Raw genomic sequence first — 72,089 nt, 5'->3', positions numbered from 1 at the left:
AAATGTGCATTGTCTGAAGGTGATTTGATCTAAGCAAGGGATCGAATGAGGTTTTTTGCTTTGTAGCAATGATTATGAAATCAATTGGTTTAAGGACTTTTTATCTTATATGCTTTAACGTGGTATTTCTCTATCAAGATATATAAGAATCGCGTATAACACAGTAAAAACTAGCATAAACATTATCGATTTTTACTAATATATTGGCTATGTTACCATTGTTGTACCTCACACTTTTAATAGTAAAGGGAAAAAAAAAAGAGACAAGTAAATACCTGGTGCGCTTATCAAAATAGGCAATGAATACACAATCCCTTCCTTAGCAAACTAAGGTTCGTCTTGGAAAAAATGTTTTCAGACTCGCTGGCTATTTGATCTTCTTTCCTTAATTGATTCTTCCCATAGATCTTCATTCCCCACTAAAGATTAATTTAGCCTGGCATTACCAAAATTCCTCTAATAAAGAAAACTGGACCAAAGTCTGAGGCCTTAAGAGCTTAGTCTATACCAATCACGACCGGTCAACATTTCTATTGATAGCCCACCTTGTGAACTTCCAAGTGTTGGATGGTCTTAATCAAATCAATTTCTTCATCTAATCACCTTAAATGGTGATAGTATGGAGTGTTGGAGGGATTGGACCCCTGATACTAATCTATCATTTGGCTAAACAAGATCTTTCATTTTCTTAATTTTGATTATCATATAGAACGAGACTTGATATTAGTTCAACCATCCCCTATATGATTTGAGTACGGGATTGCGTCTAAATTGGCTTGGATGTCGATTCATCCCATTGATTTTCAGAATCTTCTGGATTCTTGTTGATTTTCCAAACGTCTCTAGAGAAATCTCCTAGGATTATAAGAGATGACCTCACGGATGAGATCATTTGTATTTATAGAATAGGATACGCTCGTCCAATAGGTCTTTTATGGTTGTGCCAAGCATATCCCCCATTTTATGAGCATGATCATATGACCATGTGTCATGTGATATGATGATTCGTCCTCCTAAAAGGGCTTCAACGGAATCTGTACGATGATAATAGTGACAGAATACGTGACACCCAAGGAAGATAAGATGCAGATCTTCTTCAGGTGCAAGGGCGATTAATCTAACTGTACCAAATGCATGGTGTCTCCACATGGCATTTTCTTACTGGTCCAAGTCAAGAAACCAAAAATAGGTCTAAACAAGTACCATAGCTTTTCGTACGTGTAACCAAATGCTTCCCGCCAAGATACAACCTTTGCATGAAAACTTCCATTGAAAGAAAGGATCCCACATGGATATCACCTTTCACCAAAATCAGGCCAGTCCACTCATTAGGTAAGCCACATCTTTAGAATCAATGGAGGACCTACAATCTTCTTCAACATACACATATGGCCCCATATAATGAGCTAACTGGCTGAAGATTGTGTCAGGTAATCCTGCTGGTGGGGCCTAACGTTTCCACCGTACCAGTTTCATAAAATAAGGCATCTTGGTGGAAAATATATCTAGTCGGATGACAAGTCATAGTAACTTCTGATTTACTTATTACTTCACTTAATTTATAAATTAGCACTGAAAATCTTCTTTGGAAGATTTTGACCCAGTTGTTGGATTCTTTTCTATTGATTAAAGGAGTGTTTGGATCATAAGTTAATTTAGAGAAGCTTAACTTATCCTGGTTTCTACTTATTGATCACTGGATACGTATGTGTCTAAAAAATTAGAAAAAAAAATTGTTTGGTTTCCAATATAATAAGTAATTATTCCCCAAGTCTGTTTGGTTCCCCTCACATCCACCAGCCAGTATGTGGGGCCAACCTTTGGTGTGGACTGTTCATTGTGTGGGCCTCACCTTTGATGTGGGTTGTCAATCATGCGGGCCACCTTAAATGTTGGCCATTTATTATAAGGGGCCGACCTTAAATGTGCATTGTTCATTAAGTAGGGCCCACCTTTGATGTTGATCATCCATCATGCAGGGCCCACCATCAATGTTATTCTCTATCATGTGGGGCCCACCTTCAATGTCCACTGCCTATCATGTGGAGCCCACCTTTGATGTGGACCATCCATCATATGGGCCCCACCTCTTATGTGGGTCGTCCATCATGTGGGACGCGCCTTGGATATGAGCTACTCATCATCAAGGCTAACCTTTGATGTGGACCGTCCATCATGTGGTCCCCACCTTAATGTGGATCATCCATCATGTGGGGCTCACCATTATTAATTACCCATCATGTGGAGCCCACCTTTGATGTGGATTGTCCATAATGTGGATTGCCCATCACGCGAGGGCTGGCCTTGGATGTGGGTCATTCATCATTAGGGATCAACCTTTAATGTGGACCGTCCATCATGTGGGCCCCACCTTGATGTGGATCATCCATCCTGTGGGGCTCACCATTATTAATTACCCATCATGTGGAGCCCACCTTTGATGTGGATTGTCCATAATGTGGGTTGCCCATCACGCGAGGGCTGGCCTTGGATGTGGGTCATTCATCATTAGGGATCAATCTTTGATGTGGATCGTCCATCATGTGGGCCCTACCTTGATGTGGATCATCCATCATGTGGGGCTCACCATTATTAATTACCCATCATGTGGAGCCCACCTTTGATGTGGATTGTTCATAATGTGCGTTGCCCATCACGCGGGGGCTGGCCTTGGATGTGGGTCATTCATCATTAGGGATCAACCCTTTGATGTGGACCGTCCATCATGTGGGCCCTACCTTGATGTGGATAATCCATCATGTGGGGCTCACCATTATTAATTACCCATCATGTGCAGCCCACCTTTAATGTGGATTGTCCATAATGTGAGTTGTCCATCATGCGGGGCCTTGCCTTGGATGTGGGTCATTCATCATTAGGGATCGACCTTTGATATAGACCGTCCATCATGTAGGCCCCACCTTAATGTAGATCATCCATGATGTGGGGCTCACCATTATTAATTACCCATCATGTGGAGCCCACCTTTGTTGTGGACAATCCATCATGTAGGCGCTACCTTTGAAGTGGGTTGTCCATTATACCAATCCGCTTTAAATGTGGGTTATTTATCATTATTGGCTGATGTGGACCATTCATTATGTGGACCCAAATTAATATGGGGTCATCCATCATGTGGGGCCCACCTTTGATGTGGATGACAACCCCACCTTTGATGCAAACAATCCTATTTACACCTACCTAATCATGGCCAAATCGAACGGTTTAGAAGGTGTCACGTGACGACCATGCCACATGTGGTGTAAATGAACTTCAAAATGAGTTAGATACGTGCACATATGGGAGCATTAAATGCTAGAGTTTTATAAAAAGTAACTCTCTACAAAACAAGAATCTGATCAAAGTAAGTCTTTCTATAAGCATTAAATGCTAGAGTCCCGCCAAAAGCAACCTCTCAGATCCAATAGCTCAATGACGTGAGGTCTTTAGTAAGTTTCCTATCAAAGAGCCTAATGACGTGAGGACTCCCGTGAACTTTTCTACACACAACCAAAATAGCAAGAGGCGTATATATATGATCTCTTACACACATAGACTAACACTATTAAATACGCTCATGTGGAGAATCAAAGAGATTCGCACGGCCGAATGTCTAATTCTCTTATGTTAAAGAGATTTACACATGGCCTTCAACTCTCAGGAGCCTATAAAAGTAGCACTCGATGAAGAACTCTAGGCCCTTGCTAACATACACACAACCTGTCTATACAGTGCAATGTTGTCCATCTCAGTTTTAGTCTTAATTAGTTTTTCCACTTCTGTCCAACCTCGCTGCAGCATGTTCGGAGTTTAGTATAGCTTCAATCCACTATTATCTAACACCATTGATGTAGTATGCCTTAGGAGTAGTGTAAATATCCATGACAACTATCTTTAGATACCCGATCAACCAAGTCCAAGTAGATCACACCAGTCACATCTACAAACTATACACCTCTCGATTGTTTGTTCACACGGACAGTCATAAGTAATTTATTTTTTATTTTCTCTGCCTAGTTTGATTTCCCTTGCTGATTGTACTTGTCTTACTTCTAAATTAATTAAAATCAGTGATCAGCTTTTATTTTTAATTTTAATTATCCATTACTCCATTACTGAGAAACCTAAGAACTGCGATCACCATTAAAAGAAAAGTCCTCGACTCAAGGTAAAAAGATCCATTGAAAGACTAACCCTCCCCTTCGAAATTGCCTGATCGTTTTAACATAGGTGTTTGAACTGTCAGATCAACCTCTATAGGTTTGATCCTATGGTTGATTCAAAGCTTGGGGTTGCAAGCGTTCAATCGAACTCATGTTGAGTATGACTCTAACATTCGCACACGTTTGACTGAATACAGGTCATTCGTTAACAAGTGCGGTCTCGTATCTAATTGAATAGCAACAAGTGCATTATGTGGGGCCTCCTTTGATATATATATATATATATATATATATATATATATATATATAGAGAGAGAGAGAGAGAGAGAGAGAGAGAGAAGTCAAAAAGCTATATAAAACTTTGGGGATAAGTAGGTTTAAGCACATAAGTTACTCATGCAATCATGTTTACCAAACTAACTTAAGTGAAAAAAGTAACTTAAGGAGTATTTGAATCGTTACTTTAGATAAGTTACTTATACCATAAGTAGCTTATAGTGGTTTCTACTTATTCAACATATCAATATGTTTGATTAAAAACATGTTTGGTTTTCAACATCATAAGTAATTATCCCTCAAGTCTATTTAGTCCCCATCACATCCACCATCCATCATGTGGGGCCAACCTTTGATGTGGAGTGTTTATTGTGTGGGCCCCACTCATGTGAGGCCCACCTTGGATGTGGGGCATTCATCATTAGGGATTGACCTTTAATCTACACTGTTCATTATGTAGGAGCCATCTTTTATGTTAGTCATCTATCATGTGGGGCCCACTATCAATGTTATTGTCCATCATGTGAGACCCACCTTCAATATCCAACACCCATAATCATGTGGAGCCTACCTTTAATGTGGACCATTTATGGACATTGGCGGGTGACTTTCCTTTCGGCTTGCTCACTAAGTGTCTGAAATCGAACCATTCTATGCGGTCGACCTCATGGGAACTTCTCCTGAGGTCGAGTTGTGTGGGCCCCACCGTGATGCGTGTGAAACATCTACCTCATCAATCAGATGCACCATTTTATGGTAGGCCTCGATAGAGTTGGGCATCGGTTCGGATCGGATTGGATTGGGTCCAACTCGACCGAACCGACTCAATGGCCTGACCAGAACTCGATCCGATCCGGGACCAAGTCCGGGTCACCTAACTCGAACCGATCCGATACATGGTTGGCCTGACCTGAACCAAGTCTGACTCGGTTAGGAAAACCGAGTCGGATCGGGTTCGATAGGATTCGGATCGTATGAATTTAATCCAACTATTTCATGTGGTGTGGTCCACTTCAGCCTTTAATATACCGTCTTTTTGTACTCATGGCTTAAAATGATACGTCAAAATCGATGAACGGCTTAGATAAAACATATACATTAAGGTGGGCCCCACATGGCTCTGAAAGAACTCCACGTTACCGTATTCATGCTTTTACCAGACATGTATTGACACTAGCAAGGTTTCAACGGTGAAAGTCATTATTCGCATTGTTTCTTATAGTGTGGTCCACTTGAGCTTTGGGAATACTTCTATGTTAAACTCAACCACTAAAATGATCTTAAAAAATAGATGGACAGCGTAGATAACCCACATACATTCATGGTAGGCCCAACTGAGTTTACTTAGTACGATAAAAGCGTACTGAGTAACTCAGTACGCAATCCTATTTCCTAGGCTACAACAGTAGCTGCTAGCTGGTGTGTGGTACTAACGCCTGATGGATTGGCTTCTCCCTGTGTTCGGCGATCTGTGGGCCCCACCATGATGTATGTATTTCATCGATGTCTTTCATCCATTTTTACAAATCATTTTAAGGCTTGATACAAAATATTAGAGGGATAAAAATCTCAGGTGGACCACACCGCAAGAAAACAATAATGATTGGATATTCTCCATTAAAATCCTCCTAAGGCTCTGGATCGGGTTTCGGATCGGATCAATCCGGATTGACCACGATCCGATCCCGATCAGAAAATCATTCGGATATGTAATATCTAACTCGATCCGCACCGATCCAGGCCGTTGATTCGGTTAGGATCGGGTCTGATCGGGTCAAATCCACCAGATCGGATCTGTTTTGCTCAGCTCTAAGCCTCAGGCTTAAAAATCAAGTCAATCCATGACTTGTGTAGGCCACACCACATACAAAATTTAAGAGGGGTTACCCTCCCATTAAAACATTCATAATCAATTATTGGGCCCATAGAGATGTGGTTCACAAATCCAACCCATCCATTATGTGTCCCACTTAGATGAGGGGTTAGACCAAGTTTCAGACGCATCCAAATTCCAAGTGGGCCCCACCAAGTGTTTTTATATGCTTTAGGCATGTCTTGACATGCTTTTAGATGGTATGGCCCACCGGAGTTCCGTATACGACTAATTTTTGAGATATCCCATAATTTAAAGGGGACCGATCAAATGCACGGTGTTAATGTTGGACACACATCATGGTGGGGCCCACATAGCTCGACCTCATAGGAAGTTCCCATGAGGTCGACCGCATTGAGCCATTTCCCATATATATATATATATATATATATATATATATATATATATATATATATATATATATATATATATATATATATATATATATATATATATATCACGCGCGCACACACACACATATGGTAATAAATATAGAACTAGAGTTTACTCAAATTTTTAATGTGACAATATCTGGATACTCAACAAGTCAAATATTATACGTCCTTCATAAACCTATAACGTATGGTATGCTTGGTTGATACGGAACGATAGCATATAAAGGACCAGATCCGAAGTCTATCAAGATCTGGTAAAACCCATAGCTAAGACCTTCATACCTGAACCTTGTGGACGGGTTGAGTGTTCACTACCCCAAGTATAGGGTTGCGATGTAGTAATAATCTCGATAAGACCGAGGTCGAATCCACAGGGACTGAACCTTATACGTAATCTGAAAGTAACCAGAACTAGAACTAGAAAAAGATGTAATCTAAATCAAGGAATTTTAAGAGAAATAATGGTGAAATATTAAATATTATACTAAAACTTGTAAAATTCAAAGGTGGGAAACTAGGGTGCCAAGGATCCACTTGTAGAGATCAGGGAGATTTATGCTTGATTCAAGAGCACAACTAGAATCAGAGTCTTATCTTCATCCAGTTGGAAGATATTTTATTAAAAAACTAATCTGAACTTTCTTTAATCTAGTTCTCAAGAGATGAGAGGTATGAAAATTAGGATTGATTCCATTACAAAACCATGCCCAAGAGACAAAGTAAACAATAGAATTTAACCAATCCACAACTAATCTAAGAGAGTTATAAACATTAGGGAGGCTTCCATCATCCAACCATGCCCATGAGATGATGATGAACAACAGAGCTTCCCATCTTCATAATCTCACTAATGCAAAGAACATACTTAAAGCTATCGCAGATCCATTGTAATTTAAGTCACAACAAACCATTAAAAACTAAAGACATTCCTTCTAATCAAACTACAATCAAAATCAATTCAGTTTAAACATGAATCAAAAGGCATAAAGAAAAATCTCTCATCTCACTACAAGCTTCATCTCTTAGCTTAGCTAAAAAGTTTAGCTAGCCATAGCCATGGTTAACTAAAATTTGAAGGAAAGAATTAAAGGAAAGAAGAACCAAAGAAAGGAGGAGAAGGAGAGTCGTCGGCCGTCTCCACTCTCTCTCTCTCTCTCTCTCTCTCTCTCTCTCTCTCTCTCTCTCCTTTGATCCACGTCCCTGGATTGATCTGATGATGCCCTCCACGTTCTCTTCTCTCTCTTTTATAGACTGAAGGGAGGACGGTGGCTGGAGTCGGTGCTAAAGTCAGACCAACTCTGTTTTGCAACAGAATGCGCAGCGACAGTGAGGCAGCTGCGTTTGGAAGTGGTTTGGGACATCAGATCGTCCCAAGACTAGAATCTGACTCCATGGTGAGGGTCGTGGGCCCCAGGGGAAGAGTTTGAATGGTATGGATCACCCATCCAATCAGGATCATGTACGTGCAACAGCCCATGAAGGACCGAACGTGCGGACGCACATCCTTACGCACGAACCAACGCTAGAACGTTCATTAGGCCCCATGGTGATGTTTTCAGAGAAATCCACCCCATCCATTAGATTCCTGGTGAAAAACCAGTAAGAAGGGAGTAGTTTTTGTTAAGTTCTGGTGCGATCCACTATATCAAATCAACTCGCCGTCCATCCTACGTTTTCTGGTGATCCAAGTGTATACATGCGTGTGGGACCAAAAGGCCACCATGGCAGGGTTGTGCCCCCTCTCTGGACGCAATGGATGATCTAGATCGTCCATATGTGAGATGGGTGGGGCCCACTAGGCAAATTCGGTCGGACTACGCAGAGAGAGACAGAAGGAGACGGGTCAGCGTGCGCTGACCCGTTCTCGACTTTTGACGCACGGCCAGTGCACTTTTGCACTGTGCACACACCACTAAAAATGGGGTCTAGTTTGATGTTTATGAGAAATTCGTTCCGTCCATCCGTTCTCTCACCCCATTTAAGGGGTTGAAACCAAAATTGAAGTATATCCAGATATCAAGTGGGCCCTAAATCAAAGTATTGTGGGCTGATATGTCCGTTGGGCCACTTCCACAAGGATCTAATGGGTGAAATTCGATGTATACTGTTAATTCATAGTCCTCAAGTTAGATATAAAGTTTCGGGCTGAGCAGATGGTGAGAATCCTGTGATCTTGTATTCTGGACGATTTTCAGGCCTCTTGGACTTCAATTACTTGATTTTCTCAGATCTTTGGCGTGTCAATTCCTCGATCTAGGTCCCCTGGGGTCTATCCCTTACCTTGGTGACTTCTGAGCATTAAATTCATGCTTTTAGTACCCTTTTTCAGTCCAGGCTCTTAAATTCACACTGCAACACAAACACAATTAAAATAGGGCATTAAACAGTATCATGTTCATAAATTCAGGTAATAACTGGGGTCTAATATGCAATATTTGACCATCAACATTGAGAAGAGAGGGTATGATTTCTTAAGTGCTTAGTCGATTCGGGCGATAACATATAAAGGCCCAAATCCAGCGAAATCCATAGCTAAGGCCTTTATACCCAAACTTCACAAATGGGCTAAGAATAAAAGCTTAATAATTATATGTATACGTACCATTCGTAAACCCATGCAACATACTTGTGTTTATGTATTGATCAGAGTTGTCATTAGCCAAAATGAAAACTTTATAATCCATAGTTGGCTAGAATCCATGAAATCGCCTAGAAATCGAAAAAACTGAAGAATTCCCGAGTCGAGTGATTCTTGTACGTATAGGTCTATGCCATAGATTCCAAGTAAGGGCATCAGTTATGGAAAATGAAAAGGTTAGGCACCTTTTTACTACTTGTGTCAAACAAGGTCTCTACTTTGCCAGGTTGTACAGTTTTAAAGAGGATTCAAGGAACTTCCAATAAATACTAAGGTTTAGATGTCTAAACTATAAAAGATAAACTGAAAACAAAATAGAAATGGTGAAAAAGTATTTTTTTTTCAATAAAAGTACGAAAAAGAAAATCAACACAAAGTTTTTGGTTACTCTTTTAAGTCACGTTTTCTAATATCAAAGATTCTCAAGAGAGATAACCATAAAATATACTTTATGTGATGTCAAAGTAGAGCCTGCTACCGTAGGTGTTCAAAGTAGGAGGGTTAAAATGTACAAATTGAAAAAGGATAAATTAAAAATATGACATTTACTTTAAAGTTGAAATAGAATAGAAGAAAATTGAAAGATTAGAAGAGACCTAGAACAAAAACTCAGAGTCTCTAGCTCTAATTCTCTGGAAGATTTTTCTAAATTCTCTTTTCTTACCTTAAGATTTGTAAAATCCTTCTTCATGTACCAGGATATCTCATAATTATAAGATTTCAACTTTCCTTTGCCCTTACCTTTGGATTTGGACCTCAATCATGAAGATCCACTGTCCCGGTCAGAATTTCGACCTTTAATATATAACCAGTGTATCTATAGAAGCACCTACGTCACCACCTTTCTTTCTCATAGCCTTCGACTAAAGAGTTGAGATAATGGTATCGACGCTAATGGTATTTCTATTGGTGCATAACAAGTCCTTGAACGACTCATACGAAATTAGGAGAAAATTCAACAGAATGCATGCTTGATCCTCGTTTTTCATCATATCCTCCACATCAAGCAATTTACGAATTAACCTATATATTGAAGTTACTAATGTGGGCCTTAACATCGGCCCCCTCCATTATTTTTAGCTAGATTGAATAACTGAAACTCCACGTACAAGCGATTCTCTAGAGATTTCTTCACATAGATGTTCTTTAACGTCGCCCATGTACTTATTGTAATTTTCTCTCTCATGACATTATAGAGGACATCATCCATTAAACACAACTAGATACAGGTTCTCACTTTCTTATCCATCTTGTTCTATTCATCATTTGTCATAGATTCTGGTCACTTTTCAAGGAGATCATCGTACAATCCTTGTTGAACTAGGACACTAGTCATCTTAACCTTCCATAGTTTTTTTAAAAAAAATTCTGAAATATTTTTCAACATTGAACCTTGGATTAGAAATCATTGATACTATGCTTTTAGATTCAATTTGTTTTCTAATATTAACTCTAATACCACTTGTTGGGGAACCGCGGAAGCACACAGAAATAGATTAACCAAAGTGCTCCAATCACACAACCAAGTGTTTCGACCAGAAACGAAAAGGTTTCTGGTCAAAACACCAAGTTCAAACACAAACAAACTGAATTTTATATGAAAATACCCTTATGGGAATAAACCACGGCACAAAGCGACAGTTTAGCACTATGAAAGTAGAAATTTACAAGAGATAGAGATTATTTATTTGAACAATTCTCCCTCACAAGCCAAGCTATGCCCTTGAAACCCTTACAAATGAATTTAGAAAACCTAGAACACCTCTCTTAATACCCAAATACCAATTACACCCTCTATATATAGTATAACAACGTTTCACAATCGGAATAAGAAACAAATCCTACACTTACATAATTTTACACGCATGCTCAATGGGACTTTGATGGCATCAACGATCTGTTGTTGGCATCGAACACCTTTGATGTCAGCAAGAAAACACCAAAACGTTCCAACGATAAAACATGAATTTTTCAAAATTTTTCAATAGTATCAACATTTACTTGATGGCATCAAGTGGTCTGTTGATGGCATTAATAGACCCTGTTGTTTACAGACTTGATACATCAACAACACAAATGGCATGCAACATATGGTTAAAAAGAGAAATAGGCCAAATTCATGCAGCATTGCTCACTGATGATGGGACCACAAGATCAATGGCTGGGATAATGCAACCATCTGCCCCATTTGGACCAAGTTCACGAAAGTTCCTAGTTAGTCATTAATAGAAAATTCAGCCTTAAAAAAACAATAGAAATCTTAATAGACAAAACAACATAATACTAATGACAACATCTTACATATTATTTCGGATCAGTTGTTTCCCACTTTCCATCAGAGCTTTTCAAGAAATTGATAAATTCGTTCAAATAGCTTTGGTGGAGCTTTTGATCACTGAAAACAGGTCTCACTTCCATTGATTTGCGCTTAATGCTTTCTCCTTCTTCTTCAACCACGGCCCACCTCAAAGACCGAGCAATTGCATCCCTGTGAAATGACCCATCGTTGTTTATCTCAACTTGTATGGCCAGACCCTTGTCCACCAAATGCCTCGCATCCAACGACTGGACGTTTGCGAGAGGCAATACGATGAGCGCATGCCCATACTGGACTGTCTCGATGATGGACCCCCATCTAGAATGAAACAAAGATCTACCAATGGCATAGTGGGCCAATATCTCCAACTGAGGGACCCAACCCATATGGACGACCCCACGACTGGCAATCCAGCTCTCGAATCCTAGTAGTAAGGTATCCATGTCATTGGTTGCCCATATAGGCCTCCTGAGGGCCCATAGAAATGGGAAATTGGAGAGTTGAAGGCCATAAGCAATCTCAAACACTTGATCTCTGCTCAGTTTACATTCACTTCCAAAGCAAACAAACACCACTGATCTGTTAGGCTGTTCATCGAGCCATTTAAGTGTTTTTGCCCACTTGGGGTCGGTTGTTTCTCTCTTCTCTAGTAGCCTTGGTGGAAGTAATCTGATAGGAATGACGGGTATCTGGTGCAACTTCTTTAGTAAGCCTAAGTACTCTCCTCCGAACTCAGCACAAGTCCGAATGGCCATCATCGAGCATCCTTGTAATGCTATCAGTGCATGATCCAAATCCGACAGTCCTGAAACATTCGGACTGAATAGATCTCGTGTAGACCGAATGCGATGGATGATTCGAATTCAAACCACTTGGGTTGGGACGCCAGGCTCTCAAGAGATGGCTATATTTTTCTTAGGTCGTCGTCGTTCATAAACTCGAATGGCCCCAGGAAGGACATCGCAGCAGCAGAGAAAATGGAGAATAGCACTCATGGAATGCCTAACTCACGTGCGATCCTGGCCGTCCAGCTTGGGAAGATGTCATGGATGCATGTTGTCTGAAGCCTTAAATCTTCAGATTTTTTTGTTGCTCGACCAATTGTGGGTCAGCCACGACCGGTCGAGGGAGCTGCTCGACTTGTCGAGCACTGCACGACTCGAAGTTCAGTGAGCTTATTTTTTTTGTGTTTAAGACTCACGACCGGTCGTGGTGATTGCTCGACCGGTCGTAGGGGCCCTACGACCAGTCGTAGCCTCGGCTCGACTAGTCGTAGTTACGTAGATTCGTTTCCGAATCTAATACAGACTGCGGAAATTTGAGTCAGTCTTTCGCAAGGTGTAAAAGGAAGTTGCCTAAACTATAAATAGGGGTCCTTAGGGCTTTTCTAAACAATGAGAAATAATTCTAAAGCTTTCTAAATGATTCTAAGGAATTTAAAGGGTGTAGCAAGGGTGAGATTCGAGGTTATTTGAATTAGGTAAGTCCTCTCTTGTAAGTTTCTTTTCATAGTGGATTTCTATCGCTTGGTGCCATGGTTTTTTCCCGCAAGGGTTTTCCACATTAAAACTTTATGTTCTTTTGTGATTGCTTGTTACTATTGAATTGCTATCTTAGATCTAGATCCGTGTGATTCGGCAGCACAAATCCCCAACAATGGATAATCCAATCGGATGATTCATCGGTGATGAACTGCTCAAAGAAGGGGTAAGAGAGATTGTAGGCTTTCTTTAAGTACTCGTTGGTCCCATGGAGGATATCAACAGTGGCCTCGGCGCCTTCGGGTAGGCCGTCAATGGATAGGAAAGGAAGCTCGACTAGATTGATCAGAGCCGTTAGATGTGGAGGGATCTTAGGGAGCCTTTGGATGTTTTTTTGAGTGGTGAGGAAGGAGATTCGGATGCCAGATTTGGCTAAGGCTATGGAAAGATGAAGGAATGGGATCATGTGACCAAAAGCCAGCCATGGAAGCATCACCACATGCATGCCATCACCCATGGCTTACCAAACGCAGTTGATGGGTGGGGCCCACCTTCTCCACACACAAATGCACAGTTCAAAGAGGAATTATAGGATTTGTATTAATACAGACCACTGGCTAGTTCTGTCCCATCATGGTTGGACCCACGCCCAGAAAATCTACTAGAATAGATGATCCTAGCCGCCAATCTTGTGGCTGTTTCCGGTTGAATCAGGACCGTTTGTGTACCTCTCCTGACCATCTATTTGTAAGCCATAAATTGAAAGGTTAGGATTTTCCTGTGAAATTGATCCTTTGAGGAATGCTCCATCCAAGGTGGTCCACAACAGATCAACGGTCTGGATCACCGAATCAAAGGCGCTGCTTACTGATAATTAAAAACCCTAGCTTTATATATATATATTGTAACAAAGAAGCAGCAGTGACTCACCAGGGATGATGAGTTGCCACAGGAAAGGCGAAGAGAGAGATGTTCTTAGGGTATGTTTGGGGCATGGCATTGGGAAGGATTAGGTGGGATGGGATTCAAAAAACATAATTATTACTTATGCAGGGATTGTCCCCTGTTACCGGGGGATGAGCTTAATTCCAGGCTTTGTTTGTCATACGGTGGTACATTGAATGGATATACCCACCATCATTTGAAATTATTGAGAATAACACACGTGTTATATCTAAACCGTTCATTTGTTTTGTAACCTCATTTTATGGCATGGGCTTAAAAATGAGGCGGATCCAAAACTTATGTGGCCCAAAAGAAGTTTTCAACGGTAAGTATTCAATCCCCGTTGCTTTCTATGGTGGGGTCTACTTGGGCTTTAGATCTGCATAATTTTTTGGCCCATGCTCTAAAATTATCTCAAAAAATGGGTGGACGGTGTGGATATAGCCCACACATCATGGTGGGACCTACACAACTTGCTAATATTGAGTGAAATTGGCACGAAACCCAATGCAATTCATCATATCTAATTCCAACATTTCCATTCTTCCCAAACATGGAGAGGAATGGCACAGGACCAGATGCAATTCCATCCCACCTAAGCCCATCTAATACCATGCGCCAAACACGTCCTTAACTTCTTATATAGGAAATGGTTAGACTGTACGGATGTTGTCATATAGAAAAAGGTTAATTAGACTGTGGTGACTGTTAACGAACATTTTCAACATGGTGGTGACTCAATCGCCCCCACAAGTAACGCAGCGCGCAGTGAACTGTCCACACTACCTGCCTCAACTCAAATCAAATCAAACGTATTATAACATCTGGCGTCAAAATAGTTAGATTAGGGCCCGATCTATAAAGATAGATCTAACCGCTCATCTACAGATTGGCAAATAATTGGATAATTTGGAAAGAAAATGGTTGGTCTTTTAAATGAATTTGTTTTTTTTTGTTTTTTTGCTAATGACTTTTTATTATAAGTTCGATAGCTTTATAGTATTTATTAACAAAGTAAATACTTTAAAAAGAAATAGAAAATATAAGACCAAGTGTTGATTTTATTAAACTGAATCAAAAAACAATTTAATTAGCAAAAAAAAACAAAAAAAGAGTAAATAAAATAGAAAATTTACGGACACTAATTTAAGTGGGCAAAGCGGCTATAAATGGTTGACAGTCCTCTAGACCTAGATGGCCGGGGATCAGTTAGCTAAACCTACATGGTCATGGGTTTGAGTATTCATTGTATTGAAAATCCATTGTAGTATGAGTGAGTGAGTGTGTGGGGGTGTGAGTTCGTGTGTTTTTTTTTTTTTTTTTTTTGTTTTTAAAAAGCCTGTACTAATTGATCTGATTTGTGACAACATTGCTTTGGAAAGAAGTGAAGAGGCTAAAGGCAGATTAAGCTAAGCTTATATAGGGATTCACATGGGAACAAAAGATTTGATAGGTAGTAATGAGCAAAATAAGAGATTTTGTTTGACTGGATTGGTGACCATCCCGAGCCCTTTGCTCTCTACTGTTTTTATAGATTTGGGTTAAGTAGTGGTCTTGCATATGGTCCCTTAGCTTTCGAGATCAGTGAATTGATTGATTAACAACCTTGGCCTAATATGCTTCTAATTTAAAATGAAGCCAATGCTTAGTGATTCATGGATGTATATGTCAATTATTATCATCTTAACATTACACTAAGTTATGTATACTTTTTGGACACTTGGCATATGTGTAGCTTATATTTTCTAATTATGTTATTGGGATAATGATCGCCTCTAAGATTTCGGCCTTGCGTCTCTAGATGACATAGCATTCTTGACGTGACATGCACTTCCCATGCCTTTGGATTCCTATGATATTATCTTTGCACTTTGTGGTTATCTTTCGGATTCCTATGATATTATCTTTGCACTTTGTGGTTATCTTTCGCATTTCACTACGAATATGTCAACGCATGGTGACATCTTATTAACTAGAGTTGGTCTTGACAGATGGGGTGTAAACGATCATACTGATCCAATATTTCTGATTTTTCTTGTCGAATTTCAACACAGCCATCTGTTTTTTTAACCAATAATATTCACCAGTTGGATGGTTTGGCATATCCTCGCTAAGTTTACAATGGCCAATTCAATCGTTGTTACCAAAGGGGGGCGAACTATTGCGGTTGTCTCCCATCATCCCCGGACAGGAGCAGCCATTACCGTGGACCACAACACTAGAAACAGTGGTGATTTGCCATTAAAAACTTCGTGGGCCACAAATTTCCGATCAAGCCGATATTTCTTTTTTTTGTTTTTTTGTTTTTTATTTTTTTTTTCAGATTTGTGTGACCTTATCATCAGAGTGGATGGCAAACAAACATTACAGTGGGCCCTAGGAAGTTTTTAATGGTGGGTGTTTAATCACCACTTTTTTCCTATGGTGCAGTCCACCTGGGATTTGGATATATAATGCATAGATCAAGATGGGCCCATGATCAAGTCACCACAATGGGTACTCGAATCCATGATCTCGTGTTGAAACTCCCATGAGTCTACCATTGAGGCATGAGTAAAGACACTCCCCCGCGGATCAACCTGATCCAAAACATGTGGATGTTAATTAGTGGATGCTATGCAGCGCCAATCCAATGTTCCTGGAAATTCACTTTGTCCATCAGTCTCGCCAAATTATATTAGGATTGGAGCCCAAAAATGTTGTAGATCTCGAATTCAAGTGAGCCATATGCCAAGGAAAAGTATGGATTAAATGCCCATCATTGAAACCTTCATGGGCCACAGAAGCTTTGAATCAGGCTAATATTTGTATTTTAACCTTGTGAACCGTTTGGATGGCATGTGAACATTACGGGAGCCCTTAGAAGGTTTCAAGGGTGGGCATTTTCATTTCTACTGTTTCTTTTCCTATCATGTGGCCCACTTGAGTTTTTCGTCTGCCTTATTTTTGGGCCCCCATCCTAATATGATCCGGAGAAACTGATAGACGGAGTGGATTTCTCACAGGTATTATAGTAGCCCCCTATAGCTTCCGCCTACAGTAACTTCTGGTTGGAGGGTCCCACCTTTAAAGCCTTCTACGTGTGTGGGGCCCACCACTGTCTATATATTCCATCTAAATATATTAATGATATGAACAACAGTCCCACCATGATCGTGTCCTTTGATTGTATATCTTTTTTGGGCTCAAAGAAGGAATATGATGGGGTCATATGATGGACGGATTGGATTTCATTCAGATATCACAGCGTGGCCACACACTGATTTGTAGAATAAGCTTATTCTGAAAACGTTGCACAGGACCCGGCCTCCCATTATTGAATTATTTTCATGGGTTTCTGTAGTTTTGTTTTCTTCGTAGCCATACATTTGTCGGCCAACAGTTTGAATGGTTAGGATCTTCCGATCTCCAGAATATTTTCAAGGTATCAACCATCGAAAGAGAAGCTCTATAGATCTAATGGTTTGGAACACTGAGCAATGTGTGCCATATGTATGGAATTGTATGCCTCGGCAAATGAATTTACCGTGTACAATGGACCACTGTAAATTGTAGTCCTTGGGTGAAATATGGTACATGGGCCCACAATCTTAACTGCAACTACCAATCACTCATCCGCGGATTTATTTGGTGGATCACACAAAACCAACAAAATAATAGAAAAGATAGTAGAAAATAATTTAAAAGATAGTATTTTGGCTTGATACATGGCAAAAACGTAAGTGCCATCAGCAGTCGCCATGCGCCTGGCCCACTTGATGATGACATTTCAAGATTCCTCTGTACCTTTAAAAGAAATTTTTACCAAATTAAAGTCAAGGTATACCTTTTTTATCAAAATAAATCTCCTTTATAAATGTTCTTTTTAAGATCTCTAATAATTATTTATTTTTATTTTTTTGGATAAAAATGCCGATGCTTCCGTTTCAGGACCGATAAAAGTTGCTGCGTGTGGAGAATATTTGTGGGGCCCACAGATATGTTTGATGTGGATTGTTAAAACTTACCTATGATCCACTGTTGGAGCCATTCGACCTGTTCATAAGGTCACATGAGTCTGGTGAGGGGGAAGACACAAATTTCAACTTGATCTAAACATCTTGTTACCCTATAAGTTTAAAATGGTGGATGATTAATCTCCATTATTTCCTGAAGTGTGATCCACTTGTGAGTTGGATACTTTTTATTCTTTGATTTATTCCCTAATCTTAAAAACCAAAATGAATGGATAGTATAAATAGAACATGAACCCACACTGCACCTTACAAACGGTAGCCCGAGACTATATAACAAGGATTGTAGTTCTGACATAGTAGGGATTGTTATTCTCACGCAGTAAGGGTAGTAATTCGGACATTGTAGGGGTCCGGGTTGGCCCATTTTAGGGATCTCAATTTGCATATGAAAGATACTGTGATGGTCACATTTTGGCTTTCACATTAGAGCCGCAACCCCTATTACCACATAACCGATGCATTTATTACATCAGAACTACCCCTACCATATAGCCTTGGGTCAACATTTGTGGAGCTCATCGTGAGGTTTGTGTTTTATCTACATCGTTCATCTATTTTGGCTTTTAGGATTAGGGCATGGGCCAAAAAGTAAAAGGTATCCAACTCATAAGTGGACTACACCTCAAAAATTAATTGGGATTGAACATTCACCATTTAGAACTTGTGGAACAATAAGGTGTTGAAATTTGTATCTTTCCCTCATTCAGACTTGCGTGACCCTATAAACGGGTCGAATGGCTTCAACAGTAGATTGAAAAGATGTTTCAACCTGACGCTTTGATATTACTTTATTATGAGTGAACTCGCTCTATATCACACCACAATGATGTAAACCTGAGCCAACAACAAACCCAAATTAAACCGTAGGTATTAGAAATTCATATTTAACACCACTATTAATCCGTACACTTTATGGAAGCACGATAAATGAAGATAGAACAATCTAATAATACAGGATAACCAAATCAAAAAACAAATCATCACAAATACAATGATATTTTACGTGAAAAAATTATTGCGAAGAAAAACCATGGCACAAAGCGACAGAGATCCAGTATAATCAAAATCTTAGAATTGTACAAACTCACCTTCTTCAATTACAGATGTGCCCGATCTTTCCTTGCAATGCACACCTCTAGAAAGCTCCTAAATTCTTTAAGATTACAAGTGTAGAAAACCCTCTCTTTTAACCAACCTTAGTCTTTTAAGAGAAAACACTTGATTTAGTTTAAGCCCTAATGAAAAATTGGGCTTAAATACTCTGTTTTGCGCAAAATCATGAAACCTGATAGTTGCAAACAGTCGACTGTGAACATCAAAGCAAGTCATGGTCAACTATGAAATTTCACGGTTGACCATGAACATCACATGAGTCACGGTCGAATGTGGATCTTCACAATCGAATGTGCCCGGCAGAATGCAAGGCATCTACACAACAATAGGGTCTAGAATAACTATAATATATAAGAAAATCATCTTTCATTCTCTCATATATCTTCCTAATCTCTCTTTCCTTCTATCTTTTTAGGTTGTTTCTAAATATGTTTGAGTTATGGGGACGTACTACTGTATCTACCATGTAAGTCTCAGGAGTAGTAGTCCTAGATTATCCTAAAGGTAAAATTGCTAGAACCCTTTGTAGTACCGCTTTAACGGATGTGGGGGCATTTGTTATCTTATGGAAAGGGTGTTTCGTGATTCAGATTAAGCAATTTCTGTCCTGTCCATTTTTTTTTAGTAACAACCATTGGTGTTGCTGGTGGGAGGCCTTGAGGATCATTCTACGTTGTTATGAACTCCTTAAAGTAATAGTTCATTGTCTTATGCTATGATCTCTCTCTCCTTAGCAGCTGTCAAGGTTCCGACAAGTGCTTTAAATATGTTGGGTCACCATCGTCATTGAAAAGGACATTGAGAGATGTAGGTTTCATTAATATTTTGGGGTAATCTGTACCTGCCCCTTTGCTCTTCATTTATAGAAAATACAAATACATAAATATAAAAAATAACACAAATATGGAAAATATAATAAAATGGTCTGTAGGACCATTGAGAATATACACTTTTCACGGTGGAGCATGAATATTAATCTTGCGTAGCTTGAATGCAATGTTAGATAAACGAGGCCTAGAGACTCCCTTGATAAACATGTTAGCTAGTTGTTCTTTTGATGAGAGATGATGAGTATAATTAACACCATTGGATAACTTTTCCCATGTGAAATGATAACAAACTTTAATATGCTCGGTACACTCATAAAACACGAGATTAGAAGCAATATAGATTGCTGCTTGATTGTCATAAAATAAAGGGACAAGAACTAATATATCAACACGATTGTGTGGCCCACTTGAGTTCAGAAATAGTTGATTTTTGGGACATCCCATAGCCTAGAGGGGACCCACCAATTGCACCATATGGAGGTCTAGTACGCATCACAATGGCGCCCACAAAGCTCGACCTCATGGTGATGCAGATTGGGTACTACCCCCACTAAGACCTAACTAGACACATACGGTCCTGTCAGGAGCTCTATGGGGCCACCGTGATGTATATTTTTTTATCCACACTATCCACCTATTTTGATAGATTATTTTAGGGCATGATCCAAAAAGAGGCAGAATGAAGGCCCAAGTGGACCACACCACACCAAACAATGGGATTAAACTCCTACTGTGGAAAACTTCATAAGGTTCACTGTGATGTTTATTTGTCATCCAACTTGTTCATAAGATCATATAGACATAGATGAAGGGAAAACATAAATATCAGCTTGATCCAAAACTTCTATGCCCCCAAAGAATCTTTCAACAGTGAGCTTTCAAGCCCCTCTACTTCGTGTGGTGCGGTCCACTTAAACCTTCAATCTACCTACTTTTTTGGCTCATCTCTAAAATGATCAGTCAAAATGGATGGACAGTGTCAATAGAACATATACATGATCACGGTGGGCCCCACCAAGGCCCTGACAGGACCATTTGTCCATGGCTAGGTTCTAGTGGAGCTGTACCCTATCTGCATCCCCCTCATGTGAAGTTTTAAGGAATTTTACAAATAACTACCTATGGTATTTAAATTTCTAAAAAAGTTTTGAAAAAGTTATATCATTAATTGATGTCATTATCATTCCACTACCATTGCCATTTGGGTAGGTTCCAACTAATGGGTTGGTTGCTTGGATGGGCTCCACCATGATGTTTATGTAAAATCTACCCAACCACTGGGTGCATCACCTCATGTTACGCCAAGGGCCCAAAAATCATCCCCATTCATGATTAGGCAGTCACATGATTGGAAACAGCGTATGGACAACAATCGCCTTCCAAATTGTTTCCCTTGGTATGCCCACCTGAATCACCATGGATGTGCCCTTTTTTTAAGGCCTGCGTGGATTTCTTGTAGTCATCATGGTGGGCCTTAAAAAAATTAAGGATGGACTGTTGGGTTGTAAACCCAATCCTTTTGCTGACGAGTGGCTGCAGCCACCTCAAAACAGAAAATAAACTTTTTTAAAAGAAACAGTGATATGCTGCTATATTAGAATCGTTTTTCTTAAACGGAAATGAATACAAGGTGCTGTTATAGGCTTTTCTTGTTACGTAAAAAGACTAATCTATCCCTGTCCAGATACATCCCAGGGGCAGCTAGAGAAAGAAAAAAAAAATCTAGAAAAATCTACTGTTTATCTTCTCTTAGCTAGCAGAGTAAACTTAGAAAAAATCTCAATCGCTAAAAAAATCTCACAGCTAGCAATCTAACTTTAAAAAGAAAATCTAATCTCACAGCTAGCACAGCTAGCTCAGACGATGCTCACATGGTTTTGGATTTGCACAAATCCATCACCGCTTCCAACACTCCCCTTCAAACCAAAATCGGCTTCATTCCGAGCATCGTTCTTAGTCGTTTGAATGCATCTGTCGGCAATGCCTTTGTGAAAATATCCGCCACCTGTTCCGTAGTATGACAATACTCTAATTTCATCGTTTTCTACTTCACATGATCTCTCAGAAAATGGTACCGGGTATCAATGTGTTTGCTTCTTCCATGCTGCACCAGATTTTTAGCTAGCTCGATTGCCGACTTGTTATCCACATATATGACTGTGGATTCTTCCTGCGGATGCTTCAGCTCCTTTAGCAGATTTCTCAACTAAATTCCTTCATAGACGGTGGACGATGCTGCCATGTACTCTGCTTCACATGTGGACAGGGCAACCACACTCTGCTTCTTCAAATTTCATGTGAATGCTGTCGACCCAAGATAGAAAGCATAGCCTGTGGTGCTTTTTCTTTCATCTTGGTCACCACCCCAATCACTATCAGAGTATCCATACAGCATTGCCTCATCATTGTACGGATAAAAAAGACCAAATTCAATAGTCCCTTTGATATACCTCAGTACTCGTTTTGCAGCTAGCCAGTGTGACTCTTTTGGGACTTCCATATATCGGCTTAGAAGCCCAACACTGTAGACTATATCTGGCCTAGTGATTGTGAGGTACCTTAAGCTTCCGATTAGGCTCTTGAATAGGGTTGAGTCGACGTTTCTTCCTTCTCCATCTTTCGTGAGCTTCAGGCCTGTTGTAACAGGTATATTTACGGCTTTACAGTCGGCCATCTGAAACTTCTCAAGAAGTTCCTTTGTGTACTTCTTCTAGGATATGTGAATGCCGTCGACTTGTTGCTTCACCTCAATGCCTAAGAAGAAGGACATCAATCCACCATCAGTCATCTCGAACTCTTTGAACATAGCCTGCTTGAATTCTTCAAACATCTCCTGGCTGTTCCCAGTGAACAACAGATCATCAACATATAAACAAGCGATAAGCATATCACCATGGGCATTCTTCTTTGTGTAGACGGCATGCTCATATGGACATTTGACGAAACCATTCTCTTGAAAATAACCGTCGATCCGTGCATTCCAAGCACGAGGAGCTTGCTTCAACCCATACAGGGCTTTCTTCAGCCGATATACCTTGTGTTCCTCCCCTTGCATGACAAAGCCTTCAGGCTGGTCAACGTATACTTCTTCTTCGAGTACCCCATTTAAGAATGCAGATTTCACATCCAATTGGTAGATCATCCAACTGTGATGAGCTGCAAGGGAGATAATCATTCTTACAGTGTCAAGGCGAGCAACTGGGGCGAAGACTTCTTCATAATCTACCCCATATTTCTGTTTGTAACCTTTTGCTACGAGCCTTGCTTTATATCATTCGATCTTACCATCGGCATTCCGCTTGATTTTGTACACCCATTTGAGACCAATGGTCTTCTGGCTTTTAGGGAGTAAGGTCAACTCCCATGTTCGATTTTTCTCGATGGCATGAATCTCTTCTTCTATAGCCTTTATCCAACATTCTTCATTCACAGCCTCCTCGAATGTGAGAGGCTCGTGGTCCGCATACAAGCAGAGTAAATTCACTTCCTCAGTTTCTGCATAGATGTCGTTGAGGCTTCTCATTTTAATAGGAGCCAAGGATGAAGGAGAATCGGATGAAGATGTGCTCGATGAATTCTGATTTGATAAAGTACTTCCAGGAGATATGGAGCGTACTCCTGGACTTCTGATATCCGAAGGGGGTGATGTGGGTGTCTGCTCCTGATTCATATGCCTCTCTTCTTCATATACTTCGGCCTCAACCTGACTTTCTTTGGCCGAATCTTCCTGGTTCCACTTCCAAGATTCTTCCTCGCAGAATACTACATCTCTACTTACCACCAGCTTATTGGTTAGTGGGTTGTAGAGCTTGTATGCCTTTGACTCTTCGCTGTAACCGATGAAGATGCACTTCTCGCCACGATCATCAAGCTTTTTCCTTCTCACTTTTGGAACTTGAGCGTAGGTGACACACCCAAAGATCTTAAGGTGCGTCACGCTCAGCTTGTATCCACTCCATGCTTCTTGCGGTGTTTGGAATCTGACGCTCTTGGTTGGACACCTATTGAGCAGATAGGCAGTACATGCAACTGCCTCTGCCCAGAAATTCTTTGGCAGACTTTTCTCCTTCAGCATGGTCCTCGTCATATCGAGGATGGTGCGGTTTTTTCGTTCTACAGTTCTATTTTGTTGTGGCGTGTATGCTGCAGTGTGTTGTTGCTTAATGTCATGTTCCCTGCAATATTCTCGAAAAACATTTGAGGTGTACTCCCCACCTCTGTCAGATCTAAGGGTTTTTATTTTAAGACCACTTTCTTTTTCAACAAGGGCCTTAAAATTTTTAAAAATAGTAAAAGCAGCAGACTTCTCTTTGATTACATACACCCACAACTTTCTACTAAAATCGTCAATGAAGGTAATAAAGTATTTGTTACCTCCAAGAGAGATTGGCTCTAATGGTCCACAAATGTCAGTGTGAACCAACTGCAATGGTTCTTTTGCTCTTCGGGATACTCCACTTGGAAAGGAGTTTCTTTGTTGTTTCCCAAGTGTACACGCCTCACACACATGTTCTGGAGCTTCAAGGGTAGGCAAGCCATGCACCATGCTTAATGAGGACAGAAGTTTCAAGCCATTGAAGTTTAGATGGCCAAAGCGAAGATGCCACATTCAGGAATCATTCTTTACTTTTCCATACAAACACTTCTCAAGCATTGTGTTTATATGAAGAGGAAACATACGATTCTTCGCCATCTGGACTTTTACAATCAAACGTCCATGCATATCTCTTATGGAAAAAGAAGAGTTCTCCATGTGTATGACATACCCTTTTTCAAGGAGTTGTCCGAGACTCAATATGTTACTTTTTATGTTGGGTACGTAGTACAAATTGGAAATATAGTTTGGAACACCATTCTTCTGAAAGATTTTGATTTTACCTTTACCTTTCACCGGCGTTTTTGATGAGTCTCCAAACGTTACATCGCCATGAACTCCTTCTGTGAGTTCCACAAAGAGTTTCTTGTCGCCGCACATGTGATTACTTGCACCCGTGTCGAGATACCATACGTCCTTCTGATCACTACCTTTCTCTTGTGCAAGGAGAAGTGTGGAGCTTTCATGTTCATGTCCTGATGCTTCAGCATAGTTGGATCACTCGTCTTGATTCATCGGCTTGTTCCAACAATCAAATGCATAGTGGCCAAGCTTGTTGCAATTATAGCATTGGATGTTCTTTGTACTTCTCCATCCACGCATGGATCTACCCTACCATTTCCTCTTCCACAGAAATTGGTATTTTTCTGTTGGTTTTGGGCATGACTTTGTTGGTATTCGCGCCCTCTGCCTCTTGCGCGATTGTTAGCAAAACGTCCACCACGTTGTGAACTTCCATGTCCACCATTGTTATCATTCAGAGTCAATCTTGACTCCAAAGCTTGTTCCATCGGCATGGATCTGGCATTCTTTTGCATTCGTTGCTCATGAACTTGCAACGATCCCATCAATTCCTCAATGGAGAGTTTCTCAATATCTTTTGATTCTTCGATCGCCACAACCACATGCTCAAACTTGGTTGTGAGGGATCGAAGTATCTTTTCAATAACTCGGACATCTTCAATCTTTTCATCATTTCTTTTCAAATTATTGACAGTTACAAGCAAACGTGAAAAATAATCAGTAACATTCTCACCTTTCTTCATGTGAGTTGCTTCGAACTCGGCTCTCAATGTTTGAAGGCGAACCCGCTTCACTCGATCTACACCCTTGAAGATGGTGCCAAGGGTATCCCATGCAAGTAGCAGTCTTTTCTTCGTTGGTGAAGGCGGCTTCTTCTTCCATAGTGGGTTCTTCATACCCATCGGTGACGATCTCTCATAGTTCTTGCGACCCGAACAACGCCTTCATTTGGATGCACCATTTTTCATAGTTGTCCTTTGACAACTTAGGAACCTGCGGCTGGATGGTGCTGGCCATCTTTGCTGAAACAGTCGAGTTGTGGACAAATCCTTGGCTTTTTACTATCTGATTGTTTTGAAAAAACAGAATTTTTTTGAAAAACTGCGGCTACAATCTGATTTTTTTTTTTCAAAACAGATTTTTTTGAAAACCTGCGGCTGCAATCTAATTTTTTCAAAACTAATTTTTTTGAAAAAAACCGGGAGTGCAGGATCTGCCTCTTGCTGATGAGGCCCAAGGATCGTCGGCTCTGATACCACTTTGTTGGGTTGTAAACCCAATCCTTTTGCTGACGAGTGGCTGCAGCCACCTCAAAACAGAAAATAAACTTTTTTAAAAGAAACAGTGATATGCTGCTATATTAGAATCATATTTTTAAACGGAAATGAATACACGGTGCTGTTATAGGCTTTTCTTGTTACGTAAAAAGACTAATCTATCCCTGTCCAGATACATCCTAAGGGCAGCTAGAGAAAGAAAAAAAATCTAGAAAAATCTACTGTTTATCTTCTCTTAGCTAGCAGAGTAAACTTAGAAAAAATCTCAACAGCTAAAAAAATCTTACAGCTAGCAATCTAATTTTAGAAAGAAAATCTAATCTCACAGCTAGCACAGCTAGCTCAGACGATGCTCACACGGTTTTGGATTTGCACAAATCCATCACCGCTTCCAACATGGACATCTCTCTGACAATTGATTTCTTTAGTATGGTCCACGTAAAGCGCAAGGCAGGTTGACTTTCTGGCTCTAGGCCTAAATGGAGATTACACATCTAATCTTCATAGTGTAGTTTGCATACACATTATAGTTAGCCCCACCAAAAATCAAAGTCCCAGCGTCCCTCTCCAACTGTGAACCCCGCTTTTGATTTTAACGGGGCCCATCATGATGATTATGTAACATCCACTCCAACTAGTAAATATTTAATCCAATATTAGGCCAGGAGATAAATAAAAAATAAATAAATCAAACTGACATGTGATTTTGGTGGACCTCACCAAAGGAAATAGTTGGAAAAGAGATGTCCAGCCTTAATTTTTATGGGGCTAACGATGATAATTAAATAAAATCCACTCTAACTATTAGATTCCACACAAAACTTTAGGCCTGTGTCCCAACAATCATACCCATTCATGAGTCGATCAAGTGGGTCACACTGATGGATATGGTTTGGAGCACAAGCGTTGCCTTGTACACTATTTTCAATCATGTGGTCTATCCTAAGATGAGGTGACGCACCTAGTGGCCTGTGTGGATTTTACATAAACCCTATGGTGGGGTCTATTGAACCACTAATCCATTTGCCTGCAAGGTCGCCAAGACGGAAGTAGTGGAATGATAACTACATCAATTAATGAGATGGCTTTAGAAAGCTTTTTTGTTTTTTTTTTTCAAAATGTCATTATAATGTAAATTTTATATTAATTAAGTAGTCTTTTGTAAAACTCCCAATATATTATATCATGCACTGCCAGTATATGTAAGCCTTATCGCGACTAATTGAGGTCAGGTATTTGCCTATATCTAAATACACTTGCTTTTACCTATTTTCAAATAAACTTTTCCTTTTCAAACGATTCGTAGAGAGAGAAAGAGAAACACTGATGTCGATGACCCACGTGTACAGTTTCTGAATTTTCTAAAATTGAAAACCGCCTTTTGCATTTACTTATGGATCATTACACCTCTACCACCGATTTATGCCAACGGTCATTACCTTGAGGCATGCGAGGTGGTAAACGTTTATATGCAGGCGCACATGATTTTAAAGGTTTTAGGCATGATTTTATTGATATTGTTAGGATTTGTAGAGTTTGATAATCAGAGATGTATTATTCATCTGGCCAGCACTTTCTGAGGTCAATATTTTACATAAAAAATAATTTCATAATTTTACATAAAGTTTTATGTAAATTTTGTAATTTCCAATGAAGCTTTATGTAGACTTTAGTTGATTTAGAGTAATATATATTATGTTGTGAGAGAGATAACTGTCATTATATCAAGGGCGGTTTCTTCATTTTTGTCTTTAAGTATAGTGGATCGGTGTAAATCCCTGGATGATCCCAAGAGGAAACCATGTAAACATTTGTGTCATGGTTTACATCTTTTATTTGTTTCTTTTGATTTTGATATTGTTGTTATGGTCGAGAAGGGATCATTCTCCTAACAAGTGTGGCCCACCTGAGTTTTAGATCAAACTTGATTCTTGATTCAAGAAGCGATGCACATGATGGATGGATTAAATCTCATTAAAACATCACAGTCGCCCCACAATCAATTTGTTCATTGAACTTATCCTATAAAGTTTTTTATTGGACCGGACCTCATTGTGGATATTTACATAACCTAACCCCCCCCCCCCCAAAAAAAAAAAAAAATGGAGTGAAACATGTTGTGCAGACTATGGCCGAAAAGTTAGCTGCAGCATTTGCTTCTTTGTATACACGATGAGTGCCCCAGATCTTAACATGCAACTATGGTTAGTTGGGAAGCTTATTTACTTAACAATCACTCAACTATAGTTAGTTGGGAAGCTTATTTACTTAACATTCACTCATCCCAAGTGAGTTCATTCAATTAGTGAGTCAATTCATTCAACGGCCTTGTTTTAATCGGTTGAATGTTGTATATTTTTATTTTTTTTCACACACACGCACACGCACCCCAACACACTCACGCTGTAGTGGGATATCACCACCTATGGATACTTGAACCCGTGACCAGGTGTTGAAACTCCTGAGAGTCTACCAACGGAGCAAGCGTAAGGATCCAAAAAATGTTGTGTATATATAGAATTCTACATAACTTGGAATCAGCTTTCAAAAAAAAAAGCTTCTTATATATGCGTCAATCATGGTCGTCTTGATGTATATGTATATTGTGATGCAGATTAGGTTAGATCATTTAGTAACCATTGTTTCACATTTGATTATTGCATGTTTGTTGGAAGCAAAAGTGTTTCATGGAAAACTAAAAGATGATCAGTGGTTGCCCCTTATCTGTTGAAATATAGTATTTGACTGGTGACACAATATGCTACCTGAAGAAAAACAGAAGCAATAAGATAAATAGAAATAAAGAAGAAAAAGATGTTAACACTCAATGGTTATTCCTCTTGCTTAATACATTTATTTATAAATTTTTACAATGGGAAAAAGCAAAGTCCACGAGGAAGAATGAGAAATAAATGTAGAAGGACAAGTAAGGGAGTAGAAGAAAGGGGAAGTAGAAGTAGAGTAGGAGAAGGTAAAATAGAGTTCATGTGAGTTCATCCACACGTGGGCACTTGAAGTCTTTAGTTATCACTACCTATGAGGGTAGTTCGCTTTAGTCACTTCTTCCATACATTTATAAAGGAGTTGTTTGGCAGCATGAAATTGGTGGTAACGGGCAATAATAAGTTATTAAAGCAACCATGAAGAGGGATGCCACCCCAGCTTCATTTTTCTTTTTCTTTTTTTCCAGGTCCATTGTAATGATTATATGAAATTCATTCCAACAGTTAGATGCAGATAAAATTTAGTACTCGAGATTTTAAAAAATCAGGCCCATCTTTGATTCAAGTGGGCCACATGAAAGGAAACAGTTTGGAGGGTAAGCGTTATTGTCTCCCTTTGTATGTCCCCACCTAAATCATATACCAGGCTGATTTTTGGGTTTTAATGGCAAAATGGGGTGACATACCAGATGATTGGAGTGGATTTTACATAAACATCACCATGAGCTATGCCTGAGAACTTTTTAGGCATGAATGGGCTCACCTTAGTTACTTTTGCACCAAAATAGAGTAATTTTGACTTTAATATTTGGTGGGCCTCATCATAGTGTTCAAGTAAAATCTACCCCAATCATTAAGTGTGTTGCCCCATTTTAGTCATATGGCCTAAAAATCAGCCCGGTTCATAGTTCAGGTGATCCATACGATAGGAAACACTTAGTAGAGGTATGCCCCACATACTGTTTCCAACCGTATGATCCACCTTAATCACGAACTGGGTTAATTTTTGGGCCCGATGGATAAAATGGAGTGACACACTTGATGATCGAGGTGAATTTTACATAAAAATATCACGATGGGCCATGTGTGTGTGTGTGTTTTTTTTTTTTTTGTCACCGACTTTTTGTATGGAAGTGACTCCAATTTGACTTTAAGAATTAGTGGGTCCTCTCACGATGTTTAAGTGAAACCTACCCCAGTTAATAGGTATGTCACCTGCCCAAAATCAGCCGAGTCCATGATTTAGGTGGGCCATACAACGAAACCGTTGGAAGTGGCTACATTTGCATTGCGCCACACACAACCAAGAATTCCAATACACATGAATTCCATGGTAATTGTGATTTTGGATTCCAATTCACACCAAATCCATGCTACCTACCTAGTCCCTCCTCCACATTCGCATTCTACTCACTCTCCCTATCAAGTTTGGGATGAGGAGGATGAAAACCATTTGCAAGAACCTCTCCAACATAATCATTTGCTCAAGCATGAGTATGAAGTCTATATGCAATTCTCTTGTGAATGAGAGGACAATTGGAATACAAGATCGGAAACAGTGTGAATAACAGCATCTCTGCTCACCTTTTTTTTTTTTCTAAAAATCTTCTGTTCTAGCATTTTTTTACTCTTTCAACCGTATTGATTAATCACACAAGTGTCACAGAAACGTGCAAAAGATGCAGGATAAGCACCAAAGTTGGACTCACTGCGAGAGTAGTCATCCACAATGGTGTGCAAAATTGGATGGTTTGGATTGCTTGGATGCCTGTCAATGGACCAGACTTGTGCAGGTTAACCTAGGCCCATATGTGGGGCCCACTCAAACAATAACAATAGAGATTCACGGAGAATTTTGCTAATTCAACTCTCATGGCTCCAAATCAGGCCAACCTAGCATACAGGTGGGAGATACATGCTGTCCACGAGGTGCCTATCATGAATAGAACATTGAATGTGGACCTGTGGCTACCTTTTCTTCAGCTGTCCATTTTTTTCTTGTCCGACCTGCTGAGTTGAATAACCTGACTCTTGAGCCAGGACTCATACATGATGGGCCACACCTGATGGATAGATTTGGTCATGCACATGCCTGCAGCAATAGCTCGTGTGCATGCAAGTCGAGTGACTGTGATCAGGTCGGGACAATAGCACTTAAAGTTGGTTTCAGAGGATGGAAATGCCGCTGGTTTTGCTCCAACCATCATATGAAAATTAGGAGTATGGCAACGAGTCCAACCCAGGCCAAGTTTCAAAGTGACCAGGCTCAAAACCTCAGAGTTGAGTTGAATCGGCCAAGTTTCAAATCGACTCAGCCGGTTTTAGAACTACAACACAGAGCCTTCTTCAAGCGAACCCTGTAAGCCAACATCCAAAGTTGGATTTTCTCATTATAGCTTCCAGGACCGAAAGGGGGGCAATGCTGTCTTTCAGTGCTTTAACAGCCCTTGGTTTCAGAGGACGGAAATGTTGTCAAGCTTTACTGTAAGGAACGGCAGTCTCACATTTCTTTCTCACGCATTCTCTCATTGAATTGAGAGATTCACAAATAGGCTTTTCTCTTACATTTGGTTCTCAAAATACAAGAAATATGCTGCTACTTTTGGTAGCAGAATAGCTGTTGAATAGAAGGGGAGTCTGTCTTCATAAAAGGTGCATGAGAAACAGCCACACCCAGATGGACTCCTTAGGCTGTGACCGCTGTTGCTGCTGCTGGCGGGGGCTTGAGGATTATTTCTACATTGTCATGAACTCCTTGAAGCAGCAGTTCACCGTCGTATGCTACAATCTTTCGCTTCTTAGCAGCTCTCAGGGTTCCAACCAGTGCTTCAAATATGTTGGCACACCTATCGTCATTGAAGAGGACACCGAATGTAACCTTCAAAATAAATAAAGAGATTATTGCCGCAAGCTCGAAAGAGTCTGGAAATTAAGTAGGGATTGTTGTTGCATGCATTCAAGTCAAATTAGTGAATTGGGTTTGGGTGGGGACCGCATAATCATCCAGCACAGACTTAGAGCACAGTTTTTGTTTCACTGCGACAGCCCCCCCTATATCTGCTTAAAGAACTTGTGGATGAAGGCAACAAGAAGTGGTTGGAAGCTGGGAAGGAGAGTGTAAAGGGAAAAAACACCAAATAAGATTTCAGCAATAAAGACTTCATACCAAGGTTTCACTCATTTTTAAGAGGATTGATGTAATAAAGCCGCTTGATGATGAGGATGGTGTACTGTAGGCAAGTTGCTTGATGCTGCATTGTATGCATGGCTTGTGTAACAGATTTCTACAGATGGTATTCAAGCGTACATAAAGATGTAATCTCTCCTTTCACACCCTAATGATATTTTATTAACCCTAACAAACATAAAGGAATGGGTGACCTGAGGGAGCACACAAACATACACCATTATAAATCCCAAACACTCAAAGGCACATACATACGCATGCAGTCTACTCTCTTATGGGTCATTCAATGGCCATGGTTGGGAGTGTAAATGGTTGAGGGCTAGTCTGGTCTGAGGAGAAAAAATGAATAGGCCTGGACCAAACAGTTCCAAATCCAGGCCTAACCAAACCCAGCCAGGCCAGTTTATGCCCCTAGCCATGATAGAAGTAGATCAAAGCCACACCCAGATTCCTTTATGGTCATTCAGTAGCCATGACAAGAAAGCTGGGAAGAACAATGTCTAGTTCTTGAGAGTCCTTGCTTTTGTTTCCTGAATCTGGCAAGATCTACTCGTGGCCTCCTGGCTTAAGAATGGGAGCATGAACTGCAGGAAACGAACTGTCTTTTATTTATCTATTTTTATATGACATTTTATTAAGCAAATTAAGCTGAGCAAATAGAATACCCAGTACAGCAGCCACTCCTTAGCTAAAATGTCGGCTTCAGAATCAGCCTCTTCCTGCATTAGTGAATGGAATGTTTTGCCTGGCAGCAAGAGACCCAATTTCATTAAAAATAAATCATGAATCCCATGGTTCCATTCCCACTTGTTTTGCCCAATTTATGACATTAGAGTCTTTTCTCGCTTGACATTCCAGCTAAAATATGAACGCCTTCCCTTTACATCATAGCTTCCACTATATGACCTCCATGACTTCTCCCTTCAAGTTTTGATAGTTGATCTCAAGTATCAACTCGTGTTTTTGTAAAACAATTGGACACTTGACATGTTCAAAACGAGTTTGGAAGAGGTAAAAAAATGCATTGACAGCAAAGGAAACACACAATAGCTATAGATCTCAAAACTACAGGTCCAATACCACTGCTATGAGCTAGTCTCAAAAGTCTGACGGCTGTCAGGAACAAAACTGATCATGAAGGACGAATGAAAATCAAATGGTAGTACTGCTAAATATCATCCTTTTTACAGACTGCAGTATATTATGCAACTACTCCGCACCATGTTTACATAAATTTTCGTACAGCAAGGCATGCAGAGCAGCCTCATAAAAACTGTTACAATCCCATGAGAGCATCTGTTCTTGAGGGAATATTAAAACCCAAGACCAAAAAAAAAAACCTCACTGGAGAGGATTGCCTAAGACCTACCATGAAGGATTAATTCAAGGTTTGAAATATTGGAATTTATCGTATTATGTCAAGAATATATAGCGACAAATTCACCTGGCAATTTGACAAGGCACTTGTGTCATGATCAGTGTTTTAAATAGCGGTAGCGTGATGCATAGCGCTCAGCCCTCTATAGCGTGTAGCGTAAATACGTAGCGTGTAGCGTAAGCTACACGATACTTCTATTTTTTAATTTAAAAATACGAAAAATATAATAAATAGTGAAAAAAAGGAAAAAATATATAAAAATGCCTAAACGATGATTCATTTTATTAATTATAAGCATGTTCAAAAAAGTTATTAGTTATCATTTATCAAAAGTCAATCCACATATATAAGCCAAATCAAATAATTATCACATCAACAACTTTCTAAGCAAACCACTTTAATTAATAATATCTAATTGAAACCAAAAGTCACAATTATGAAAAGAAATAAAAATCCCATAGGTTAAAAGTACTAAGTACAATACAAGTGTCAAGGGTTCGAGTATCCATAGGTGGTGAAATTCCACTAGCGTGAGTGTGTGGGGTGTCTGTGTGTGTGTAAAATAAAAAAAATTAAAAAATTAAAAAATTAAAAAAAAAAAAAAAAAAAAAAAGAAGAAGAAGAAGAAGAAGTGTCGCATTCCTCAACATTAGAAACAGAGAAAACGTGAAAAAAAATTTAAAAATAGTAAAAATAAATAAATTGTAGCTTATGCTACGGACGCTACACACTACATAGTTGTAGCGTACGCTATGACCCCTGTAGCGTATTTTATAGGGGATTTACGCTATTTGGGACGCTATGTAGTGCTATGGCCACGCTACGCTACGGGCACTATTTGAAACACTGGTCATGATGTGGATAAGTATCCCATCTTTATATTGTTTTCTATTATCTATAACTTACAATACAAATGCATAATATTTTAATGTATCACAATAAATCAACGATATTTAGAACCTTCAGTTCCAGCACCCGAAGTGGTTGTATTATTTACATGGCAACTGGCTCTAGTCCTCTTTGATCTTCCTTTGATCACAAGCCCATGAATCACATCTTGCATTAAAACATCCTAATAACTCCCTTGTCAAAGCCTGCCTAATGACAGCAATTACACAAAAATAGGTCCAATCAACTATTGGATCTGTCTGTTGGAGCTTGTTACGGATTACTAATGATTCTCAATAATCACTTTTGTTGGGCAATTCTAACCATCCCATCCATGGCTTGGAAAAAGTATGGCCACAAAAGCTAAGGCCAAATCAAGAATGTTGGATCGTCTTATTAGTGTGATTTTTGAATGGTAGCCCATGAAATGTATTCTGGGCTTTGCGTACACCTCAGATTGATTGATTGGGGTGTCCAAGTGACCTGATGCAATTACAAGCACTATAACTTATGGTGCTCTGAGAGCACTCAAGCATTTCTCATAATAAAATGGGTCTTGTTAACTGACACTGGATGGAACATAGGATTGAATATCCACATCAAAGTCTGGACAAAGACTACCCCTACTTTCTCCCCATTCTTCCCCACATCTCTTCCATTAAAATCGCTTTATACACCTTATTTAAAACCTCACCTCTCTTCCATGATGCTCTAATGGCTTATAAGCTCCAGGTACATCTCTCATATTGGATCAACAAATTCACTCACATCAGGATTTTGTCAATAGTTCTACCAGCACCATCACACTTTCCTAGGTCCAAATCCAGCACCACCACCTTGCTGACCTAGATAAACCCCACCAACCCATCAAAATCCTCCACCATTACCTCCTAATCTGCCATTGCCGCCTACACTACAGCTGAATCCTCTACCAGTGCCACCACTAGGCCCACCTGCAAGCCCACAATCATCCCAGCCGCCTGCAACACCCTCCCTCAAATCCCCCACCCGTACTGGCACTAGAGCCTCCAATTCCTGAGTTGTGGATAGTGTCTTGGCCATTTGGCCTGTTGACATGTCACATGTCACGTGAACATTAATTTCTTGCATTTCTTTTCCATCTAGTGGCCGCAACATGTGAAAGGCTTCTGTTATACATACAAAAAGGGCCACTGAGTCGTGTGACAAGCTTAGGTGCCTTGGGACGGCGTACCATGTGGCCAATAAGTGCTTTGAGGAACTCTGTCAGTATGACAACTAAGCGTTGGAACTTGGGATTGTTTGGTGGTCCGGTGTGGGGTGGCGCTGCATATGGGGTATCAAGTCAAAGGTCATTGTTGCATCAGTAGGTAAATGGGCTACCTTGCATGAGACTGTTAGCATTGGTGGTGTCTTTAGGCCTGACTTGATATGTAGATGATTCATGATGTAATGTGAGACTAGGGGTGTCAATGGGCCAAGCTCGGGCCTGCAAAATCAGATTTTTGAATAGGCCCAGCCCGACAGCCTGGCCCAAAATAGTTCAAAATCTGGGCCAATACCAACCCCGGGCCCAGCCCGTTGACAGCCCTATGTGACTGTTGCCTAAGGATATTATGCTAGTTTGGTGCTTTATCAAGACATGTGGACTGCCGAGTTGGAGACTCAGTTGGCTAGAAAACATAGAAAACAAATAACTGGGACATGCAATGTTGACTCTGGGCACCCCTGTTGATGGGGGCCTTGTGCAGCTGTCATGGGTGGCAGATGTTTGTGTGGGTTCTGAAAGTTAGGGTTGCTGGGTGGCATTGAGGTTAAATTTAGGGCATGGGCTTCTAATTTGGTGATGTCTTTAGGCCTGGCATGACATGTAGATGAGTCATGACATCCCAAAAACATAAAGGTCCTAGAATCACCCCCAATCCACTGGAAAACAAGACCAGTGTCTCCTTTGATTTTTAGTTTTGAAGGGGGGAGAGAAGAGAAGACGACGAGTAACCCTTTAATGCTAGGAGAGCTGCCTCATGCTAACTAAAATCCCCACTAGTGCCATAGAACGCAACCAGCATCCTTCTGTCAGTGTCTCTCAATACACTGCCCATCCTAGAAATCCACAGATTCACATATGAACAGCCATGTCACTATCTCTCAATCCACTGCCCATCCTGGAAATACAAAGTTTCACGAAAGGAAGATTTGGAGGCAGCTTCCATAGGCTCCTGCTTCCCGTAAAGTTCCAGCTGCAGAAAAGACATCCCTGTGATTCCAATCTACCAATAACCCATCCAATGATTAGGGATGTGATCCTACACTTCATCAAATCCACCGATACGTGCTTATTATCGGAAATTCTCACATTCCTATATTTCAAGAGGCCCCACATAATAGCATATGGAACCATAATCCATAGAATTATTCATTTTGTTTACAAATGACCAGAAAACCAACCACTTATTGATTCCATTGAGGGGCCCATTTAGGGCCCAATATATCCTGAATAATTCAAAGAAATGAACCCAGATTGCTCTAGCTACATCACAATGAATGAAAATGCAGTCCATTCATTCCTCATGTTCTCGGCATAAGATGAAACTATTGGGCTATAGAAATTGACCACCTATTGAAATTACCTACCAAAATCATTTTGTTAGTTGAAACAACCCATGCAAAAGCTTAGACTCTCGGCAGAACATGGGCTTTCCAGTCTTTTGCGTCTTTTGCATACAACGAACTAGTTCTACCAGAAGGGAAAATAACTCGGAAAAAATGATTTCATAGAAAAAGAGACCAGTTGACAATCGGTTCCAAATCTTTCTTTGAAGTTTGATTGTGCAAGGTGAAAGACTGCAGTTATTGTGGTCCAAAGGTGTGATTGAGTCATAGGATTGGCTGAATGCATTGAGCTGATCTTTAAGTTACGCGAGAGACATATTAAGGCTCAAAGTGCCAAGAAGTGGCTAAGTGGTCAGTTTGGCTCATGGTGCATGTGATTACCAGGTGAAGCTTCGAGGTTGGCTTGTGGCGTATGGTAAAGCTCACAAAGTGGGGCTTCTGTGGTGCACATACAGCACCAACAAGGCTTAAGGTCACCGAACTATTGGATCTACATATTCGAGCTCAGTAGCGAAAGAACTTAAATAGCATTTTCAAAGTGCGACTCACTTAGGGAGCAAAACTGATACGACTTACTCTGACTCATCTGCAATGGTCAAGTCTCTATCCCCTTTTGGTCCATATCAGTCTGGTGACTTATTTTCGCTGCAGATCAAAACTGGCATAACTCAGACAAAACCGGGATTGTACTAAACAATATCTTAAACCATGCCATGGAGGGTACTAGTGTTATGGGACTCAGATGTGAATCATGGTGTGCATTAGAGGTGTGGAACACCATGGCAGTTCCAGTTGGATTGCCACTTGGCAGGCAAATCAAGTGCCCAGGTTGTCAGCATGGTTAGGATCAACTGGACTTTGCAATAAGATGAGGCTTCTGGATGGGTATTATGTCAAGGTGCCAGACTACTAGGTGACACTTGGCAGGAAAATCAAGTGTTCAGGTTGTCAGCATAGGGTTGTGCACATGGGCAACTGGACTTCACAATAAGACGAGGCTTCTACATGGGTATTACGTCAACATGCCAGACTACTAGGTGACACTAGGCTTTCTCACAGGAAGCAGCAGAACATGATAAAAACTCTCGAAATGCATTGTGTTTGAATAAGGAAGAGATCCAATACCTTTGAAAGTCGGAGGAATGGAATATTCATGCCATCATATTGTATACTGTACATGTAGCGCATGTGTATGATGATCCAAACCGTGATCATGCAGGTTCCACCATTAATTAACAAAAGATTGCCTCAGCATCCTAACCATCTAATAAATGAACTTCTACCCGCTAAATGCAATCCATAGCCAAATCTTGTCTTTTATTCTCCATTTGTATGTCACAGATTAAGGGATTAGCATCATCCAAACAGTATGATTTTTTGGTTTTTGTCTCATTCATAATGGACAGCAAGAATGACAGGTCCCAATCACATCCAATATGCCACATGTGCAGCAATGATATGTCCCAACTCTTAGCTCCCCTACATCCAGAGGCTCTTGGATCTGCTCTTGTTTTAATCACATCAACCATAATTCTATTCTTCAAATCATCCTCATATAATCCTTATCCCAACTGATTGGGGCCGGCTACATGAATCCTTTTTCCACAAAATGTCATATTGTTCGGATTCATGCTGGAAGTTTTGGCATGTGTTTGACGCTGGCTACCAAACTGGTGCAACCCTCCTCCTTTATCCAGGCTGGTGAATAGCAATGAGAGCATAAAACTCCCACAGGGCAATGTAATAGACTATTACATAGATTGAGTACAATCAAGCGCCATCTAATAGTCTATTACATAGGTTGATTATAATCAACAAGTTACAATCCTATTCTTCAAGTACTCGGAAAAGAAAAAGGGCCCAAGCTGCCGAACTGAAATACAACTGAGAAGTTGAGATTCAATCCCAAAATACAAAAAATTCATCTGATCTCCCACAACATTTTCCAAGGGTTTTGTTTGAAACGTAAGCTGATTCTTGCAAACCCCAAATTCCTTGTGATGTAAATGAATAACAAAACTGTCAAAATGCAGTATGAAGAGATTTACGCACAGAATAAAGAAGATCAGGGCCAATATCTGACAAATAGTTCCCTGCTAATGATACCCATTTCCAGACTCACAGCAAACACGCAAGAGTATGCCGTTCATCAGGCAGGCCCCACTTTTGGACATGTCTATCCCAGAAATCAGGCTGGTTTTCTTGTCAAAGTGGACCACACATGTACAAAAAATGACAAACGATCAAAAGATTTGCTAAGAGCCTAAAGGAAAAGAAACTCTCAGAAGAAGCGGAAAACAAAAACACACTTAAACATAGGCTTAAGGAACGTTACAATGTCACTATTTTTAAGCATTAAAGTGATATTCACACCCTACTGATATTTAAAACGGTTTTCATTTGCCTCCAGGATACAGTAAGCCTCATCTCCTGAACTAGAGAAAGGTGGGCTTTAGGCTGCAAAACCAAAAACCACAACCCGAACACACTCCTGTAGTGTTCCCCCTTAACTTCTTTATTTTTCACAATTTACACCTCAACTTCTTTAATTTTTGCAATTTACTCCCCCGATTTCTGTAATTGCTGCAGATTTTTTTCAAAACTACTCAAAACAAGAAAAAGTTGGGGAGAAAAGATTGTGAACTGTGGAATGACCCAAAGTTGGAATTTATAGACATAGAAGGGACACTTGGAGTCCCTTTCATGAAAAGGTGCATGCCCATTCATAGTGTCTTTTCATTTAATTGCAACCTTCCACCACCATTTGAATTCAAAATTCATGAAAATGCACCATAGACATTCACTAAGAGTTGCCAATAATCACAACCAAGAGACACAAAAAACCACTTATTTTAAAAACACAGCAAGACTCATTCGAATAACACCATTTGATGGCTTGAATATGTTTTGATTGCAATCGAGGGTGCATCTCTTCCCCACATCACTAAACTAGGACCATGTCTTTACTAAAAATCCTCCTACACCACGTTCCAACAATGATACGACAAAAAAGGGTTTTTTTTTTTTTTTTTTTTTAATGACAAGATTAAGAGCATAACGACTACCTATACAAGGGCCATATCTTCAACGCCCTATCCGACTCGTACATCGTATACTGCCAAAAAAAGATTGCTAAAGAATTGTGAGAGGCTCTGCGAGCTAAGTACTTATCAGAAGATGATTGCAACAAAAAATTCCTTGTAAGTCAATGTTAGGAATTTAAGATGTTAGATAAAAGACATGTCCTTAATCAAGTTCATATGTTATAGGTTATCATCCAACAAATTACTACCAATGGCACTAATCTCGACGAATCCTTTCAAATATCCACCATTATAACCAAACTACCACCTAGTTGGAAGGAAACTAGGAAATCTATAAAATAGAGAAATGAGAAAACGTCTTTAGAGGATCTCCCGAAGTTTCTTCGAATTGAAGAGTCTAAGCTCCATGACAAAAAGGAAGAACAACACAAGATCCTAGGTAAAGCTAACCTAATCAAGAATAGTGTAAATCAGGAATCCAATAGCCACCTTTCAAAAAGGATGATCGACTCAATCCCAATAACCAAAGGTTTTTTAAAAACGCATCCAAGAAGGGTCTATGCTTCCACAAAATCTCGGTCTACTTGAAGAAAGACTTCCGAAAACACAAAAAGAAAATGCAAATCAATGTGGTAGAAGACATGAATCTAGCAATAGCCAAGGTGTTCCGTAACGGTAACAGTGGCCGTAACGGCCACCACCATTACCGTTATGATACGGGCCGTAACGGCCGTTACAGCCCCCGTATCGGCCGTTACGGCCATTTTTATTTTTATTTTTGAAAAATGTTCTTCCTGGGCCGTTACAGGCCGTTATGGCGCGTTTTTCTGTAATGGCTGTTACGGCCATTTTGACCCCGTAACGCGTAACAGTTATGACCGTTACCGTTACATAACGGCCGTTACAGCCATTATGTAACCGATTTGGAATACCATGGCAACAGCCGTCTCTGAGGTGAACATGGTAGATGAGGATGCCGACTAATAGGCAAACTCTAGTCCTACCAAACATGTTTGTAAAAATCACAACGTGTTCAATTCTTACGAGATAGTGAGGGATGACCAACAACTATATATGGAAAACGCCTCAAGAACAAAGGTTGTAGAAAAAGGGAAAGTAATGCTTAAGCTAACTTTCTGAAAAGTCCTTACTCTAAGTGCTATGTTGCATGTACCGGATATCAGGAGGAATCTTATCTCTACTAGTCTACCAAGTTTGACTTCATACTCCTCTTTGAATCCAATAAGTTGATTTTGTCTAGTAATGGGGTATATGTGAGGATAATTGAATGTTCAAGTTAAACATAATAAATGAAAATTCTTCTTCTATTTATATGGTTAATTCAAATGATTTTTGGTATACTAGACTAGGAAATGTTAGTTATCGCAGTATGGATAATATGTCTAGTCTTAATCTAATTCTTAAGTATACAAAACCTAATAATAAATGCAACATATGTGTACAATCGAGAATAACTAGGAAACATTTTCCTAAGGTATAAAAATAATCACAAATCTTAGGCCTAATTCATAGTGATTAGTGACATGTGAAATAAATGATATAATAACAAGACGAGAAAAGAGATATTCCATAACCTTTGTAAATGATTTTACTCGAAATAAATAAAGATAACGTACTAGAAAAGTTCAAGATATACAAGGCAAATGTAGAGAACTAGTTAGACCAAAAGCTTAAAAATCTTATAGTTAGATAAAGGAAGAAATTATCTATCTTTTGAATTCTTGGAGTTTTACGAAACTCATGGTATCATTCAACAAGTCAAAGCTTGTTATTCACTACAACAAAATGGGAGTACTATAATGCAAAAATAGGTCTCTTAAAGACATGGCAAACTCTACATGAAATAATGTAGGTCTACGTTTAAAGTTTTGGGGAGAAGTCCTATTAACCACTTTTCGTATCTTAAATATGATACCTTATTCTAAGACCCATAAGACTTTTTAAAAAAAGAGGTAAAGACCCGAAAGACTCCATACGAAGTATGGACGAATAAGACTCCAAACCTCTCATACTTCAAGGTATGGGATTGAGGAACCTAAATTAGACTTATCGACCCTAAAAGACCCAATATATGGTGATGTGGGCCCATGACCCACCGCAAGGCCCAACTTATGCTGATTTTAGACTATCCATCTATAAAATGGCCTAAACATCAACATTTGTAATTTCTTATGTGTGGAAAATATGAGGGCTGATTTAAAGATGTGATTAAAAATATGGGGGGATGTGATTGAAGATATAGGGGCCAATTTTATTTTTGATTTTTATTTTTTTAAACGTAACGATGAAAATGCATTAAAGAAAAAACAAAGTACAGAACAACTGCTGAGATAGCAGCCACAAAGCAGGACTAGGAACCTAAAAAAGAGAGATTATAATCTTTTAAACCCATTACATTCGAGACCCACTCTAAGATCAACGATTTGGCTAAGGATCCCACTGATTTAGTCGTAGCCTGAGAATCATTGAAAACTCTCTCGTTCCTTTCCTTCCACACTGCCCACCATATTGCAATGATCGCCATTCTCCAAATTCTGGTTTTCACTTTACCAATCTTATGGCCCTGCCACGCTGCTAGCAAGGACGCAGCTGAATTTGGAAAACAACCAACAAAATTGAATCTAGAGCAAAAGTCCCACAGAATTTGGGAGATAAAGGGGCAATGGACCATAAGATGGTCAACAGTCTCTTCATTGCGAATGCAACACCGGCATATATTAACAATCTGCATTCCACGCTTCCTAAGATTATCAATCGTGAGGATCCGGTTCATAGCAGCTAACCAACCAAAACAAATGAATTTGGGAGGGGCTGCATTTTTCCAAATAAAAGGGGAGGTCTGAAGCGCGGAGGAAGAGATGGGAGACATGCTAGCATATAAGGATTTCACCGTAAATTTACCCGACCTATGACGATTCCATATCAGCTTGTCGGGAGAGGAAGGATCCAAAGAGACAGAAGATAAACATTGGAGCATATCAACATATTCGACCACCTCTTGATCTCGCAAATTTCTGACACAAATGATTTCCCAAACCCCACTCGAACCCGAGTAGGAAAAATTGCTTGCACTTTTAAATATGTGATTGAAGATTTAGAGGTTTGTTTTCTACATTTACTTTCGATATTATTAGGCTTTTACCATCTTAGATATATTACATTGATTTGAAATCAATCTAATAGTTGATAAATTCATTAGGCTTACCAAGAATCCAAGTTCAGATCATTGGAATGTTATTTCTAAAGTACTTAGATACTTGAAAAAAATGATTAACTATGGCTTGCACTTTTCTAATTACCTCAGTCTACTTGAAGAGTATAGTGATGTAAGTTGGATAATTAATTTTGATGAATCCATGTTTACTAATGGATGCATTTTTACACTTAGAGGAGACATCATTTCTTAAGGATCCAAGAAGCATAATCTCTCATTCTACCTTGGAATTTGGATGCATAGCTTTGGTGGCTAACAATAGAGAGGTGTGAAACTTGTTACTAGAAATATCGTTATTGGCAAGGCCTTTGACACCTATCTCTATCTACTGTGACAGGGAAGCTGCATTGTCAAAGGTTATACAAGACGTATAATGGAAAATCAAAACATATTAGTCTAAGGCACAGTTTTGTGCGACAGCTACTTGGTGATGACGTTATAATGCGGTTCATCCATAATCTAACAAATTCGTTCGCTAAGGGCCTGTTTGGGCACGTGGTTTTCAGCGTATTAGACAGGATTAGGTCGGATAGGATTGTCAAATCCCTCCTACCCTACCCCTCTTCCTATTTGGGCGGCTTCGTCAGTGGGACGTCTTCCGTCCTTTGATGGATACGTGGGAGATTTGGAGGGATTGCGAAATCCCTCCTTGGATTCGTCGCCGGCTCTCTCACATCGAGCCCATCCCTCTGCATTTCGTAGTCCTTGGTACGGACCACGGATGGGATTTTTCAATCCCTCGCGCTGGCGAGAGAGAGGGCATGGCGGGAGAGATCATAGCCGAGAGGTTTTCATGCGTGAATACGATGTTATATATGTGGATGCATGTTGGTCGCTGAGCTTATTGCGTAGAGAGGTGTTGCAAGGGCAAGCTACCGGAGAAGTGAAGCTGAGGTAGGTTTTCCCAAAATCACTTTCCCGATTCTGTTTGCTCTTGTACGAGGGAGGGTTAGATAGAAAATGCATCCAAGAGCCTTGATCTCCCCCAAATAATCACCGGCCAACAGGGCCTCTGAGATCATTGTCTCAGGGTTGTCTCCCATCTATTCCGGACTTCTCGTCAGGCCCCAATAGGCGCATGTTGTAGGTGATCAGGTACCGAGGATGAAAATCGTCTATATGGCCCTCTCACGAAAGTGGTTTGTGAGAACGATCTTAATCATTTGTTTTCTTGGTTTGCATGGCAGAGTTGTGGCCGTCAGGACCTCGACGTTGTGGTGTTCACCTACTTTGCAGTCCAGGTACCTCATACCAACCATCTTCATTGCTGAAAGTAAGTCATGCATTGATATTTTCCATACCCTGTTTATCTATTTCCTGAGGTTTCCATAAAATGGATGGTATAACAACGTCCTGTTTCATAACTCGAGGTCTTTAAGTTTTTTATGCTTTTTCATAAATATATAGAAGACATGCCCGTACATGATTCACATTCATTTTGGTCCAAATTTCTAAGGTGAAATCTGGGTATACAAATTCCAATGGGTTTCAATTTGTTCAGCGTTTTCATGGTTCCTAGACCACACATGTGCCACATTTCTGTTTTGATCTGAACCGTACATTCTGTGCGCTAGGCGTTGATTATCTTACCCATTGACAAAATTTTGATCTGAATGGAATATATTAAACATCTCTTAAGTGGTTTTTCTTCAATTAACGGGAGCCGACAATTTTATTTATTGGGTTAGATGATGCAAACATTGTAATTTTTTAGAATGGCTGGAAGTTTTAAATTGATGGTTTGGATTCTTTTCATGTTTACCACGTATTCGTACTGACGTGTGGTGGTGTGAGGAAGTGAGGTGTTGCCTCAAGATATTGGCAATTTACTGTTGAATTTTTCGTTTATTTATTAACGGGTTAGATGAAGCTAATAGTTTACCAGTGATGTGGTGAGTTATCCTGCTATCCGGACCATTGAGGTTGTGGCCACGTGATGGTTGGAGCATATGCATCTTGATCGAGTAGTTGTAACAGTTGAACTAATAGTTGAATTCCAATGGAAAAATCACACGGTTATTATAGATTTTCAAGTGTAAATTTTCGTTTATGAGATTTCCTCATTAGGCCAGTAATTTGAATGGTCTAGATTGATGTACTGTTATGCAATGTGTGTTGAAATAGCCCGTCCTTAACCAAAGAGTTGGTAGACTAGGCATGGTGGGGCCTAGTACACATGTCATACATGACACTTGGACCTGGAGGCGAGTTCCTGCGCAAGCCTTTCACACTCAGATGCCTCCCAAACATCCGACACATGGGTACTTGCGGTGTGTGGTTGCAATCCAATGGTTACCCAAACAACTGTTGTTGGTGGGATGGTTGCAATCCCACAACGCCCAAACGGATGACGTGCGGCGTATGGGATTGGTGTCTACCCCCAAAGCGCCCAACCATCCACTGACGGCAATAAATGCACATGCGGCGGTAATTCCATACGTCTCAATACACCCAAAGCCATCCGGCCAAACAAGGCCTAAGGGATTGGTAAAGGATATTGTTTGTAAAACATCAAGAGGAATAGGACTTAAGCCAATTTTATAGACACCATACAAGGAAAACCCAACCTGAGTTAATATGTTTAAATGCTAAATAGGCCAAGTACCTCACAAGAAGTGACTAAAGCAACACTATACATTTTATTATCTGTCTCATTCCCGGATGTATGTACAATGCTAGATACCTGTAACAATTAAAAGGAGGATAGACATTTCCTCTTAATGAGTTTTTTCAATGGTGTTATAGTTACAGGAGCATTTATAAGAACCCACCTATATGAGTAATGGAAAAGGGGTCGCTTCCTGGTGTTTAAGAGGTTTGATTGCTCTCATGAATACAAGATTGAGCACAAGGTTGTTAACGTGCTACCAATTTCAAAACACACTGCAACTGAAAATGTGTGTGACATCTGATTGTTTCACATAGAACACTTAATTTAAAATAATCGTCAGTAAGGATTCTGATGCAACTTTAATGTCTTTATACTAAGCGAAGATTCAAGTTCACAAGATATCTTCTCCTTTATACATTATATTCGTTACATACCCCGACCTCTTTATTTTGAAAAATAATGGGGGATTGTTGTGTTATTGTTTTCTCTTTCAGAATAAATGGATTTTCGTTGTCTCTTGGTTATAATTGTTGGTAATTCTTAGTAAATAGCTATGGTGCCTTTTGATGGACTTTGGATTCAAATGGTGATGGAAATTGCAAGTAATGAAAAGACACTATAAAAGGACATGTCTTTTCATGAAAGGGACTCAAAGTGTCCTTTCTATGCCTATAAATTCCATAATTGGATCATTCCATGAAACAACAATCTCCTCTCTCTATCTTCTTCTCTACCATTTTCTTGTCTTGAGTTGTCTTAAAAAAATCTACAGAAATTTTAGAAATCAGGGGCATAAATTGTAGAAAGTAAAAGTTAGGATCTAAATTGTGAAAAATAAAGAAGTCAGGGATGATTGCTGTAAAAGTGTGTTCAAGATGGGGTTTTCAGTTTTGATACATGCTGCAAAAGTGTGTTCAAGATGGGATTTCAGTTTTGTAGGCCAAAACCCACATTTCTCCAGCTAACAAGAGGAGGTTTATTGTATCCTGAAGGTGGATTTGCAGCAACCCTCTTGCAAACCAGTTTAAACATCAATAGGCTGCAAATATCACAAAGATAGCGAACACTGTAACCCGTTGTAAGCTTATCTTTAAGTGTGTGCTTTGTTTTCCCCTCTTTCATATCCGTCTTCTCCTTCACAACTTACACTCAACAAAGGCATATGACGTCTATTGAGTAGACATGCCTGATCGTGTTCAAGGGGATCTGTGTAGCTGGATCTGCCTAATGAACGGTCCAGATCTCAAATGCCTGCACCTCTGACTCCCAACATGTGACCTCTATTGACTGTACTCGTACAACAAATGTAGATTAATCAATAATCATAGATCATGCATTTAAAAACCAACAAATCTGAATTATAAAAACAGTGATGTAATCCGATCTACGTGAAAAAAACAAAAAAACAACCACTGGCTACCATTATCCGAATGAATTACGATCTGAATTTCCTGTTAAATAGTTCCGATGATTAAGGATGCGTTTGGTTGCACCAAAATCATGAAATTTCACAATATTCTGCACCTAATTAGACTGATTAATCATAGAACTTCATAATGTTTGGCGCAACCAAACGTGCCCAAAAATACAGGGCGCAAATGCATGTTTAGTTGATAAAATATCTGAATTTGGGAATCGAGAAAAACCCATCAAAATTCCACCTGAAAGAGCTGAAAATTACACAGATTATCGGTAAATACATGTGGAAATAGATATAATGAAGTATTATTTTTTAAGTGAGGTTTTTGGGGAGGAAAAAGAAATCAATACCTTGTAAGAGCCATCTTGTTGGATCTGACCCAATCGCTTGATTTCTTCCTTGAGTTTTTCTACTTCTTCTTCTACATTCATTGCCATATCTCTCTCCCTCTCTCTCCCTCCCTCCAAACATATATAAGCCGAGATCTAAGTAGAGGGTTTTTTTCATGAGAAAAATGATCAGATGTGGCAGCTGTATCAGATTTCTTCTACAGCCTTTTTTCCCTGAACGTTTTCACGTATGTATAATATCCTATCCGTTCAAAATGTGTATAATATCACGATGATCACCATTGTTAAAAATCATGAAGATCCACTAACTTGGTGGGCCACACCAGTATACTAATCCGTAACGTTGTTCATTATTTTTTGGGATGTTGTCTCTCGTTAGATAATCATATCATCCTGATTTTCATACTATATGGTCACTATTCTCTTACCCACCCTTTTCATGGATTGGATATTCTACCCACATGAAATTTTGCAGGAAAAAAAGGATGTACTGAAACTTCTGATACAGCCGCTGATACCTCTTTTTATTATTATTTTTTTCTACGAGAAGGTCTCAAGTCCACCTGGTTGGACCACAAAATACGGCCTACGCGTAAGATAATTTCCAACAAATTGACTAGATGTGACATCCAACCTTTCTCTTATAGAAGCCTCACATGAGGGTCACATGACACAAAAATCAGCCCTGTCTACGTATTATCTGGGCTTCTCCATGGAGTATAATTTCTAGCCATTGGTAAATAGGAAAATAAAGTATGGTCCACTCTCTAAGTGGATATGGATGATGTTTTCAACCATGGTTCTTACGAGGGATCCGACTATTGGACGGCTTGGATATGGCATATACATGCGTTTGAAGTTATTATCCATGGATGGCTGCAACTTACCATACAACCGGTTGAACTCAAGACCTCCCGGCTATGGAAGTTGAGGTTGGCAAGAGATGTACACAAGCAGGGTTAGCTTAGTTAACTCTCTAATCGACTAGTTATGGAATTGAGTTCGAGTTGAGTTGATTTTTTGAGTTCAAAAAAAATTTGAGCTAAGCCTAAGCTAGACCAAAGTCACCCAACCCTGCTTGGTACTTGAATTGGTTTGAATCGGTTGAGCTCATTTTGTATGCACTTATTATAAATTTTAAGTAAATATTTATATATTTAAATAAAATATATATTATATATTATATACTTCTGAAATGATACACGCGGTCCATCTCATGGAAACTTCATACAAGGTCGGGTTGTATAGGACCCACAATGATGTGTCAAACATCTACCCAATTATTTAGTTGCACTATTCCATGATGGGCCACAAGATTAAAAATCAAGTCAATCCATTACTTGGGTGGGGGCACACCACATATAACCATTGGGACGAGTTACCTTCCATTAAAACATTTATAATCATTTCTTGAGCCTATTGAGATGTGGTTCACAAATCCAATCCATTCATTGCATGTGTCCCAATTGGATGAGGGGTTGTACCAAATTTCAGCTACATCCAAAACTCAAATGGGCCCTATCAAGTACTTATATATGTTTTAAGTATGTCTTCACGTGGTTTTAAATGGCATGAGCCACCCATATATGGCTAATTTTTGAGAAATCTTATAATCTACAAAAGACCTCGTCAAATGCATGATGTTGACACTCGACGCACAGTATATGGAGCCCAACAACTTACCCTCATGGAAAGATCTTGGTGGGTCAACCTTACCATCTCCACCTATATATATATATATATATATATATATATATTAAGTTTGGCTCAAATTGACTCGAGACCAAGCCGAGCCAATCGAGGACTGAGTTGAGCTGAACTCGACTCAGGTAGCTTGCTGACCAAACTCTACTGGATTCGAGTCGACTCGTGTACAATAGTGTCCCATGTATTGTATATGGTACATTGGAGCAGTAGCCTTATGATTAATGCTCATTTTTGGTGATCCAAACCGTTTATCCAGATATATGCGAAGTATCTTAAGCTTCTTACATTTAAGAAGACGGTTAGTACTCTAAGAAACAAAGTTAAATTATCAAAATTTGTAATATTCCAGCTGATAGAAGCTTTCTTTTCTTTTGTTAACTCCATCCACGGTGAGGGCCATCATATGAACCGTTGGGATCACTGAAACATGATCCCGCGTCGAACAGATATAGATCCGACGTATGCTATAACAGTACGCCGGGATGCATAATAGCAATACTGCTTGAAGTGATCGCTCCCAGCTAAACGCGGACATGTGGACAGTCTAATCAATCGATCGGAGCTGTCCATTAGGTTTGGATAGGATGCCTAGCTTCATCTTATCCAAGCAGGAATCAATATCATATGCTATCCCCAGCCGACCCCACCACTTAATGGATGGTCAAAAAGTTATCGACTGGGGACGTGGATTGCGTACTACCACACCAGTGTCTAGTTACGAACGGGAAGTTATGTGGGCGGGCCCACGGTGTTGTATTTGTTCGTCGTCGCAGTTCATCCCCTCTCTCGTATCATTTTAAAGTATGCATTTAAAAATAGGCAGTGCCAATGCTTAAGTGGACTACACCAAATAATAAGCTTGGTTGCATTTAAATATATAAAGCATTAAATGTAAGTTGCATTAAATGCAACAGTCATTTTTGGTGTGGTCCATTTAAACGTTGGATCTCACTTATTTTTGTGCACAACTTAAGACGGTAAGAGAGAAGGGATGAACGGCGTAGATAAACAGATACATAATGGTGGGCCCTCCCATAGAACTGCCCGTTCGTGGGTAGAGAAGATGGGTTGTGTAGGAAGCAATCCGCGTCCGTCGACTGGACTTTTTTTTGGTAAACAATCCAGACCGTCCTTTGTTATACTGATTTGTTCTTGGGCCCGATGAACGGTTCTGGTAGATTGATTGGACTTTTCACGTGGCCCTTGCACCTAGAGCCATTGGATCTTTTCTGGAAAAGAAAATAAGGGAGGAGAGGAATTTACGGGCTTAAGATGTAGCGGGACGTGAATGGTGATGCAGGCATCCACATACCATAACATGAATCGGTGATCCAGGCCGTTAAAAGTGGCACCAGCGCAGACCATGCAAGATCACGATCCTCTGATCAGGGGCCTGCAAAGTGATGGTTGGACAAAACGTGAAGCAGTGATCTGGAAATAAGGACAAAGGAACGGATGGGATCTTCCACAATACTCACAGTGCATGAGGACTGATAAGTCCTCATCCAATGGAGGATCTTTGAGGTCCTTTGCGCCTGACGCAGCGCCCACTAGCTATGTGATTTAGACCCTTCACGTGGTGGGCCCCATCAAGGATAGAATTGCCGACTTGAAGCCCGTGAATCATATTATCCGGACGATCATAACCGTCCATCAATGGATGGTTGGAAACGAGTGGAATTGTTTGATACCCACACTGTGTGACGGTCCATACGCATGCATTCAGCGATCGTACACGTGTCACATGTGTGACTGTTTCAAACGGTTGAAACCGCAGTACTCACTGTAGATAGGCCACGAAGCCAGAGTCAGATTTATCGGTTTATCATAGTTGCTGATTACCGAATGTATGGTTGTTGAATATGGACCGTTTACTATTTCGGGTTGGTTCGGTGTAATTTTCTGTTTTTACTTCCAATTTAACTTGGGCCCACTATTTAGACGGTTTATATTGAACTTCATGCGTGCTACGTGTGCAATTACCGACCACATACATAGAAGCGTCACGTGGTTTGGGTACACCTGATTAAGTACGTACGGTCCATCCACAGCATGACCTGCATGATGGATGGTTAGGATTCGGAACCCCAGCTGTGCAATCACGTGTATGCCGTCGAATCAGTTGATGGACGTATGGGGTTTGGTACACCTTAATACATATGACTTCGACTAAACAATGACGGTGCCGAACACGACGTGGCCCGCACCACCGAATGATCTAAGCCGCCCAATTGTAGGCCCGATCATGGATGGCCTGGATTCCAAAGATCAAAATCAGATGATCAGTGACCGTCCGAACGGATGCTTTCGGAACGGATGGTGGAGAGAAAGTGATCCGCAGTTCACAATCAACGGACAAAAGGTACATCGCTTTCGCTGGGCCATGCTCAGAAATTGCAGCAGTCAGGCGTTTTTAAATTCTAACCATTGTATCTTTATATCTTTTGACCTTTTCTGGACCATTGCTTTATTCCGTTTTGGACCATCCAAACGCGATTGATGGAGGTTCCACTTGGCGTGGATTTTGGTCTATCGCTCATCCAAGTAATGGCCCACTGACTCGATAGTCCAGATCAGGAGATGGTGCCGTACGGCTGGAAGAATCGAGGTATGATAGCGCCGTCTTGCTACAGTACCGTGGCAGAGTCATTTGTCAATCAAGATCGTCCGTCTACTGGGTCCCAGTAGGGATGGGGAGCGGATTAGGTGCAGCCCCTCCCTCACCCAAGACGGTACCGCCCTTACCGTGGGGCCCATCTTGATGGATGTATTCTATATCCATGCCGTTCATCCGTTTTTCCATATCATTTTAGATCATAAGCCCAAAAATGAAGATCCAAATCTCAGGTGGACCAACTGTAGGAAACAGTTCTGATTCAACGCTCTACCGTTAAAATCTTCTTAGGGCCCTTCGTAATGTTTTGGTAATGTTTATTTTCCATCCAAGCCGTTGATAAGGTCACACAAACCTAGATAAAGGGGGAAAACAGATACCAGCTTGATCCAAAACTTTTGTGGCCCATTAATTGTCAATCACCAATGTTTCCTACGGCATGGTCCACTTGAGAATTGGGTCTGCTTCAGCTATGGGATCATGCCCTAAAATAATATTTCAAAACAGGATGGACGGCGTGGATACAGAATACATACATCAAGATGGGCCCCACGGTAAGGGCTGCACCGTCTCGGGTGAGGCTGGGGCGCACCTAACTACTCCCAATTGTTCAAGATATATCATGGGCGGGTCGGAATCCGTGTGATGCCGATCATCGGATGATCCTAGCCGTCTGCAAATTGGGATTTCAAAGAGACGGCAATGGAAAAGTAATTAATGGTCAAAAATAAATTCCAGAAAGTGAATAAAAAACTGACGCCTGTGATCATCTGATAAGTGTGATCTTTGGAAACATGGACATTCCTTAATGAGCCCCACTAAATGAATAGTCTAGATTGACGATTACCATGCCACGTGTACTATGGAGAGACGGATTTACCGTATTTAGGTTCTATAGCCCCTACTGTATCAACTTCCAGAGCACCAAACGACGTTTGGTAGCAGAACGCGGATTTCGTACTACCCCTGCCTGTACAAAGCTCGAAACAGGCTGGGGCTCTGAGGGGTCCACCATCATGTATAGGTCTATCCATAACGTCCATCCATTTTTCCATATTATTTAACATGTAAGCCAAAAAATGAAGCATATCTAAAGGCCAAGCCGAACACACCACAGGAAACAGCAGTGGTAATAATATCCACCGTTGAAGCCTTCCTAGAGCACTCCGTGGTGTTTTTTAGCCATCCAGACTTTTCATAAGGTCACATAGACCCGGATGAAGGCATTAGACACATATCAGCTTTATCCAAAACTTCTGCGGCTTCGAGAAGTTTTTAATGGTGAGCGTTTAATCCCCACGGTATGGTCCACCTGAGAGTTGGATATGCCTTTTTTTTCTGCTTGTAGAGTAAAATGATATGGACAAATGTATGGACGGTTTGGATAAACTCATACATCACGGTAGTCCGCTCATAGCTCCAGGCTGTTCCCAGCTTGGTACAGGCGGTGGTAGTACCCAATCTTAGTCCTTGGTAGAGCTGGTGTCATTTTATTGAAGGGCCCTGATTCAATGTGGGGTCCTCACGTGTGGGGATGGAACGTGTTTCAGAGATCAGAAGGATGACAGAACTGTCATAGATCAGACCGTTCATCAGGTTGCGTGCACTGTCAACATACTATCTATCACAAAATAAGGGTAGTGCACTCAACAAGTGAGCCACACGCTTATTTTAATATGGGCTGTTGATTTTTTCTTACGGTTCATTTTTCTCATACAAGTTTGATCTGCATGATCAGAAGACCACTAGTATTTTTGATCCATGTTCTACCTGATGAATGATCCAGATATTGACACGTGTTCTCCCCCAAGTGAAGGGGCCGTCATTGAATCACAGTGCACCGGACGCGCACCGTGGATTGTTAGACGCTAAAACGAGACATTGTCCCCATTCAGAGGACAGTATTTTTACCAGCCCACTTGCACCTCTACGCGTGGCGCACGTGCAATCCCGACATAAGTGGGGCACATTCGCTCTCATCGAGTGGGCCCCACCACTTTGATGAGCTGGTTGAGAAATAGGCAGATCCACTCATCTGACTCATCCATCGAGTTGACATGCCAATCTGTGGTCCAGATCATCTAATCGCGAGGCCCACCTGATGCATGGCTCTGATCCCGTGCATGTCCGGGTTGTCACACGTGGACGCCAGTGGTAGTGGAAGCACGCCGAGCAAAGCGCCCGCCGACAAGTCCTTCGATCATGGCGTCCGAGTCATCAGATCAATAACTTCTTTAGGTTGTGGCCCATCAATAACCGGGCCCACCGCTTTTAATGGTCCGGATCTTGAATCGATTTGCCAATCGCATCTGGTACCGTTCCGGAGTCTTACTTTCTGAGATGTGGTCCTTGTGGACACTGACGTCTTCCCAAAATAATACATAGTGGGACGCGTATCATCAAAACGACTTTGGTGGGGTTTTGATGCACGATAAATGCGGTGGGACACACAGACAGGCAATGGTAGGTGCACTCGCGTGGGCGTCTGCCAAATAAGGCTTATATGTGCGTGATCCAAGCCGTTCATCACGCGTATCCCACCGAGAATTAGCCTTGGTCAAAAAACCATACCGGTCGACGCAACCTACCATTCTTCTTTTTATCTGATCTTTGGTTTTCATCCGTCCAAGAGATGGATGTACCTACGGTCCCCTTTCACCAGGACGTGAGTAGCGTCCAGATGTGCTAGTTCGCACGAGTGGGGGATGTGGTCTCGTGAAGCTGACCGTTATCAGATGGACACCCACGACTGCCGTGGGATGCCCCAAAATCTCCCAGTATAGAAGTTTCAACCCTTCAATCAGTGGCCGAAATACAGGAGGCCAAAGGATAAGGATTAAAAGAAAATTTAAAAAAAAATAAAAAATGGCCCAATAGAAAGGGATAACGCTGGATGGTCAGGATCTTCCGATTAGAGAGATTCTGATAACGGCTTATTTTTAACAAGAGTTTCGTTGAAATTTTGACTAAAACCACCGTAACCGAGATGAACGAGTGTAGCAGAATCCTGACTGTCGATCTGATGGGCCCACTGTGGATGCTGCAAATTGGCAAAGTCGCACATACCACACAATCTAAAATTTCTGATCCAAAGGCTTAGAATGAATGACAGAAATCGAAAGGGGTCAGTGATACGTTTTTGGAAAAATCCAGTGATGTAAAGATCAGACCGTTCGATAACTTTGGCTGCTACATTTTCGGCCGTCCACATTAGGATAGATCAAAACGAACGGTGCGGATTGATCGAGCACTCAATCGTGTGTCCACACGTAAATGGTGATGAACTAAGACCAGTTCAACGAGACGAACAAGAAATCCTCGTTGGTCTAATTTAATGTGCTCTGGAAGCCCAGGCCTTCTCGAAATTTAACAAAATATCAGGGGTATTTAAGGTCCAAGCGTACTGCATGGCCCATCCAGCCTGTCATCCTCTTTTAGAAACCGTGCTTCAGAGAAACAGTGGGCCTCTGCCCTACTCGTGATGGCCTCGATCCGTATGAACTATTGGCTCTTAATGTGTCGATGATAACGTTGGCCCACAAATGATTGATCAAAACCGTTCATCAGATGGGCCCCATCTCGAATGGAGGATGTTCCTAAACTCTTCCAGATCGGACGCCTCACAGCCGTCCAAACTTTGGCCCTCTTTTCGGACCGTTAATGTATTTTTCTTTGACTTTTATTTCGTGGTCTGTGATTATAGGGTCGATATATTATTCCCATCTGGGAGAGCTTCGGGCATTGTAATCTACGGAGGGCTCACCAGATCAACGGTCCAGATCACGAGATGTGGCCTCAGATAGACAGATCGCGATGTAGACTGTTCATGTCCTGATGCATAGGGCCCGTGCATTGCCAAGTACACGGCGTTGAGATCACGATTCGAACTTCACGCTTACCGATAAAAGGGAAAGCGTTAAGGCCCAGAGACACGTGGCAGGATTTGTTGGGGCCACTGATCTGGAGAGCTAACGCGTGTTGCACGCTACGCTCGCTGGGATGCGGAAGATCAGCCGATCCAGATTTCTTCCATTGGACGGCAGATCGGATAACTGACCTAATAAATGGACGGTCCGGATTAGCTATCCGCTAGCGAATTAGGTACACCAAAGCACATCTCCCTTGTAGGATGCTAAAGAAGACTGGATGCAACGTTTGGGTGCATTGCAATGATCGAGGCAGTTGATCCGGTGGCCCGCCACGTACGGCCCATAAAGGCTAGAAGATCCGGACGCGTTAATCTGCCGTGCCGTTAATCTTAGGGCCCCATATGTGGTGGGACCCATTTAGCGTAACTGTCCTCTGCACGGAAAAGAGGAATTACTGGAGAGAGAGAGAGAGAGAGAGAGAGAGATGAAAAGTACACCTGCGGGAGTTTACTTTTTTCGTACTCACCCCTCACACATCTACCACGGAACCCGCGTGGAAGATCCAAGCCGTTCATCAGGCAGGGTTTGACCTTTTAAGATGCCCCCATATGAAAAATTCCGACCATCCATGAACGTCAGCAATAAAAACTACGCAATTTCTCTTAGCATCCGTTTCGCTTTCAAACGGGTGGCTCACCTAATAATCAAGCCGGCTTATCTTTAGATCAAGGCCGGGCCCACCAGATGAACGGCAGGGATCTGGAACAGAGGTCCCACATTGGCACGCGTTATTGGCGTAGGAAATTTCAGATGGGCCGGGTCCACCAAGTACGATCAAACGCACCCACCCACCCACCACCGTTGATTTCGACAGATCACAAAACTCTGAAATTTCCTTCTTTTCCTCAAATTTTGTAAAGGTAGAAAAGTCCTATCCCTTGATGACATCGAACCCGCCCCTCTCATCACGCTCTTTCCGAATGTGTGGCAATATCGTAAATACTCTGATTCAACGGGGCTGTTTTGCCAACTAGCCGGCCACCGATCGTATGGTCATGATCCCCAGAATAGGTGTGATTTTTTGGACTATGCTCTCATCCACCAGCTGTGCCCACGACTTGGACGGCCAAGATTCAGTCCATATCTGCCACGTGTACGGTGAGTCTGCCAGAACCATCATAAAATCCCAATCGATCTCAATGTCCATCATCACACATCCTCTCTTCCTCCTTCCCTTCTTCATCAGAAAACCCTCCCTTCTCCAAAAGCTCCCCACCATCTGCCATGAGAGATCAGTGGCAGGCCCCGTAAATCACTCCTATCTCAGGGGTCTATTCCGATCCCCTCTCCCCTCCGTTTGATTTTCCAGCAGGAAGCTCCCATCTCTGCGGGAAACCATTCTTTTCTTCTTCAGATTCTAGGGTTAGGGTTAGGGTTTTCTTCAAGATGTCCGAGAGTAATCTCAATCCTGAGCCGTTGAATTCACGGCCCTCGCCTCCTGATCCCCCGCAGCATCCTCGGCATGCCATCTACGTTGACGAGGATGGGCACGCCCATGTGCATGGAATGGATCTCCCCGACCAGATCGACGTTGACAGCGACGACGGAGATGCAGTGGACCCCTCCGGCGTCGAGGATGGCGGAGGCGATGGCGATGAGATGATGGACGGTGTGGATGATGTCGAGATGGATGAAGAAGAACCCATGGAACAGATGGCCGATCCAAGCCTCGCCGTGCCTCTACAGTGCCGCAGCATGAATCAACTAACGCTCTCCTTCAACGGCGAAATCTACGTCTATCCTTCCGTCCCTCCAGAAAAGGTCTGATTTTTTTTTAAAAAAAAAATCCTTAATTATATATGTTTTCATGATGTCTCTTGAAATTGATATCATGGCCCCTGTTTTTGATACATGCAACCATTGTTTTGCTTGTGGGCCTCTTTCTGGTATTGCTACCCTTTTCAAAGGATACATGTGTCCTTGAATAAGAAAACTTACGATGTTCTTGTAGAGTATGGTGGGTTGTACTCATGCATGCATGCATGCATGGTAGATAGACGTGGGGGATTGTGTATGTCGATCCAATCCGTCTGAGTCCGGGGTATCATTGCGGATGGGGCTTAGGATAGATGAAATGTCATGATGATTGGATGGTCTCCCGGGGGGGGGGGGGGGGGTTGCTGGAATCGTTATTTCTATCTTGTGGGTGGATGGAGGGAGGGAAAAATCGTTAGATGGGTAGTTTCATCTGAATTATGTAGTTTTTGGGCAATGCCCACCGATGATAGGCGCAAAACTTGAGTGGTACTGCTCACATGCATGCTGTGTACATTGCATGTGCGCATGAGTATGATTTGTTGTATCAAGCCGGAATATCATGCAATTCCTCTTGAAAGATTTTTTCAAATTGCAAATTCTAGTTTTTGAATTTCCCAGCGTCAACATGAAGTAAGAGCTTTGTGTTTTGATTAGCCTGCGAAATATTTGATTAGCTACAGTGGTTCCAATCAATGTTCATCAAAACCTATTTGTAAGTTCCCAACAATTGGAAACCAACAACTTGAGTGGATGTCAATTGAGTTAAATGGATGTGCAACACGGTTGATACATGCATGAGCATGTTTTGGTGGTGTGCCCGATCATAATGTAATTCCTCCAGAGAGATTTGTTCAAATTTTAAATTCTATTTCTTGTGTGGAGGCTGACACAATGAAAGAGCTTCACGTTTTTATTAGCCTTCTATAGCCATATGTGTAATTAGCCAAAATAGTTTCAATTCACACTCATCAATTGATTAGTAAATCCCTAGGCACCATCATGCTATTGAAGTTGATCGATGCATGAATTTTGGATCATAAATGAAAATAACAAGTTCATGAAAGTTAAAACATCTTGATCTCGAAACATCAAGCATCATGACCACAAACATGACGGATCAACATTACCATCATCATCATCGTCCTTTTTTCTCCTTTTCTTTTTAACACACCCACACACACCCACGCACCACAATGGGTACTCAAACCCATGACCTCTGTGTTGAAACTCTTGTGAGTCTACCACGGAGCCATGAGTAAGGACCCCATCATCATCATCCTTAGCATCATTATCTTTGTCGTTTTTCTCAGCACAAGGTATATGGCTTTCGTCTTGCCTTGATCCTTAAGAGACCATTGGTGAAACTTTGCAGTTGTAGTCTTTCCTCTGATTAAAGTGTCTCTAATGCTTGCAAGTTGGAGTAAAAGTTTTCGCTATATAAACTATTGTTTCTATGTAACAAGGACACCACTTTAAACATTTCCTGTGTTTGACAAATGCCGAGACTTCTATTAGTAAAACTGCATTTTCTTTTTTGTTATATTTTGGCAAATTTATGTGCGTTTTTAGCTTTTAATAGATGTTTTCTTTTTATGTATATACATAGGCGTTTTTTTATGTATATACAATTTTCTGCATCCTATGCCTATAAGAAATAAAATTTTATATGGTAAGATGTGCTTCAATTTCATTATATATTTGCATGGAAATATCTCCATGTTGGGTTTTCAGGGATCAGGTGTCGGGCACTTCATACTTGCATCCGACCCCCACTCAAGGTTGCCCATTATTTGTCAGGAGATGTGCTACTAAATGGCTATAAATTGTAAGCCCAAAATGACAAAAATAATTAGTAGTAACTAATATATGTAGTATTGCATTGGTTTCAGCCAACATTGTCAGCACCTATCTCGTTCTCTTCCCAGTTATCTAAGCACTCAACTCTATCTAGAAAGGAGGCATTTATGGGAAGGGCTGGATCCTTTTTTTTCCTCAACTGTTTACTTGTAATTGGATTCTGTATCTGATGATAACTTGATTCAAGTTCATTCTCTATACGTTTTTCCCTCTATACATTTTCTTTCCACAGTGAACTTTACGTTGCAAGTTGTATTTCATGAAGCCAAGTGGGTGCAGCAAAGAGGCATCGGTGTGAATTGCTGAATTCCTTCTTTTTCCCTCTTTCTTCAGCTATATGCTTATCAGGGAAGCCATGTCTGACACAATAGAATTGCACGTTGTATCTTTTCTTCCTGAATGATGACTAAGTTTATTAAGAAGAGAGAATAAAATAAGCAAAAAGTACATGCACTACTTAACCTTTGGAAAAAATGAAAAATCAAACACCCACCACTTAACTGAAGGACTAAATTGTGGGAGGGAGACTTAGACAATACTTTGCTCTTTACTTTGTTGTGTATGCAAATGTACTCCTCTCCCTTTCTTCCAGGGTATAGATCACTTGTGCATGCCTTCAATGTAATCCCACCCAAAAACCATGTAGGAACTTTGTTATAGTTGAAAATTGGAGCTTTTGCTTATATTAAACATGAGAATGTGGTTGAACTGCCAAGTTTTAACATTGATGCTTCAAATATTGCGGAAATTTACCAATCAAAATGTGAGGACTGTTGATCAAATTTTCACCGAGTCTGCTAGGTCAAGATTGGTAGTAAAACAAAAATTGAACTGTAATTAGAGTATTCAAATGACAGTAACAGGTCAAGACCCGTTGACATGTGTAAACTTCTAGAAGTGAAGTTACATATTATTATTGCAGTGTAATTGATCTGCATTATTTATTGTTTTTACCTTGGGTTCTTTTAAACATGTTTTTTTTTTTCATTGTTAACAATGATGGCAAATGTATATGGAAGTGGACCCCTTTGGGCGAATATATGATTAGCTCTTCTTTTATTAATGATGGACAGTGGATCCCACCTTGCACCTTGGTGTTGTTTGGTTTAGTCCACAAGCTTGCTTTTGGACAGCTTTGGTGGATCAAATGCCATGCCCTTTCGTGGGCCATCTAATGCTTGGAATTTTGGGGTATGTGTACTTGAGGTTTCTTGTACGATTGATTCGTAATGGCTAATATTGGGCACCATAAACTGGGAAATTGTTTATGTGGTAGCCTCCCCCCCCCCCCTAGATGGTGGAAAACCAACATGGAATACCCAGGAAAGGGAACTGTGGATTCCAACAGAAATTCTATCATATAAAAAGGCCGATGCTAAAATGTTCAAAAAAGAAAAAGAAAAAAACAGTTATTCTATCATTTGGTTTGGAGTGCAGTTTCTCATGGAAATGTTAAAAGGTCAACACTCAATGATAAGAGTCGTACCTTGTGGCTTCAGAAATGTTCCTTTATTGATATTATTATTTTTTGAAAGGCATTGATATCCACATTGTTTGAGCAAAAGGTCAAGACTGGAAATTGATTTTCAAATGATTTTTTGTTCTTTTACGGAAAAACAAGCTTCCTATGGAGTACCTTTTAATTTCCAAGGGTATTTGATGAAGGACAACTAGGGTTATGTCCTCATCCGAACTCCCTTGGCAAGCCCCACATCACATGGGTCCCACCTCACATAGGCCTCCCACCCAGAGTGTGCCCCTGCATGTAGTGCTAGGCATCGAGTCGAGTCGGACCAAGTTAGGGTTGACCTGACTTGGTCAACCAAGTTAGTGTACCCCTACCCATGCATCTAGAGCTGGGCATCAAGTCGAGTCGGACTAAGTTAGGGTTGACCCGACTCGATCCGGTTTTGAAATAGGCTTGACCCAAACTCGATTTGACTCAGTACCGAGTCCAACATGCCTGAACTGATCCGAATCTGAGTCTGGCCTAGACTAATCCTCCGGGCCGAGTCCGACCCAGTCAAAAGTTTTGAGTTAGTTCAAGAGATGAGGGAGGGAGGGAGTGGTGAGGAGAGAGAGAGAGGGGGATGAGGGTGGTGATGGTGGTGGGTGGCTGCCGCTCTTGGAAGAGGAGGGAGAGAGAGAGAGAGAGAGAGAGAGAGAGAGAGAGAGAGAGAGAGAGAGAGGGTGGTGGGTGGCTGTCGGGCTTGGAAGAGGAGGGAGGGAGGGAGTGGAGAAGAGAGAAAAAGAAGAGTAGGGTGGTGATAGTGGTGGGTGGTTGTCGGGCTTGGAAGAGGAGGATGAGGGAAGGAGAAAGAGGGTTTGGGATCGGGTGCGGCATATAGGGTTAAACATACTTAAAAATTAGGATTTTTTACTTTATATATACCCGAATACAAGTCGAGTTAGTTTCAGATCAAGTCGAGTATGACCGGATCGAGTTTCGGGTCAAGTTACTGGGTAACTCGAACTCGACTCAGTTTGAATTCGGATTGGGCGAAGCCTACTCGGTTCAGACCGATTCTCCCATTCAGTTCGGGTTGAGTTGGGTCTGAATGAGCAGATGAGTCGAGTTGTCCCATGCCCAGCTCTACCTGCATCCTACAGGCCACCCCACTCGAATCTGGTGTAAAAGTGTCATTGCATTAATCATCCCTAGTGAGGAGTCTCGAACACAAGACTTGCTCCGATACAACTTTGATGCAGGACAACCAACCACTTGTTCTAAAAGTTCAAACTGATAGAGCATGGCGAATCAATCCCTTTATCTTATAGCCCACGCCCCACATCCCAGGGGTTAGGTCCTTGGCCGAACCCCCTCGCAGGCCTTACATCACATGGGTTCTGCCTCACACTAGCCACTTACCCCGAGTGTGCCCCTGCATCCTACAGGCCACCCTACTCGAGCCCGGTGTGAAAATGCCCCTGCATTAATATTCAATGCTCCCAAACAACCTCCTTAATTAAATTGTTATCTTTCTAGAGAGAGAGAGAGAGAGAGAGAGAGAGAGATGCAAATGGCTTTCTTTTCTTTGCAACAATTTCAGAACATTTTGAATGCTCTGCTCAATTATCTTGTAAAGATCACTAATACCCTATTACCCATGTCTCTTTCTTTTACGCGTGATAACAAGTGTCAGCACATGCAAGTGACCTATCTGCTTATGAGGATACTACTATTTGTAGAAAGTGTCTCAAATTTGCAAGATGTGGCTAGTTCTTTTGGTGTGCTGTCAGATGTTTGTGATAACAGTGTCATGTTTCATTTCGCATTTGTTAGGGTAGTTGACCAACGTATAGTTTGTTGAATGGGAAGTCCTGACAACCAGGTTTAGACTGCCAAGTGATAGATGGGGATCCATATAGAAGGATGGCTTTCTTTACTTACCAGTCACCACTCCTTTCTATGCATGCATACTTTTTTAATACTACATATTTACTCACTGTACCTTTTCATTTGTTATTCGTTATGTTACTTGACCAGCAATCAGTTTGTTGAACTGGGAGTGCTGACAACCTGGTTTAGACTGCCAAGTGATGGATGATGATCCATACAGAGGGATTGCTTCTTTTACCCAGTCCCTTTCTATGCATACTTTTTAACAACGCATATTTATGAATATAAATTTTCCATATCTCTGAATTGCCTAAATGATTTAAAGTCACAGTTTTTCTTCCAAATGATCCCGGGTGCATATTTCATTCGTCAAATGTATGGCTGCAACAGGTGCAAGCTGTATTGTTACTTTTGGGTGGGCGTGACATGGCTTCTGTTGTGCCTACTAGCATGATAGTCCCTGCTGATCAGGAGCTTCAGGAGGTCAAGGTAGTTAGACTCTGAGACAAGTTATTTTGTTGGGGTTCAAATGGTGTTTCAATTTGTTGTCTTAACTGTATTTTTCTCAGGTTGAGGATGCTGTACAGCTACAGCACCCGCAAATTCCACAGAGACTCGCTTCTCTAATTAGGTTCCGGGAAAAGCGAAAAGAGCGGTGTTTTGAGAAGAAAATTCGGTATACCGTCCGCAAAGAGGTCGCTCTCAGGTAAATGTGCTCCCATATATTTTGTCTTCAATGGCGTGATTTTCATAAAATGTCTTCAGAGAATAGAATTTGCCTGAATTTCAGTCAGGGACTTCTGTTTCATTAATGTGTACCCTAAACATTTCTAGAAATTGAGTATGTTGCCAATGTGAATGAAGTGGACTGGCATAGTGCATCCACTGACCAACAATAATGGAAGCTCATTGAAATGGTATCCAGTACTAAAAATAAATCAGCATTTTCACACTTTAGAATGTATATTGTGAAGTATCGAAATCGTTGTTGAGGATTTGAAGTAACACAATGTTGATCTGATGCAAGGATCAACGTGCTTTGGCATAATAATAACCATTGTGTTCCCTCTGTGTTGAGTTACTTAGGAAACCAGTGCATTAGTAGATGATATGTCCTGGTCAGCTGGTATTTTCTGAGTGTAGCATGTAAAAAAAATTTCATTGCTATGGATGTATATCTTTTCTGTTCAGCTGGTTACTCAGAAGGAAATAATGATTAAATATCATTACTTTTTCCATGTCCGTGCCTTGGATTCCGCCCATCCAAATGCAGGCCTCAAGTAATTTTTAAATAGCTCAGTTGACTTTCTTCCTTTTGTCATTTATTTCATCAGGGCTTGTGGCGTAGAATTTGACTGGGAGATTTTGTATTTGCTCAAACATGTTTTTCTCTGTGTTAAGTGTGGGCCTAGCCTGATATGCTTGAGCATGTTGGACCTTGACAACTTATCGGAACCAACTTGGATTAGCATTTTTCTGTGCCTCTTTTCTACAGCAAGGAGGTTTCATGTCAGTCGCCTTTCGTTTCTGACTCTTGCAAACCGAGTAATATTATGCAGCTGTCCATGCATATGCTTACCCATGTTTGTAAAAGAAATTTGGAAGCCGATTTATTAGCAATGGTAGGTGCAAGTAGGTTGTCATAAATAGTGAGGGAATCGTTTTCCCTTTGTTGTTATGGAAGGAGCCCAATGCATATTCTGTAGTCTGCCAGTTCTTCTCTTGTTTACCAAGTTTCTTTCTGAAATTTACTCTCAAGGTATTCAAAAGACTTTGTTTTGAGAGGCTATAGGGTTAAAAAGTCTTCTTACATAACCATCACAAAATTTTGGAGCTACAAATTGCTAAAGTTTAAATATTTCTGTATCTATTGCAATGTATAGGAGAGTTTATTGTGCATTCATAAATGACACGGTAACTCACGAAACTTATGAAACTTAGCGCAACCCAAATTGCTGGTACTCAATCAGATAAATTGGCAAATTTGGTTTGGAATCCTTGATTGTCCCTTTGCATCGGGCATTCTTTTTCTTTCCCCCTTGACATATGCTTGCTATTAGGGCTGTCAATGGAGTGGGCCTCAGATTGGTCTCGGCCCAAATTTTGAACTGTTTCAGTCCGGGCCGACAGGCCGGGCCTATTCAAAATTCTGACTTTGGCAGGCCTGAGCCCGGCCCATTGACACCCCGACTTGCCATTTTTAATCAACTAAAATATTTTTTGGTATGAAAGGAAAAGGGGTGAAAATAACTAACTTCTGATCAAAGGGTCATGTCTTGTCTTTTGACAACTCTCTTTGTATTCTCTTTTCTTCTTACACTTTGCTCTTGATCAGTAAACGAGTCTTTTTGTTTTTCTTTTGGAAGAAGATAATATTAGTTGAATAGGCCTTTTTGTTTTTTTTTTTCGCCACTTGAGAATATTGGAAGAGGCTGAGGCTTGATTATCTACACTTTATTCGGATTTCTGGTGAAGAGATCAATTTTCTTGAAATTCAGTTTTCAGGAGAAGAAATTAAAGCAACACTGGAGCTGTTAGGCAGTGACAAGACTCTTGGTCCAGATGGTTTCCCAATTGTTTTCTTTAAAAAGATTTGGGGGTTGGTAAAAATTGATTTGGTGGGCAAATAAGGAAATGGATTTGGATTTGGTGGGGGTTTCTTCCTTTCAATGAATTTCCTAGTTGCTTTTACAAAAAAAAGAAAAAAAGAAAAAAAGAAAAAAAAAAAGGAAATGGATTTGGATTTTTGGGTTAGGACAAGGAAATGTATGGATAGGGGTGATTGAAAAGAAGTATGGAGCGCAAATAGGGTGATGGTGGACAAGGTAGACATCCTTATATAGGGCATCATAGGTATGAAAATCAGTAGCAAGTTTAAGGCATGAGTTTATGGACAATATGGGCTTTTCGTTGCAAGGTAGGAATCTTCATTTTTTGGGAGGATGTTTGGTTGGGTGAGAAGGCATTGATTGAGGTTTTTCTGATGTTAGAGGCAAATGTTTTGGCAGCTTGATACTTATCTTGTAGAGGTGAAGAGGTGATTTGGGCTTCCCCATGTCGAAGAAATTTGTCGGACATTTTAGCGGAAGACTTGGTTAATCTCTCGGTGCTATGATGCGAAGGGGCTCCTGTATGTCGAAGAAATTTGTCGGATATTGAGGCGGAAGACTTGGTTAAATCTCTTGGTGCTATTACACAGAGTGAATTCATCACCCGATGCGAGGGATTTAACAGTGTGTATTAAAGGAAATCAGGATCTCTATGTGAAGCCTTGATATAAGGTCCTAAGTGGCTCTTCTGAGGGTAGCCAATGCAATCCTACAGCTCCGATGTTTGGTATTGTGGCGCTTCTACCAAGTTTTTAGTATTGGCTTTGCTCATGGGAAGAAAAAAGTTGCTTACACTTGATAACCTGTGCGAGAGGGGAAGGATTCTTCTGAATATTTGTGTGATGTGCCTGCGCAGTGCCGAGTCAGTGGATCATTTTTTTTTTCCATTGTCCTTTTGCGATGGGTATTTAGAATGGTTTTTTGCATCTATTTGTGGTCGAGGGTGTCACCAAGCTCAATTGAGAGTTTTCTTTCTACAGGGCATGAAGGTGGAGTGGGCAAGGTCGGAAAGGCTTTGTGGAGAATGGTGTTGATGGCTGGTTTGTGGTTTATATGGGGAGAAAGAAATAGTTGCCGCCGTAGGAATTGAAGTGGGCGAATCCCGAAGTGATGGGACAAAATCAAGTGTAATGGAATGGGCAATAGCTTCGAATGTATTAGCTGATAGTTTTTGGTTTCCTCTTTGTTGATCTGCTCTGTAATTTTTCACGCTGATCTTTTACTCAATAAAAATATTGCCTTTTAAAAAAAAGAAAAGAAAATAAGAAAAAGAAAACAAGTCATTGAGTGACAGTTTTAGGTTACTAGCTTTAGTCCATCATAGATACTCGTAGCTTCTTACTACCTGATATAACCATTCCTGGAAAGATTCTTCATGCAAAAGATTGTCCTCTAATAATGTCCACGACTTGAAACAAAATCCTTAAAACATTCTTGGTTGAAATAGTTCTGATTTGAAGGACACGTTGCATCAACTGCTGTTTGTTGTCTTTCGTGCATTCCAGGCTAGGATCCAGTTCTTTTCTGAGAATGAGATTAAGTTTGAATTTGCTTTACATTGACCCGATATGATGTTGACTACTCCAGGATGCAGCGTCATAAAGGCCAGTTTGCTTGCAAGGCAAATCCCGAGGAAGTAGTCTCAGCTTCTTCAACCTGGGAACCACCTCCACCGACCCGGTATCACGAAGATAATACAAACAACAGTAATCAGCATGAAAATACGTAAGCTTAGATCCTGTGTCAGTATTCATAGTTTAGGTTGACAAAAATCGCTCCAATGAGGCTTTCAAAATAAATGAATAAAAAGAATAATTCCCTTAGACTTTGCATTTATGAAGCTGCAATTAGCTATTTATGTTTACTTCTTCTCAGTTGGATTTGTTTTTTGTAATCTTTATATGGTTTATGCAGTTGTCAACAATGTGGCACCAGTCAAAATGCCACTCCAGTGATGCGTCGAGGTCCAGGTGGCCCAAAGACACTATGCAATGCATGTGGACTAAAGTGGGCGCACAAGGTGGTATAAATTTACAAAACCAATTAAGAATATTCTTCTCTTTGCTGCCGCCTGGTTTCTGATCGTTTTAAATATGAAAATGGATTTGTACTCATGTTCATCTTCCCACAATTGTTCTATATAGTGGCATGTAGGGGTGCAATTCAGGCAGGTGGGTTGAGGGTCAACATGATGAGCTCAACCCAGCTTCAAGAGGGCCCAACTCCACCCGATCCAAATTCCATCTTGAGGTGCCCAACCTGAATTCAACCCTAAACGAACCCAACTTGTCCTTGAGGACCTTGACCACCCAATCCAACCACGGGTTGGGTCAGCTGGGTTCAGGTTGACCGTACCCAATTTGCAGCCCTAGTGGCATAATAACCATCCATTGTCAAGTTGCCACCATTAACTTCTTGTTTGTGGTTGTGGCAACGGATGAAGAGGAAGGATTTGTGCCTTCTGAAGTTCCAGCATCCTACCTTCATGCAAAGTCATCACTTTCTGGGATGTTTTTGCTTCTTTCATATTCCTTGCTCATGCACATTACGACCTGTGATTTCGTTAAAAGAAACCTCCAATGCTCGGTTTCTCTTTCCTTGTTTTTCCTCATTTTTTTCTCTCTTCCAGATGGAGGCAAAGAAGCAGGATGTGGTGAAAGTGGAGGTGAAAAAGGAGACTGACATAGATGCAATTGGGAGAGGCAGCAGCAGCAGTGGCGAAGAAGGGTTCTCACCTCCACATGCTGTACCGATCCAACAGGTGGCCCCATTGTCGAGCCATAATGCAGCTCAGCAACTTGTCTGTCTGAAAATGGAGCCTGTTGTGGAGCACACAAGACGGGAGTATGTCCCGGTGAGAAGGGGCCTGCTTGCAAGCAACTCATCTAAAGACAAGCACACCAAGGTGGAAGGCCGTGGGCGAAGGATCCAGATGCCTGCCACTTGCGCAGCCCGGATATTCCAATTGACCAAGGAGCTCGGCCACAAGTCAGATGGCCAGACCATACGGTGGCTTCTGGAGCAAACCGAACCAGCCATCATCCAAGCTACTGGCACCGGTACTGTTCCAGCCATCGCAACATACGTGGATGGGACACTCAGGATTCCATCCCAGGCCCCTGACGAAGGAGAAGGGGGAAGGCGGAAGAGAAGGAGAAGTACCTTCCCTCCACCAACACCACAGCGAGAAGAGAAAGGTACCATCTCAGCTGGCCTAGCCCCTGTGGGCCCCACAGTGGCCTCCACCCAAAATGTTATGCCCATGTTGGTAAGTGGGGGAGGGGCGATGCTGGCACCCAATGCGAACATGGGCACACAAACTTTCTTGATGATCGCGCCGAATGCCATTGCTGGCCCTTCAAATCAGCCACAGATGTTTGCATTCCCTGGCCCAGCCACGCCCATGGTCAACCTCGCTGCCCGGCCCCTCAACACCATGTTCTCAGTGATGCCCGGCTTGAACATTGCCACAGCAGTCGAGATCCCGGCAGCCAATGCTGCACCCACAGCCATAGCAACCACAACCGGTTCTCAGAAGCAGAAGCTGCAGTTCACAAGAGCACAGCCATCCAACAACAAGACCTGAGATGAACACAGAGAGAGTCGGTGTATGACATTTTTAATTCAACGGCAGGGATAACAAACACATGGAAGGGGGGGAGATGTTGCGAGATGGGGGTGGGGTGGATGCGAGGGGGTGCGCCAATGCGAGAAGGGATTGGGACCGTGGAAATTATCGTTTATTGGTTATTATTTGGTAATGGGAATTCGTGATTTTTAGTCTGTAGGATTTAAGGATAATCGTTTTGGTCAAATATGTACTAAGATAAGTCCTTTTTTTAGCAAGATTTTGGGGTCCCTCTTTGACAAAAAAGAGTGGGATCTCCTGATCTTGGGTTTGTATTGGGGAATCATTGCCTGCGCCTTCCTTGGATGTAATCCGTTTTGACTCCTTTTTCTTTTTTTTTCTTTTTATTTTTCTCCCTTTTTATTTTTTCCTTATCTTAAAAATATTTTTTCTTTAATTACCAAAAAAAAAAAAGGAAAAAAAAAAAATGGTGGAGATTTCTTGTTGCTGAGTTCCATTTGAATGATGAATCTTTTACTAGGCGGATCGCACGATCAGGCGTTGAAATTGATATCTGGTAACGAAATGCTAAGGCTATTTTGTACTTTATGGTGGAATTCAATTTGGTAGGTTAGATCCACGCCGTTAATTTGGTGGATATGTAGTTTGAATTCAATTTGGTACACGTGTTAGAACCATGCAGATAATTTGTGGATCTGCTGTGACACAGTACTTTGGCCTAGCCTTCATGGTTGTCTGGGAATGGTCAAGGAACGGGCGTAGAGCCAACGATTTGTGTAGCCGGATCTTAAACAGTGTCGTGTTTTTGGATAACGGTTTCCCCAGTGGGGTCCATGAGATCAATGACTAGCAAGATTTGCCCATGGGATCCCACTTGTATGGGATCGTATTAGAGTTATTAGAACGGTATTGGGTCCGCTGGCTGGTCCACTTGTCGACATGCATCTGAGTGAGGTTTTGGCCATGCTAACGAGTCCGGCTCAGGGAAAAAAAAAAGTGTCTTGTTTCGAGTAAAATGGGTTGGGCTGTGCCAGATGACCCTCTGGCTTCAAAACAAACTAATATATGATAAGTAATTGGCTGTGGCCAAGAAATAAATAGACAAGATGTACGGATATAGAGACGATGTGTGTGGTTGGGTTTGGGCTGTGATTAATGTTGTGGGATGGGTTGGGCCACGGGGTAATGTGTGGAAGGTCTGGTTCAGGCCAGAATTCTTGGCCGGTTAATGGGTTAGCCCCAACCCCACCCATTGCCGCCATTGATTGTTGTATTTCTCTTGTTAACTGTCTAATGAAAGACTGTCCTACCAATGAGATTTTTAGGACACAAGTGGGGTGAAAGGCTAGTGGTAATAGGGCTGAAAGTCTGGTGGGTTCAACCTGACCAACCGGACATTGGGTTGGGCTTGGGCAGGATGTATTGAGTTCGGTTTTGGGCTTGGGCTATACAAACACTAACCTGATAAAACTTGGGTTGGGCTCGGGTTGAGGTCTTGGGTTGCCCGACCCAACCCGAACCCGATCAATATATAAGTTCCTTATAAATTATAATTAAGTGCGAATCATCCATGTTGAAGGCACAAGAAATTCCAATGCTGTCAGGTTTCATTGGTCCACGTCATTTCCGATGACTCAAACTAACAAGATACGCTGGATTTCTCTCTCCCAAATAGATTCGGTGCTACACAACAAGACTTTTAAAGAAGTAGTTGTCTTATATTTTAGCTTGTTTGTTTAGTAAAAAAAAAAAACTTTTTTACAATAAATAACTACATATATAATTAATAAAATCATAGGTACAAAACATAAGACTTACATTGAAAATATAATAGACTAATACAATAACAAAAATATTAGCATATATCCACCCGACCAACCCGATCGAGCCCGCTTGGGTTGGGCTTGGGTTGAGAATTCCCAACCCGAGGTTGGGTTGGGTTGGGTTATGGTTGACGTATAAGAACCTTGGGTTGGGCCAGGGTTGAGCAGAAACCCGACCCAACCCACCTGACTTTTAGCCCTAAGTGGTAATCCTGGTATGGATTTACGAACCATAGGCCCTTTGTCAAGATGAATAAATGTATAAACTTAAATATGAGGGCCACATCATATCCACGATCCAAACCGTTGCAACGGGCCTCAACTGGGATGGCCCGTTTAGTGCATTACCAAACCGGAAGATCATTGCTACATAATATTTAACCTTTTTTTATGCGTTGAATATGAACCGTTACTTTCCCTTCATCCATTGCCTACTGAAGGGTTTCGATTCTTCCAACAATAGAGGGACTGGTAATATCAACAGTTTGGATCACTAAACCATGGACCTGAATAAAACCCAAGTAATATTGTATAACCTTTTGGGGCAAGCAATTAACGGTCAAGCATAAATGAATCATGAGGTCAGTAAGTCCCACCCTACAGAGAAATATAGCCCCAAACACTGCCCTGGACTGTGTAGGCCCACCTTGCAGGCCCAATATGGGTCTGAGCCTGAGGCACACGAAGCTTGGTAATATATATATATATATATATATATATATATATATATATATGTTGCTGTGTTGCATCCCAAGAGTGGAGTCAGGGGCGAGGCTCTGTTTTTGGGGGATGACCAACTCTAATCGTATGCCTATCAATGCTTTGGACTCACCATCGTATCAGGCTCAACCTTTAAAGCTAATAGGCCAAAATACAAGCCCAAGCCCAGTCAATTCTGACAAGCTCAAGAGGTGAAATGTTAAATAATAATTAAAAAAAAAGGTTTGATTCAGCTTTTTTTTATAATAATTTGGATTTGACATTCTAAATAACAGAGTGACCATGGTGGGCCCGAGCCAGCAGAATATGTAGGAGTTGGACCATGGCCCATCTGGAAAACCCAAGCTTCATATCATCAAGCAAATCTTAAAGGCCCAACCTGTCTGCAGCCTAATAGTGTTAGATTATTATTATTATTATTTTTTTAACACATGCCCACACACCCTTAAACACTCATGCCGTAGTGGGATTTCACCACCTATGGATATCGAACC

General features: G+C 41.0%; 3 protein-coding genes across 6 annotated transcripts; 1 reads left to right on the top strand and 2 right to left on the bottom strand.

Annotated features, from left to right (window-relative positions):
• Positions 1–11,649: 11,649 nt before the first annotated feature.
• Positions 11,650–13,699, bottom strand: LOC131228910 (putative UDP-rhamnose:rhamnosyltransferase 1). The gene is made up of 2 exons (XM_058224748.1): positions 13,318–13,699; positions 11,650–12,437 (listed from the first exon to the last, which is right to left on the bottom strand). Exons 1-2 carry the CDS (start codon positions 13,658–13,660, stop codon positions 11,650–11,652), a joined length of 1,131 nt encoding a protein of 376 aa, XP_058080731.1. The 5' UTR covers positions 13,661–13,699.
• Positions 13,700–31,485: 17,786 nt separating this feature from the next.
• On the bottom strand, positions 31,486–47,800 carry LOC131228697 (costars family protein). Its single transcript, XM_058224539.1, has 2 exons — positions 47,650–47,800; positions 31,486–31,822 (listed from the first exon to the last, which is right to left on the bottom strand). The coding sequence occupies exons 1-2, from the start codon at positions 47,734–47,736 to the stop codon at positions 31,631–31,633; spliced, it is 279 nt and encodes a 92-aa protein (XP_058080522.1). The 5' UTR covers positions 47,737–47,800; the 3' UTR covers positions 31,486–31,630.
• A 9,036-nt stretch (positions 47,801–56,836) lies between these two features.
• On the top strand, positions 56,837–69,397 carry LOC131229773 (uncharacterized). Of its 4 annotated transcripts, none has more exons than XM_058225784.1 (6): positions 56,838–57,660; positions 63,245–63,343; positions 63,424–63,560; positions 67,051–67,188; positions 67,378–67,486; positions 68,093–69,397. In XM_058225784.1, exons 1-6 carry the CDS (start codon positions 57,286–57,288, stop codon positions 69,047–69,049), a joined length of 1,815 nt encoding a protein of 604 aa, XP_058081767.1. In that variant the 5' UTR covers positions 56,838–57,285; the 3' UTR covers positions 69,050–69,397. The 4 variants fall into 4 exon arrangements, with proteins under 4 accessions (XP_058081770.1, XP_058081767.1, XP_058081771.1 ...); XM_058225785.1 differs by having other exon boundaries at positions 56,842–57,660; positions 67,378–67,483; XM_058225787.1 differs by lacking the exon at positions 67,051–67,188 and having other exon boundaries at positions 56,837–57,660.
• The last annotated feature ends 2,692 nt before the right edge of the window (positions 69,398–72,089 follow it).

This window comes from Magnolia sinica, chromosome 16 (assembly GCF_029962835.1).
Source record: "Magnolia sinica isolate HGM2019 chromosome 16, MsV1, whole genome shotgun sequence".
Lineage (NCBI taxonomy): Eukaryota > Viridiplantae > Streptophyta > Magnoliopsida > Magnoliales > Magnoliaceae > Magnolia > Magnolia sinica.
This window is presented reverse-complemented; position numbering and strand designations above follow the sequence as displayed.

Bases quoted from the DNA above. Each gene is read 5' to 3' on its own strand.
- LOC131228910 (XM_058224748.1), bottom strand. From the start codon at position 13,660: ATGGGTGATGGCATGCATGTGGTGATGCTTCCATGGCTGGCTTTTGGT. The intron at 12,438-13,317 runs GTTGGGGATTTG...ATGCACTGATAG, and splicing joins ATCCGATTGGATTATCCATT to CATTACAAGGATGCTCGATG.
- LOC131228697 (XM_058224539.1), bottom strand. From the start codon at position 47,736: ATGGCAATGAATGTAGAAGAAGAAGTAGAAAAACTCAAGGAAGAAATC. The intron at 31,823-47,649 runs GTATTGATTTCT...TTTATTTTGAAG, and splicing joins AACAAGATGGCTCTTACAAG to GTTACATTCGGTGTCCTCTT.
- LOC131229773 (XM_058225784.1), top strand. From the start codon at position 57,286: ATGTCCGAGAGTAATCTCAATCCTGAGCCGTTGAATTCACGGCCCTCG. The intron at 63,561-67,050 runs GTAAATGTGCTC...TGACTACTCCAG, and splicing joins CGCAAAGAGGTCGCTCTCAG to GATGCAGCGTCATAAAGGCC. The intron at 67,487-68,092 runs GTATAAATTTAC...TCTCTCTTCCAG, and splicing joins TAAAGTGGGCGCACAAGGTG to ATGGAGGCAAAGAAGCAGGA.